The sequence below is a fragment of the Rhinolophus ferrumequinum genome, chromosome 6 (genome assembly GCF_004115265.2).
Source record: "Rhinolophus ferrumequinum isolate MPI-CBG mRhiFer1 chromosome 6, mRhiFer1_v1.p, whole genome shotgun sequence".
Classification (NCBI taxonomy): Eukaryota; Metazoa; Chordata; class Mammalia; order Chiroptera; family Rhinolophidae; genus Rhinolophus; species Rhinolophus ferrumequinum.
Genome location: NC_046289.1, coordinates 45241293 through 45302705, shown reverse-complemented (window position 1 = coordinate 45302705; position 61413 = coordinate 45241293). Strand labels below are relative to the sequence as shown.

Here is a 61413-nt window from a genome sequence, read left to right as displayed (position 1 = left end):
TGGCCAAAGCCTCGGTGGACAGTAGTACCTGCACCACCTCCACCCAACAACAAACTTTTAATTTGAATTTAGTGTAAACACAACTTTCAGACATCATTAAAGAAAAATCCACCAATAATTCCATATCCTACCATAACTTCTTTGTTTTGTAGACATATTTTATATATGTAGCAGGAGCAACATTTTCAAGCCATAAACATATGTATACATACATTTAATTTCTTTAGTTTTTCTATCATTCAACTCACCTGTGTTTATTTGACCCATTTCACTTCATAGTAAAAAGTGTAATCTTGATTAATTCCAGGCAAACGCAGTCATTCAATTCAGGATACTGGTGGAGGCGATGATGGCCAGTGCCTGGTCTATACCAGGATCTGCTAAGATGTCCTTTATCCCAGCTGTACTGGTTAGAATAGAGTCCTCCCAAAATGAGTGTCCACCCAGAACCTCTAATGAGAATTTGTGTGGAAATAAAGTCTTTGCAGATATAATTAGTTAAGATGAGATCCTATTAGAGTGCATCCCAAATCCAATGACTGGTGTCCTTTTAAGAAGGCCATGTGAAGACATAGGCACACAGACACACTCACAGAGAAGGCCATGTGACAATAGAGACAGAGATTGGAGTGATGTTGGTACAAGTCAAAAGACACCAAGGATTGCCAGCAACCACCAGATCTAGGAAGAGGCAAGGAAGGATTCTTCCTTAGAGTCTTTAGATCATAACCCTACCAACACTTTGATTTGGGACTTCTAGCCTCCAGAACTGTGAGAGAATAAATGTCTATTGTTTTAAGTACCACCTGGTTTGTGGTACTTGGTTATAGCAGCCCTAGAAAAAGAATATGCCAGCTAATCCTCAGGTGTGACCTTTCTCCCCAAGATGTACCTAATTAAATATGTTATCCATCAGTCTCCAGTTGTCAGTCTACACTCTGTTCCTCTTTGCCCCAACTGCTAGCCCTTCTCAGATGCTCTCCTGAACCTACACTCACACCCAGGAAGTCTCAGGCTCTCGCTTGCCAGCCTCAACTTCCATCTCCACTCACTGCTGTTACACTAAGACACTGCTTCTCTAGGGCCTTACACTAATGCCTGGGCATGAACATGGGTCTTTTCTTTTCCTAGCGCCCCAAACTGTCATGGGGGTGGGGGATCTACTATGCCCCTCAGCTTTGGGGAAGCCCTTAAGGGAAGGTGAGGGCAAGACTCGGGCTCCTTTTCATGCTCCCTTTTGACTTTCTCCTCCCTCCCCTACTTGGATAATTATTTAGTTTGCATATTATTCAAATATTTCCTGCCTTGCATGTGCAGCTGGGCTTAAAAGAGGAATGTGATGTCTCTGTTTGCTGGTCGCACCATTACAACTCCCAGAAAGCAATGGTTGTCTCATGCTAGCTCCCTAAATTGGGAAGGATCAAGGGTTATAAAGGAGGAAAACAAAAACACAAGTTACTTCCCATTATCTTACCACTATAAAAGTTGTAATCAGAATTTTTGTATTTTTTTATCATAAACATTTTTAATATTGCTAGTTTCTAATTCACCATGTTGCACAACTGTATAGTTTCTCCATTGAGTAGTTATACTACAATTCATTTGGTCATTCTCCTTGTGTAATTTCCAATGTCTCATCATGTAACACCACAAATATCTTCATATGTATATCTTCCTTCCTTGAAATTATTTTAGAATAAAATCCCAAATGGGAAATTAATAGGCCAATCAGCATACACATCTCTGTTTTCCTTGCTATGTATTGCAAAATTGCTTTCCAAAATGATTCCACGAATTCATCTTGTCCTTAGCTAAATTCAGCATAAGTGTGCCAATTTCACTAACTTTTTTTAGCACTGGGCATTAGCATGAATAAATATATTTTAAGCATCTACTTTCTGAAATACATTGTGTTGTTAGATGCTACAGGAGGCAGTTTGTGTTCTAGGGAGATCTATAATCTAGCTGAGAAAACATCATAAGCATACATCTAACACTCTAAAGTTGACTACAAGATATGGTGGGCTAGTTTGTTTTTCCACTTCCCCAATTTTTTCCCTTTTTGGGGGCATAGTCCAAATCAAGCTGAAATAATAAAAAAGGGCCTTTTCCCCTGATTTTTTTTTCATATTTAAGTTTTTGAGTAGGTAATACTATCAAATGACTCAAACATTTTAAAGTATAAAAGTGTATGTAGAAAAATGTTCACCCATCCTGGTTCTCCAGTCACCCAGTTTGCTTCTCCACAAGACACTGGTGTTATTGGTTTCTGGCACGTATACTTTCCAGTAATATTTTATGATATATAAACATATATACATACAGAGAGATATATTATTATTCCTCCCACTATGCCAGCATACTTACAAGTGTCTGTACCTGGCAACTACGTGGGCAGCCCAGAGAGCCAGGAATTACCAGGTAGGTCAAACTGAATGGGGTGAAAGGCCACCCTCCATCCCCAAGGAAGTTTGAGCCTGAAGGGAGGACATCTGCACATGCTTCTGAACTGTAGCCTGACGGGTTGTGGATGACTGACTACAATGCCCACCCCACTGGCGTCGTTAGGGGGTGACAGGGCCCTGACGTGGAGCACACAATTCTGTAGTCGATGCTCAGGCTGAGCCAGTCAGTCTCCCTTTGTGCTGTCTAAATAGCGAAACCTGATTTTGGTTAAGGGTATCTGGCTGCGTGATCCTGGGTGAGGTCAAAAAGAGCCAAATTATCTAGCTCATTTTCTAAAACTTTTCGCGGGAATAGAAGATTCTGTAAAAAGGTGAGCACAAAGAGGTGTATGATCACTTGCCAAAGACAGGGAAGCAACCCGAAGCACCGAGCATGTGCTTCCTTCATAGCAAGTGCACAGCAAATGCTTCTGGTGGGCGAGAAGGGAGAGATGGCCCTGGGACCCAGGGGCTGGGAAGGCAGCATTTAGGAGGGAGGACACAAAGACAGAGTTTAATTTACATTTATATTTGTCTAGTATTGTCATAAAATGCTCATCCTACTTACTTCAGCTAGGCAGTTCCTCTGGGCTCTGCTTTTTTTTTTTTTTAATCTCTTCTGCCACCTTTTAGTTTTATAGTTTACCTGGATACTACTCTTTCCGATCTCCATTTCAATTTTTTCCTGACTGGATTTCCCCTGGAGAGAGGTGTCCACAATAGTTGGGCTCTTCGCAGGAAAGTTTAGAAGTAGCGGTAAAAACATTGGAGGGGATTGAAACTAGCTCTCTCGTTTGATAGACATGGAAACTCAGGCCCAGATAAGTTATTCAGTAGGTTAATGGTAGTTGAACCATGCTGGATAGGCTCCCTTCCACTGGAACTTTCTTACAGAGCGTCTGAGGCAAAATATTAAGATTCAATCTCCTTGCTTATTAATAGCTTTCACCTTGGATAGAGGTCAGTTGCTAAGCCTCAGGTTCAATATGCTGGATTAAAATTATTTTATTTTTTATAACATACCCGCCAGAATGGGTAAAATTAAAAAGAATGAAAATGCCAAGGCTATAGAGCAAACAGAAATTTCAAACGTTGCTTCTGAGCGTGTAAAGTGATCAAAAACACTTTGTAAAACTGCTTAGAAATATCTACTAAATTTCAACATACACCTACCCTATGACATAGCAAATCTGCTCCTAGATATTTACCCAAGAGAATTAAGCACATATATCCATCAAAAAACAGGTACATAAATGTTCACTGCAGCTTTATGTATAATCGCTAAAAACTGGCAACAATGCAAATGTCCATCATCAGGAGAATGGATAAATAATTTGTGGTATATTCATACAATGAAATACTACACCGCAAAAACAAAACCCAAAAAATAATGAACTACTGACTCACACAGAAACATAGGTAAATCTCAAATACATTATGTTGAATGAAAGAAACCAGACACAAAAGTGTACGTACTGTAGATTTCATTCATATGAAATTCAAAGACAAAAACTACTCTACGGTGATAGGAGTCAGGATAGTAATTATTCAAGGGAAGCATGGGAGGCAAAGGTATACTGACATGAGAGAACCTCTGGGAAGCTGGAAATGTTCCAGATCTTGATCTGGGTGGTAATTCATTACACAGGTAAACGTATATAAAAATTCAGCTTCAGCTGAACATTTAAAGTCTGCCCATTTCCTATGTGTAAATTATGCTTCAATTTGTAAAAAGTACCCTATATTTCACCTGTAATGTTGTAAAGGCAATGGAATAAAAATACTTTTATCATTTCAAAAAATATTAATATTTTATTTTTAAAATTTAAGGTTACCAAGGTTATAGTTTTCGTTATTTCATGCCTGGCAGATGGTGTCACCACCAACTGGTATCCCTACTACCAATTCCTCCTCACTGATAGGTCATCCCGCAGAGCACATATTTGATGGGCTAATTTCCAGTTTAACAAACTTCCTTGGCTCCCATGTGTCTGTGGGACACAGTACAAACACTTCACTGAAGCAAACAAAGACTTTCCTAATCTACTCCCTATTTGCCTTTCTAGATTCAGGGCAACCTGTCTCCTACCAGCCCTTAACCCCCTGCAGGCAGAACCTTCCACATTTCTTCACCTTTGGACTCCTGCCCTGTGCTTCCACTGCCCTCCCTCGGCTGTTTCCTCTATCAAATTCCTCCTCACATTTCACTGTCCAGCTCTCAAGGATTTGCTCTCAAATGTCCACCCATGGTTCCTACAACCCTCAGTTCGTACCTTCCTGCCTCTTTGTGAACTCAGCACATTCCCCATATTAAAACCCTCTGTACTTTATACGACCCATTCCCTGAGCTAAATGTTTCCTGAGAGCTGGCATCTATTCTCTTTCATCTCTGTATCCCTGTGCTCAGCACTTTGGGAAATAAATGAGTGCTAACAGAACTGAAGTATAAGTTCCATTTTTGTCCCAGACTTCTGGATTTCATAGTAATGTTGCTTTCTCACCATGGCAGACTGGGGGATGAAAGTGGATACAGATGGGATAGTTTAAATTAGACACAAATTAGAGTTTTCTCTAGTTTGGGTTTCCTATTTTAAGAGAGACAAGTCTATTGCTCTATCCACTAGGATAGCCACCGATATGTGGATATTTAAGTTAATTAGAAGTATATAAAATTAAAAATTCAGTTTCTCAGTCTCACTAGCCACATTTCAAGTAGTCAAAAGCTTCCTGGCTACCGTATTGGATAGCTCAGAATGGAACTATTTTCATCATTGCATAAAGTTCTATGGGACAGCACTGTAAATCTCCGGCCTTGACACTTAACTCTGACCTCTGAAAACACTGTTCCACACTCTTCCCGCACTGCTTTCCTCATAACCATCATCAGCCTTATTGTGTCTGTAATTACTTGCGTCTTTGAATAGACTGAGGGTTCCAGGTCGTCAGAGACTGTCTTACTGCTGTGGCACCAGTGTTTAGTTTTGACGCCCAGGCACATACGTAGTAGGCGCTTAGTAAATGTTGAATTAGTGAGTGATAGAATGGGAGGGACTTTCCACATACAATAGTCCCAAGCCCTTTCCCCACGCTGATTAGTTCCTTATTCAGCGTTTCTTATTTTTAAGCTTATTTGTAAACATCGCCCTAAAGAAAAAGAAGCGCGGGGCACCTGCTGATCGACTCCGGAGGCTGCGGCATCCAGTCCTGGCGTCACTCGCTGTCGGACCCGCCCCTTCCCGCCCTCTCCCGACTCACGCTAAATCTTGGAGCCCGCGCCACCACCCCCGCTGGTCACTGCGCAAGCGCGGCCCGCGAGCGTGGGGCCTCTGGAGGCTGCGGGCTGGTGGCACGCCGGAGCGCGGGGGCTTGCGGCCTGCGTTGGGCGGGCTCCAGCCGCGCACCACCTGAGGTAGCGAGGCGCCGTGAGCTGAGTCTCCCTTCGCCCTGGGCAGTGTGGCCATGGAAAATCAGGTGCTGACGCCGCACGTCTATTGGGCTCAGCGACACCGAGAGCTGTATCTGCGCGTGGAGCTGAGTGATGTGCAGGTAAAGGCCGGGTCCGGGCGGCGGGACACGCGCAGGGCCGCGGCTCCTGGCACCCACCCAAACCCTCTACCCCTTTGTCCGGGTGCGCACTGGAGAGCCTGCAGTGCGCCAACAGGGTGGGGACTGGCCCTTGTCGAGGAACACCCGCGGACACCCGGCCCGGGGCACGACCCCCTGAGGGCTGCAAGCCCTTTCGGGTGCTGCGTGAGTCTCGCGCGGGCCTCGGAGGCTGCCTCGGGCCTCCTCTTTGTTCGCAGGCTGCGGCCTGATGGTTTCCCGAGCCCGGCCCTGGGGGCCTGGCGGTCAGGGTTCAGGTTTGCTGCGGCCCTCGGACGCGTGGGATGAGCTCGTTGGATGAAGGAGGCAGTGTGACAGTGGCTTGCTGGGCTGTGGCTGGACGTCTAGCGCCGGCCTGAGGTCCAGCCAGTCCCTGCGGACCTTCATGACACCCGCGTAGGCCTCGGGGGCCACACCCACCTCCCAGCGGGTCAGGGATGGAAACCTTTCTTGTTAATTTCAATTTGAAAGTCCAGGAGCCCCCGCAGAAGTGAGTTTTACCTTTACCCCATGTTCTAAAGGCTGTGAGCTCAGGTTTGCTGAGTTGCTTAGAGAATTTAAAAATTATCTTAAGTTATATTGAGAATTTATGTTTGTCTCATTGACGCACACGCTGAAGCCTCCTAAATAGTGGAGATCTCAGGACTTGAGTTTCTGTCCAAACCATCCAGAATTCCAGTGTTTGAGGAACTGGAGTTTCAATTTGGAATATTCTTTCTACAGCCATCCTTACTACCCACTCTCCTTGACGTCTATCCTATTTTGTAACCTTCACCCCACTTAACTCTGAGTTTGTTTGGATCCATCAGCCCATCTGGCATATTGTCTTGCAAAGTGTAGGTGCTTTTTGAGTGTGGACTTGAATGTGTTGAATTTAGTCGTTACTTCTGGAATATAAACCTGTTTTTCTGTTGAAAGATAAAAGACAATACTGGCCAAAATGCCTTTAAATAGCCTATGACATTGCACAGTATGTCATTTAATGTGTTAAACCAGGCTGAATTACACTTTTGCCTCAGAGGATGAATAAATGTTCTGTGTTGTCTCTCCTCTGTTCCAGGGTGTTTTAATAAAAAAGGAAGAAAACAGTTTTTGTAGGTGGGGATCAAAGTCTCCATCTAGAGAGCGTTTTTCCAGAAATCCATAAGGAAAATACAGAATATGTGTTACGACAGCCTCTAAGTATTTTGTTAAGCATTATGTAGATCAATTAAATAAAGTCAGTCCTTGCCCTGTCTAGATATCTGTCATGTAATAAGGACGTAATATTTTGGGATAATTTTGAAGCTGCAAACAGAAAAAGTGTTTTTAGAGGGAATGAGGGGTGGTGGTGGAAAGAAGTGCAAATTAGACAAATGAAGGAATGTACCATACTTACATTTTTCCTAAAAGGTCTAAATCTTTTAGTTAAGAAACACGAAAATATGTTAATTATATTTGGCATATTTAAAAATATGAAGGTGTATATGTTTGAAATATAGTTAAAATAAAGAGATGTAAAAGTGGAGGAAAAAAGGGGATTTTCTTTTGGAGAGAGAAATCTCCAAAAGATTTTTTAACTTTCTGGGAAAAAATAAATTTTTTTCTCCAGTTGAGTTTTTGGTTTTTCTCGGATATCCTATGTGTAATTCTGAGGCATCTCTTTCAGCTACCATTCGTTTAAAAGTTACATGTTAATACCATTCATAAAAGAATTCCTCTGCCACATGTGAGATACTGCAAACTTACAAAGATGAGTCAGATTCAGCTTTCTATGGGCGTACTATCTAGAAGAAAGCATATTATCATATGCAAACAAAAAGTTTTGTGCATGAGTAGGTTTATTGGTAAATTGGAGTTGAATATTGAACCAGTTCCCTGGTGTTAAAGGAATTTGCTACTTCTGTTTAGTTAGAGATGACTTTCAGAACTAAGTTTAAGATACAGTATTCTTGACAAACTGAGAAAGGTCTGAGAGAACTTTCCAGAAAGAGAAAGGCAGAGACTTTGAGATTATCTGTCTAACTTGTACTGTGTCAATGTTCTGTAGCCCAAGACTGCCGGGAACATCTGGTTAAACAAGGTTGGTTTATTGCTCTTTTCAGCAGGGGAGAGCATACCCCTTCGGGAACCATGAGGTGTCTTAAGACGGTGTTAGAAAGAACTGATTAAAGGATTTGGACTTTGATGATTTGGTCATTGAAGGATGGTCTAAGGAAGCAGGGATTCACTTTAGATGCTGTGATAAAATGGGGGTAATTCTATGGTTGGGCATCTGAATAGATCTTTTCTACAGGGAAGGGATAATAGCCCAAGAATAAAACTCTTTGTGCTTGGTAGGGAAGTAGCTGTCACTTATTTTGGCCAAGAGAGAAGCTATCTGGTATCTTGTGGGTGGCGTAGTGGCCATGTTTTTGTTTATGCTTACACAAAATTATGAAATGGCCTTGGTCTCATTCTGTCAAGGTTTCAGAATAACCTTGTCTGCAGTTGATATCCTGAAATTGTTGACGTCCATTAGGAGAAGCGCATCCCGGCTGTATTGCCAAGCCAGCTTCTGAATGTTAGGGCTGCATTTTTCCTTATATTGCTCAATTGCTTTATGCAGGGCCTGTGAAACCAGTGATTCTGGCTCCGGATGAAGCAATTCATTTACATGTTCAGTGAAAACCCTTTGTGGAGTACCTACTCTTGTCTTATTAGGCTAGACACAGTACTGGGTTGTTGGACAGCTCGCTCTCGCCGCCTGCTCTCTCTAACTTGTCCCGCAGCTTACGTGTGAGTGAGTTTAGGTGTTGATTTCCAGTTTGGGGAAGCTCTGCTTCCCTCCCTTCCTGAGACACAGAACCTTCGGGTTTTCACATCTCTATTCTGTTTTTGGAGCTGCAGGGCTAGTGGCTGATGAGAAACCACTGTGAGGAGGAATGGTGCACAGTAGACTTCAGCAGCAGCACTGTCTGTGTTTGAGGTGAGCAGTAACACAGGCGAGCTGGAGTCCAGGGGGGCTGGGGCAGAGTTACTTTCAGAATAGAGTTTATTCTCAAGATAAGCATAATGCACATATTTGTGCCAACAACCAGAGTCATTAAAGCATTTGCTCATTTATCAAGGCTTTTGTTTGTTTGTTTTAGTTGTGTGTGGACAAAGAGCATAGGTCAGTTTGGGAGCTGTTTGAAAAATAGTGTTCTTGTCCTTACCCAATAGAAAGTCTGGTGGAAAGAGTGGTAACTGAAGATAAGAGATTGGGTCCTTCCTCTTCTACTATCTGGTGGCCACGGATAATTCACTTACCTTTTATGAGCCTATGAATCCTCATTCAAATAAATGTGAATAATCACACCTAATTCACAGGATTGTTTTGAGGTTTGAATTGGATAATGGATTTGAAAGGGCTTTGTGAATTCTAGTGAGCAATTCAAGTATAGGGGACTATTATTGTGACATTAAACCTGAGATGAGAAAAACACAAAGAGCAATAGGGCAGTCTATTAGCAGACTTATCCATGTATGAAATTTATTGTACAACAGTGGTGGCTTTACAAATTAATAGGGGAAAGGATGAACCATTCAGGAAAGTGTATTGAGGCAATTGGTAATTCAAATGGCAAAAAGATAAAATAAGATCTTGCCTATGTTGTACACAGTTCCAGGTGGGTTAATGACCTAAATGCATAAAGCAAAACTACTGAAAGAAAATATAGGAGACTATCTTTATTGTCGGGGAACAGAGAAGAATGTGTTAAGACACACAGATCATTAGCCGTAAAGAAAAAGATTTGACAAATTTAAGACAAGCTTGAAGTGGATATTGTGGCACATATCGCTGACAAATGACTAGCATCTTGAATATGTAAAACACTTAACTACAGATCAATTAAAAAAAGACATATTACCCAATAGAGAAAAGGGTAGACAATATAAGCAATTAGTAAAAGGAGACAAGAATGGCCAATAAACCTGAAAAGATGCTTGAGCTCACTTATAACGAGGGACATGTAAATGAAAATGATAAGATACTATTTCTCACATTAGATCGTGATAAATGAAATGTCTGACATGACCTATTGTTGGCAAGGCTGTTCAGTGATAGGGCATTTTTATACAGTTGAGCTAAGTGAAATTTAAAGGATAAAATGAGTTATGAAGAGAGCTGGGGAAGAACATTCCAGCTAGTGCACAAACTCAAGGGCAGGCAAGGGCATGGGGTGGGGGTTTCAGGAACAAAAAGTTTGTTTGGAGTATAGCAAATAAGGAATAAGTTAGAAAGAGATGAGGTTGGTATTCTTTGAGATTGGTTATGTTCAGTAGGAGAACAAAATGACCTTGCTCTGAGCTTTAGACGAGCTCGTGATAATTTTGATTTTGAGATCTAGATGTGAATATCAGATCAGTTTCAGATGTTAGGGGCTGCCTATTTTCTTTCTCAAAACAGGTTTTTAAAAAAATCATAAATCTGTCTCACTCTTCTGTACGCATAAATATGAAAATATAAGCAAAATAAATTGGTGAAGGTATTCCTAAGCTATCTTCATATTTCAGAATCCACTCTTCCGAATTAATTTTCCTGTTCTGAGATGCCACTGTCCGTTTCTCCACATAGTGTCTGTCATCCTCTGTGCCATTAAGACTACTAGTAAGGTAGCGTTTCTGAAAGAGTGCTCTGCTATTATCTTGGCATTTATTTTTTCAAGCCATCAGTACCTATGTAAGTTTCGATGCTGGCACTTTCTTGATCTTACCAGAAGATGTCAGCAAAATGTTTCCAGGCAAGCACTAGGACGCAAATGGCCTGTAAGTGGTTTTGTTGACTAAAATAGTGAATTGCAGTTTTCTAGTCATGCCATCTGGAATAACATCCAAGCTTGCACATGCTCAGGCAAGTGACTACCATGTCTTGGTTGCCGCTTTGCTAAAACAATTGTAAGGTGCTGCGATCAATTGTAATAGATACCCTGATTTTCTAGGCTTGAGTTGGATGGGGGTTAAGAGTGTGGAGCCTGAGGTTACATATTTCGTTTTCATCGAGCCGCCCTTAATCCTCAGCCCTTCCCTCTTCCTATTGGAGTTAATTTATTCTTCGTGTTGCAATACAGGCCTTACCTTTGGTGACGCTTTCACCAAACATTCTATTCCCGTTTTGCTCGCTCTCTTAATGCCTATAACATACTGCTCTTTCCTACTCTCTTGGTCCTGAGCATATGTTATTTGATACGAGTTGATGACTTTTCACAGGAAACGACTCATCTCTTCTACTAGAGTCTCTGCCTCCACAGCTCAGGGACTGAGTCTTAGAGATGTGTGTCTTCCCCTGGAACACCTCCCATAGCACCTTGTACCATTTGCTGTTGTCAGAATGAACTAGCCCGGTATGATTGTTCTACGCAGTTAGAGCATGTTAGGTCCTTCTTGCAGGAGCCTGCAATCTCAGATGGTACCGACAGAGAAACCCTACACAGATGTGAATAAATGACTTAAATACAGTCTCTGGAGGAGGCACACAGGAGGAGGTTGAGTCCCCAAGGGGGAAGGATGGAGGGAGGTAAGCCCTTGGTTTTAATTCCATTTTTCTCCTTATTAAAACGCGCTTCTTGCATCCTTGGTCTCTTTTCACAGAATCCTGCCATCAGCATCACTGAAAATGTGCTTCATTTCAAAGGTCAGTATCTGGGCAAGTGCTCCCAGCTCTCTGCACAGTCTAAGAGGTGTAGTGGTGGTTTCTTCGTATTTTTATCTATTTGTTTTATTCACTTTCTATTTATGCTCACCTGTCTGATACTTTTGGGGTAAACTAGATTATTTTGAAATACATGATTAGAAAAGTCAAAGAATTTGTTTAAAATCCTGCTTTCCTCTTAGAGAGACAGCAAAAAAGAATCCTGGGCTAGAAATAAGATCTGTTTAGTTCTAATTCTGCTGCTACCTCGAACAACTTACTGACTTCTCTGGACCTATAAAATGAGGGTATTAGATTATAAGGTGTGTTTCTCAAGTTTGAGGACCCACAGACACGTGAGAATGTGTTCTTAGCATCCTCCAGGGCTGTAGACCCAGATTGTGGAACATGTTAAGAGTTAAATATGGTCCCTTTACGTGATATTTGGCTTCATTGCAGCTGTGAACACAGGCAAATACAGCCACTGAACTTGTGTGGTCGTACTCGCTTGTAAGGTAGCCATCTGGATGCTTTTTTTTTTTTTTTTTAAAGATTTTAATGAAACCAAAAAATAGAAATTTTCTTAATGAGACTTTGTGGCTCCCTGATATTACATTTACAGACCAGTTTAAGAAACACTTATTCCAGATGATACCTAAAGCTTTTCCAGCTCTGGCAGTCTTTGATTCTGTGAATCTGCCTCCATGTCCTTTCTCTTTAGTTCATCAGCAGATTTTGCTGCCGTGCCTGAGAGGGTAGGTCTGGATTTATTGTCACCCAGTGGGGTGTGATTCTCCCTACTCTCCTTCTTAGTTCCTTGGAATGTCATTGGGAAGTGACTAGCATTATGGGACATTGAAGAGTATCTGTTTTACATGAGATTCCATCTACCTTAATGTACTTGCATGAAAGCACAGCCTGGCTTTTGTATCTACTTTTCAAGATGAGAGCAGTGGTGGCAGCAGCACAGATTTTTTTGGGAGTTATACATTTGAAAGGAAGTTAAAGTGGTAAAAGCATATCTTGCCACTTAGAGCTTATAGACTGTCCTGTCTTAAGGAATTTATGGTCTTAGAGAACAATAGCCACTTGTAGCAAGTATTAGGCAAGTGATGCTGCATGTGGCCAGATGAGGAAAGAGAATCCTAGGAGGGAACCACATGATAGACAAGTCAGAGAGTTAGAGGGGAAGGGCTGTCCCTCAGTCACCGGCACCTAGGCTCGGTGCCTGCTTGATTTGGGGACAGGAGCCGTGTCAAGGCACAGGGATGGCATAATGGTCAACCCAGGGACTTTCCTCCCAGCGCCATTTGTCCTCTCTTAGAAATGAGCTGAGAAAGATGTTTTTCTCTTTTTTATTCCATTTAGGATGTGCTAAAGGAGAAGTCAGTTCCGTTTTCTATCCCTGGTTGGGTGTTAGATTCAGAGCTTTTCTTGAGACAATTCAGCATTTCCGTGTATCCTGCAGCTTTCCTTAGCCTGATTTTTCTCTGCACTGGATTCAGTGCCAAACTAAATGTGAAAGTTAAATTTATATTTATGTGATACCTTTCTTTGGCTTTGCTTTCTGTATTCTTTTTCTTACCTGTTTGTACTGGGCATTGTCAGGGCCACACTGGACGATTAAGTAAATACTCTGGAATTGATCATCAGAAGGACATATGGAGAGAAACTTTGGTCCAGGATTTGGCTTATCTAGCTGTGGAATAACTCTTCTCACCATTCCCCACTCATTTTGGCAGGGCCCATTAATATGTGTATACTTCTGAAAGCACTGTTCTAAGGTTTTGGATGGCCTTGCTCTGCTCAAGTTCACAGTAACCCACATTTCTTTTTTTTATAGCTCAGGGACATGGTGCCAAAGGAGACAATGTCTATGAATTTCACCTGGAGTTCTTAGACCTGGTGAAGCCAGAGGTATGTTTTTTCCTTTCTTACTTCTCTTTCCATTTTAGGAAATATAAACTAGTAGTTTAGTGAAGTGGGGAGCAAGGGTTGGAAAGAAGATAAAAACCAAAGGAGAATATAGTTCTTTGATTGAACAGGTTATAGCTGCAGAGAAACGGGAAAGTTGGAGAACCTGAGGTGAATCTGGACTCTGCCGTTTTTTAGTGGCATGAACAAGTCTGTTTACTTCTTTGAGTTCCAGTCTCCTCATGTGTTACATGAAGGATTGGATAAGTGATCTCTGGGGTCTTTTCCAGCTCTGCTCCTCTGTTTTTTAGTGATGACAGAGGAGTGTGGTACCCACAGAGCAGAGTTACATAGGGTAGGTGAAGCCCATGCCAGGCTGTTACTTTAATGTAACTTTGCCAGAGAGGCAGCAGAAATCAGAAAAGGCTGAGGCAGCTGATATTGAAGAAAGAATGCTAGATGTGTAATTGAAGTCTTCCTTCTCACAGAGCTGGAGGAAACTTCTCTAATAGGAAGGGAGAGAATCCAACAGATGGTGTATTTCAGTTTCTGGAATTACAGTCTTATCTCTGGGGCCTTGAGCATATTGATTTCTCTCTGCAGGAGGTTTCAGTTGTTTTGGTTGTTTCAGTAGTCAGCAGTGGTTTAAGGGATGAAGAACCTGTCACAGGTATTGCTTTGACAGCAAAGGGAGAGGCCTGTAGAAGAATAAAGAACTGGAACAGCCTCTAAGAATTTGAGTTTCTTTGGGAAGGCTTCCTAGGCTGACCCTTGTGAAAAAGTTCTATCTGATTCAGTACAGTTCTGGCCATGGTTAGATGTTTCTAAAACACGGGCTCGCTATGCCAGGGACCAGTGACCATGTGAATTCAGTCGTCTTCACGGGAGGGAATGTGGGAGGTGAGGATGCACTTGAGAGAGCGATTGGATTGCAGGCCTTGCATGCGGTCGATCTGCGGGAGGTTCGTCCTGCTTCACCTCGGATAACCAGGACCTCGCTGCCTTTCTCGGCCCGATTTCCTCCTGTCATTCACTGGGGAATCAGAGAAAGACAGTGCTGTTCTTACCAGTTCTTCCCTCTGTCAGCTCTTGGTCTAGATGTTCTCTTTGCACCAAGACTTGCAGGGACAGAGAAGGAAGGGGGATAAGCCTATGTGCAACTTCTCTATAGACTCCCACTGGCGTGGGGCCGTGTTAGGGGGACGAGTGGGGGATGGGAAGGAGAGGGCATCTTAGCATTCTCATTTTCTCCCTTAGCCGGCTTACAAACTGACCCAGAGGCAGGTAAACATTACGGTGCAGAAGAAGGTGAGTCAATGGTGGGAGAGACTCACCAAGCAGGAGAAGCGCCCACTGTTTTTGGCCCCTGACTTTGATCGATGGCTGGATGAGTCTGATGCGGAAATGGAGCTCAGAGCCAAGGTCAGTAAGAACCGTAGAATCTAGACCAAAATCATGAGGACCCCAAGTTATTTGGGCCACCTCAGATACCTGTCAGGCTCTAGTAGAGTAAGGACAAAGTTACAAATTCAGTTAAAGACCTGGACACATGGTTTTATACAAGTATTGGTCAGCTATTTCGTAGACTATTCCTCATGGGGATTTGTTCCATGTTTTTCTCACAATTAGACTAGGGTGAATGGTTTGGGGGGAGGTAGACCACAGAGGTTTCATTCTAATCATGTCATATCGTGGGTATATACTATCAACGTGACTTATTCCTGTCGAAATTGATCTTGATCACGTGGCTGAAGTAATGTTTGTCAGGTTTCTTCACTGAAATGTTGCTCCCCCCTTTCCTTACTCTTTGAAAGGAAGTCACTATACGTAGCCCACGCTTAAGGAGTGGGGAGTTATGCTTCCCATCCTTAGGGTGGAATATCTCCGTACTTTATTTGGAATTATTCTGCATGGGAGATATTTCTGTTCTCTCCCATTTATTTATTCAGTCATTTATATCAGTACAGACTCATGAATATTTATTTTATACTTTGTGTTATCATTGTTTATTTTGTTGCTCAAATTGTTTTAGCTTTGGCGATTGGACCTCTTTCAGTTGGCTCTTGTGTCCCTTTGATGAAGCTCAAAGCTCCATCATTGTGGGGCTTTTTTTTTTCAGCACTTCCTTAATTTCTGATACTATAAGCTGCTCCAGGCTTACTTGTGTGTTCCCTGCTCCAGCCTTAGAGTTCTTCAAGGAGCTCTGTTCTTTTTATTGGAGAATGGTGGGGGGATCCGAGATCTGGGCTTAGGTATGCTCATGGTTACTGGGGTATCATCGCTTCTAGGCCCACTCAGCTGACAGAACAAGGAACTATACGTGTGCATACTAGCCTATGCATACACAAATATCTAAATATTTCTATATGTAACCATCTATGTAGTAACCTAATATGAGTTCATATTGATGCTGGAGATACCATTTTAGCTTCTGGAGAAATTATACTAAAAATCTGGAAGTTGTAAAGAATAAAATAGAGTCTATTTTCTGCCTTACACATCTGTTTTGTTTCTGTGACCACGACAAATCTAGATGTCTTACCAGCTCTAAGACTACCCACTTTGTAGTTTGGAAGCCAGCTGACTGGCTTACTTCTGCGAGACGAGCATTGGATGGGCATTCTGTGCTGCCAGTGCTAGTCAGTCGGGAGGAGCCAGGCGTTTAGGCACCATGACAGCTTCCCGAGTGAAGCATAGACACAGTTGGAGGGGGTGGTTTTGAGGGAGTTATACCACTTACCCAGCATGTGGCCTTGTGCAAGCATCTGCGAATTCCACCTAACTTGTGTTCTTGGAAAACTTGTGTCCAAATTCTAGGAAGAAGAACGCCTCAATAAACTCAGACTTGAAAGCCAAGGCTCCCCTGAAAGTAAGTTGCCCCTGCTGCTGTGGTAGTGACCAGTTAACTTGTGAGAGACATGGGGTATGGATGGGTGTGACATGGCAGGAGAGCGACGGTTGTGTAGCTGACTTGAGAAATCCTTAATGTCCAATGTATAAGTGGTGCACGCCCACGTCGGAAGTCTTAATGTTTCCCTTCTGTTTGGAGCCTAACCTCATCCGAGTACAACAGGCTGGCAGAGCAGAATGGAAGAACCTTAATCTCCTGGGCTGGCCTAACGTTAGGTGGCAGCAAGGCCAGCGTGGACATATGGAAATACCATGTAGGTCCAAGGCTACACTCCTTCCAGGCTGGTGTTTTTTTGCAGACTGAGATCTGAAGGGCTATGCCACAAATAAGTGTGGTTGTCAACTTTAAAAAAATCCATTTCTGTTTCTGTGTAACCCTTATAGGCAAGAAGCTCTGTAAGTATATTATCTTATGGGTGACAGATTAAATTCGGCAGCGAGTAAATCCTTGCTGCATGGAGAGCATTGTACTAGGCCCTTGAGGTGTGGAGCTGATGAATTCATCATAGCGCCTGTGCTCTAAGAGCTTGCATTCTAGAGGGAGGACCATGAAAGTCTATATAAAACTAATGCTGGAAACCAGAATAAAATAAGGGATCCTCATTTGTTCATACTTTTTCACGTTTTAGGGGTGCTTACTTGGCATGCCATAAGCGAGAAAGGGGAAAGTTTTAGCCTAGTGGTTTTCAAACTGTCCCATGCTACCAGGGATTCCTCGAGATGCTTTGGACGGATAGGCCGAGCAAGCAGGTCCACTTCAATCAGAGCAGCTCTGCTTTTGTTTTATATATTGGGGTTGTGAATACAGTTTGTCTTGAAAAGGAGGTTTCATTGCTCTTCAAAAATGATTTGAGTAACTACTAATTTAAAGAAGTGTTCCTTTAGAAAAGCAAAGGAGAGGAGACAATTAGTGGAGGTAAATAATAATAACACAAAAAGGCTACTTGGATATTTAAAGTAATTCTTTGGTGTTTTTGGGGGATAAACTTCAAAAATATGTAAAAATTCTTACATATAGATTTTTAGGATGATAGATAAAGCTTTGTTTTATCTAAATTCATAAAATTTCCTGACGAAAGAATTTCTTTATGATGGAGAAATGTAATAATTTTTTGTAGTTGAAGAAAAATTTTAATTAAATATGCTAAGTCGGACTATTTTGGCCCCTTAGAATAAGGTTGCTTTTGCTTAATCACATTACCATGTTTAGTGTGATTATCTGAGCATCAACCAAGTGTGTATGTGGAATATCTGTAGCTTAGAAATAAATTTGCAGCAGCAGAATCTGACCTCCCTAGCTCTTGAGAGTTACCCTCTCCCCTACTCCTTTGACTCAACCATGACTGTCTAAGCTCCTCACTCCCTCCTTAACTCGGTAATTGGCTTGTCTTTACAAACCTTAGGCAGCAGACACAATTAATGTTTTTTTATTCTCCTGCCTCTGTTACTGTTTCTGTCTCTTGGAGCTCGTTTGAGCGACATGACCTTAAAAAAATCCCAGAAAGGAAGAAACTGTAGATTACGTTAAGATGATGAGCAGAAGCTGAGTTTAGCTTCCCCCCACTTGAATGCCTCCTAAGATCTATTTTCTTCTTGCATTTGTTATGTCTATATACTTACCCTTCAAGGCTGTGAGGGGAAAGACTGCTGAAAACATACCTTAGAGCACAGTGTTTCTCATAATTGCCTTATGTGTTTCTCTGCCAGACGAGGAGCCCAGGCTGTTGCAGACGTGGGCCAGGTGTTTGTGTGGGAGCTTAGGGCATCCAAATAGGAAAGAGGGAGGAGTCATGCAAGTATGCCCCCTACAGCCCTCTCCTGCTGTGATCACTGCTTGTAACAGTTGACTACCTTGCTTTGCTTTTCAGCTCTTATAAGCTTGAAGAAAGGATATCTGTTCATGTATAATCTTGTACAGTTCTTGGGATTCTCCTGGATGTTTGTCAACATGACTGTGCGGTTCTTTATCTTGGGAAAAGGCGAGTACCAAATGTCAACACGAGTTTTCTGTTTTCAGTAGATTGGCCTATTGCTCAGCAAATGTAACACTCTCTGCCTTGGTGTTAATAATAACCCCCCATATTTGTGTAGCACTTTATGCCTTTCATTGTTCTTTCACATATGTATTTCCCATGACCTGTGAAACAGGAGGGCTGCATATTCTGTCTACTTAACCAGGTGAGGAAACAGGCTTAGAGACAGCCAGAGAAATGGTCCATGTCCACACAGCTAGCCAGGGGCAGCATCTTGGGCCAGCATCCCTTTCTCTAGTCACTACATGATAGTTAATTTATAACCAGAGAAATTGATATGATACTTCCAGTGCCAAAGTTATGCAAGTCCAAAAGGGATCTCATCATTTTAGAGCTTAAATAGATTCTCAAATGGACTATTCTAAAACTGAATGAAAGGACTATCATAAAGATTTTAGTTCTTGATAAATTAATTTGTCTGTTTGACAGAATTCTAGCCAAAATAAATGACGATGGAAAATTTTTGAGAAAGTATTCTGAAATTTTATTGTGAACAATAAAGAGGTAATAAAATTTGGGGGAAGAAAGGTAATGGAAGAGGACTTTCTCTACCTGACATGAAAGAATCATAATTAAAACAGTATAGCCTTTGTATAAGAATAATCAATGGAGCAGACTAGGTGGTCTAGGAATTGCTCTTACTTTATATATATGTGTATATTTTATATATACACACACACATATATATATGAATTATATGTATATACTAAAAAGAATTATGAATCAACAGAAAGGGAAATAGCCAATGCTTTTTTTTCCTAATGTATCTTTTTTTCAAGTCACTTTTTATTTTATTATTTTTTTCTTTAATTTTTTTTGTTTTTGGGGAACAGTGTGTTTCTCCAGGACCATCAGCTCTAAGTCATTGTCCTTCAGTCTAGTTGTGGAGGGCGCAGCTCAGCTCCAAGTCCAGTCACCGTTTTCAGTCTTTAGTTGCAGGGGGCACAGCCCACCATCCCATGCGGGAATTGAACCAGCTTGTTCAGAGCTCGCGCTTTAACCAACTGAGCCATACGGCCACCCCCAATACTTTTTTATTGGATGGGAAATCTAATAATGTTTCCAAGGAAAATTGGTTAGGTTTGGGTACACAAGGGAGCAAGTAATCCATTTGACTCTTCTCCTCATACTGTATAAAAAAATAAATTCCCCCAAAGGATTTAAGAATTATATATCAAAAAGTTAAATCATAATAGAAGATACAAGTAAATGTTTATAAAAGTCTCCTGTGGAAGGTTAGGACTTTCTAAGCTGAAAAGTGTTGAAAGACATGATGAAGGAAAAGGTCAATATATTTGACTACATAAAATATCTAAATTCCTATATGTATATAAAAACACCTCAGTCAAGATAGCATTAAAGATTAAAAGTATATTGAAGTTAGCGTGGGAATGGAGGTTTGGTAGAAAATTGCAACAAATTCCAGCAAGGGTTGATTTCTTTACATATAAAGAACTTGTAAAAATTGATTTAAAAATATGAAAACTCCACTCAATAAACAAATGTACAGGAAGTTCATAAGATGAAATAAAACTAATTTAATATGCAGAAAAATGTTTAATTCGGTAATGATGAAGGAAATAAAGTAAGACATTTTTTATTTATCAATTTTGCAGCGTTAGAAAAGATACCTAAGTCAAGAGGACATATGCTAAAATAGACACACCAATGGCTATTAGGAGGGTACATAATTACAACAACTCTTGGAATATCATTTAGCAAAGTGAATCAAGAACCTTAGCTATTTATATCCTTGAACCTGGTAATTTCACTTCTGGAACAAAGAATTGAAACTACAAGTAAAGCTTTTTTAAAAAGATAAACATTATGGTATTATTTATATTAGCAACAAATTAGAAGCTACCTAAATGTAGAGATTCGTTTAGGATATTCCCTCAGTGGAATGTTGTGAAACAAATACAAAGTATTTAAAGCGTTTATAATAACAAGGAGAAATATTGATGATAGGCCTAAGAAGTAACATAAATTTGTTCTTCCAATTTGATCACATTGATATAAAAAGGGGGAAAAAAAACTGAACCAATATATGCAAAAAGATGAGTAGGAAATGCACCATTTTCAGATGGTTTGAATGTGGATAATTAAAAATTTTTTTATTTATGAAGAAAAATACAAGTATAATGGAAAATACAAACAATTTAAAAAGAAAAAAAGAAAATCCTGTAGACTGTTTTACTCTTTATTCTTAAATTTTCTGATCTGAGGTTTATAGAAGGTGAATTACGGTCAGGTCTAGAATCATTTGAAAGAAGTGCACATTGTTTTTCCAGCTTTAACACCTTGGAATTCTGCAAATCACAGTTTAACTTAGTTGGATTGATTCTGAGTGTTGCTGTGCAAACCTGCTGGCTGTTAGGTGATTCAGTCCAATAGCCGCTAAAGTATCTGGGTCATGTGTTTAAAGTAAGCTGGCTGGATTTGTAATTTCTATTTTGGCTCTGAGCCCCTTCCTTACCACCTAGTGGAATGGAGCTGCTGGTTTATTTAATTCTTCCTTTATCAGACTTCAGAGATGTAATAAGGACTTGGAGTCTGGCAACCAGGGTCATAGTTTGCCCTTTGCAATTTTCTCTTTTTGAATAAAGGATGTTGGTGAGTGGCAAATCCCACACATGTACTTGTTTTTTCATGTAAACATGTATTTGCTAAACTTCATATGCTAAGGAAACAGCAAACTCTTGGGCTTATATAGAAACTCTTGTTTTAAGCTTGTCTAGGTATTTATTAAGTAATACTTTATTAAATAAAATTTCATTTTTTTTCTAATTATAAAAATGTGTTAATTACAGAAAAATCAGAAAATAAAAACTTATAACGAAAAACTCTACCGTAATCCCAATTATGAGAGCAACAGATTTTTGGCACCTTGGTGTGTGTCTTTTCAAAACCACGTAACTTCCTTAGGAACAATTCCTGAAGTGGAATTGTGAGATTAAAGAACAGATCGTTTTTAAGGATTTTGGTGCATACTGCCAATAAAGTATACTACTTTATACTACCGTTAGTTTAAATCCATAGTCCATTAACATGAGTGCTTTTTCCTACTTTCAAAAAAATTTTTTTTCAAATCCTAAACCTAAATGTGCTTATTTATGAAAGTTTGGAAGATGGGGGAAACTGGTGGATATGTGGGGGGAAGGAAGCAGAGGTGAATAAGCTGTTGTCCATCACTATTAATATTTCCATACATTTCCTTTTAGTCTTTTTTCTCTCCTGCAGTTAAAAATTATGCTGTGCATACAATTTTGCATCTTGTTTTAAAAACAATATTATAAGCATTTTAATGTTACTAATTTTATAACTATCATTTTAGAAGTCAGATTTCTATTCCTGAATTGAAACAAGGATGAACTTCCCATAAAATGAGAAGCAAAGCCAACAAAATATAATTTTTGTCTACCATATACTAAATCTTAAGTCACAACTTTTATTTCGAAGTATGAGACGTCCTCATTTTTCAAAGATAGTTTGCCCAGGAAAATGCCACTTAAAGTGAATTCCCTTAAAAAGGATACCAGAATTTCATTGTAAATGGTGACACAAAGATTTGATTGGTATTTTGTCTTGAAAAGGGACATTTAAAATTAGGAAAATTTTTATCTTATATGTAGCAAAATTTAAATTGTGGTTTTGCATTAATTCTTCAGAGAAAAGAATTAGTCAAATTTTGAACATCCTTTAATTCATACTTGAGTTTGTAGCAGGATTGTAAAATGGATCATTTCTGCAAAAACACTTTGCAAGGGCCTCTTTTATTCATCTGATATTTAAACCATATTCTTTGGAGGCTCCTACGGTGTCATCTTTGTTGGTAATTGTCCTAACTCTGCCAGATCCTTGGAGACACTACTTATATTAATAGAGAGCTTGAGAATCTAAACTTTCTGCAGTGTGTGGGACAAACAGTTGTCCTGGCCAAAATGTCATTGATGCCCTGGTTGAGAAACACTGCAAAGAGGAATGTAGGAATTCAGGAGAAAAGCGAGGATCAGTATGAAAAGTAAAGGATTTTATATTATGGACCATTCAGAATTGATACCACATTTGCTGGCCTCATATAAGCAGTATGTTATTTAAAATTAATATATAATATCCATGAAGTAGCTATAATTTACTCAAACTTCCCACACTCTTAGACATTTAGATAGTTTCTGCTTTAATGAACTTAGAGTAAATATTTCAGAGAGCAACCTTATTTCTGAAACTTTTTCATTTTAGATTTTTTTTTAGTTAGGATAGATTCTCAGAATAAGAATAATTAGGATTAAATATATAAACACAATTAAGGTTTTTGCAAATTTATTCAATACTTCTGCACCTGTGCATTTATGATTGTACAGTTTTTGAGATTTTAAAAGGCTAGCTTGCATTCAATACATGTGATACAGTTTTAGCTTTTAATTAAATGAAACAATGGACTGAAAACAATTATCACTGTGCCTGATACATAGAGTTTTCAGCATGTAATAACTGAATGAAGTCTAGGTATGTTTTTTTTTTTTCCTTGCCTTTTAAAATGAGAAGGGCATACAGGGTTGTTGTGTTAACTTTCTGGTAACCAGTAGAGTTGACTATTTGTGACCTCACAGGCCTGTTCCCCTCCATCATAGTTGGTTAGTAAACTTGAATCTGACTGGATGTTTATTAGACCTTTCTTAAAATTCCTTTCATGTAAGGAGTTATCTAATTGGCAAAATAATTCTGTTGGAATTTGCCCATTGATTTACCCTCAATGTATATTTGTCCCGTAGAGTCCTTCTACGACACATTCCACACCATGGCTGACATGATGTATTTCTGCCAGATGCTGTCAGTTGTGGAAACTATCAATGCAGCAATTGGAGTCACTAAGTCACCAGTGATGCCTTCTCTTATCCAGGTATTGAACAGTTGAGCTCAAGGGTGGGGAGTGAAAGATTTCAGTGTTATTACTAGGTATGACACAATTTGCTGAGAAGTCTTACTTAGTAAACATACCTATTTGCACAGGAATAGCATTGTTTTATCTGAACAAGGACGAAAATTTTAAGCCTCAGGAACATTTTTCAAAGTAGACTTTTGCTGTCTGGTGTATTTTGTTACATCTTGATGAAATCACAAAGTTATAAAAAGAGCTGTAAAACTGGGGAAACTTGATTCTCAGGCAGGAGCAGAAAATCCTATTCTTAATCTTCTTAGAGATGTGCTTGCTTTCCTCCCACCTTGGGTCGATGAAGGCAGTGTAACACCTAGGAACTCTTTACTTTGGACTTGCTTCCATATCTGAAGGTGGCTCTTCTAACTAGTGTGGGGATTCCCCCCCTTCAACCAATACATCTATGTTGTTTCCTAATATTTGGAAGATTGTTATCAAAGCTTTTCATCCTCCTCTGTTTTCTATCTATGTGATTACATACCAGTAAATACCTCCCACCCAGACTCGGGGAACCCAGGTGATTGTTGCTTAGTCTCTTCTGGAGTACTGTTTTTATAGTTTTACCTTTTTGTGTTATACCAGCTCTGGCATTCTAATCTATCAGTTGTGTGATAAAGGGTGTTAATATAATAGACTTGTTATTTCTAGGTTTTCTGTCCTTGTAAAAAGACTTGTTTAGTTTAAAAAATAAGAGGGGAATAGTGACTGAGTGACCTACTAATATGGAATAATACTTTTTGTGTATCAAAAACTGGTACTAATAAACATTAGGGTAGCATTTCTAGGGCAAGATGGAAGGGGCAGGTGTAGTCTCATACATTGCACAGCTCCAGGGAGTGCCATTCACGTAGAATGCAGTGTGAGCGACGCCTCTGGGAGCTGGGCAATGCCACGTGCATCAACGTGGATGAATCTTGGGCACATAACAGAGTAAGAAGCAAGTCACGGAATAATACATATAGTATGATTTCAGAATGTTTGAAAACAGGCAAAGTGAAACCATATACTGCTTAGGAATACATATATAAGCACTAAACCTATAAAGAAAAGCGAAGGAACGGTTAACACAAGATAGCAGTTACCTACAAGGGGGAGGGGTGCCACACCGGTGATGTTCTATTAACTTGGGTTATGCAGACACAAATGTTCAATTTGGCAATGGGTATCCTTTAAACTGTATTTGAATGGGTGTATTTTAAAAAATTATACCATTTATGATATATTTACACACTTACACACACACACACACACATGGGCACGTAACTTGTTCCAAAACTGGAGCAGAGGATTAAGCCAGTTGGGTTCAGTCTTTTTCTATTCACCTTGAATTTAGTGGGGTTAGGTTTCAGATAACACATTAAATGTGTTTTTCTTTAAAATATATTTTAAAACTTTTTCTCTCTCTTTTGAATCCTTTTAATAGCTTCTTGGAAGAAATTTCATTTTGTTTATCATCTTTGGCACCATGGAAGAAATGCAAAACAAAGCTGTGGTTTTCTTTGTGTTTTACACCTGGAGCACAATTGAAATTTTCAGGTGTGTAGAAATGCCAGGATGGTGTTTGAGTGTTTCCCTGGATTCTCTCTCTTCTTGAGGGACTCGCTGTATTATCCAGAGTCTCGTTTGATTTGGGATTAAGGTTCCGTCTGTGGAGAGTTCTAGCTGCATTTTTGTGCTGTACACAAAGGTGAGGCAGTGTTTTCTTAAAGCAATCATCGGATCATAATACCATCCTGGGCACTGGGGAGCACAGGGAGAGATCTAGAGAAATGAAAGGTCCATCTTACTCTTCAGGATCTTGCTGTTTGTTGGAAAAAGATTAATTCACACAGAAAAAATCATGAAAGGGCTGACGAACCAATGGGATTGAAGGAGCAATCCAGGTTGGATGGAACTAGTGAAGACCAGCCTTCTAGACAGAATGGTAGAAATGAATCTTTTACTACAAGATTATGGATGTTTGAATCGACCTCTTATTTGATTCTTCCATTCTCAGCTATCAATAAATATCTTTTAAAAAAATCATCCAATTAAAGTAGATGTATTCTTCTCTACCAGACTATACATAGTCCATATTTCTTCCCTTTTCAGTCAAGTGGAGTGAGGATTTTACAAATTGACTCCACAGCTCTAGGTTTGGTGGTATTTTGGCAAAGTTAACAGTTGAGAGGGAGAAGAGGCAGTAACAGCCCTAGCTCGTGTCTTGACTGTGGTCTGTATCCCATGGCACCAGTATATCCTCTAATGTACTTATACAAAGGTGAAAGAGATTTATAGATACTAACTCTTACTGTGCAGGAAGAAACAAATTTCTTTTTCAATGGTGTCGCTTTAAATACAGTATGTTGGACTCTAGATTGCAGGTCTTTTGTGTACTTAATTTTGATAGGACTCATTTATCCAGAGATAAAGTGTCAAAGTGCCTGTCATCCCTGTCTACTTGGAACATTGATCAGAACTAGGAATAAAGCCAAAAAGCTTCTGAGCATCCATTCCACATGCTGAACTGTTCCAAAGAGGGTTCCTTCGAGACCTCAACTTAGTCTGTCTTTAAAGAGTTCACATCTTTGAAGATTGGGGAAGGAGCATGATGGGAGCTTGTAAGTAGATAGCCCAGGATTATAATTCTGTTCTGAAGAAGCCACGTGGGGCTAATTGTGAAGTGATTCTTTTTGAACGATGCGTTAGGGTTGCATTCAGAACCTGAAGGGGCTTTTAACATCCGAATTCCTTATTTTCAACAGGTACCCCTTCTACATGCTTTACTGCCTGGACATGGACTGGAAGGTGCTCACATGGCTTCGTTACACTGTGTGGATTCCTCTGTATCCTCTGGGATGTTTGGCAGAAGGTACTTTCAGGAACTCTAGGTTTTATAGGTTAGTTCCAGGGGATAGCTAAGCTAATAGGCCAGATCGTTCTTCCTCCGTCTGCTAGCCTGAATCTATATGTGAGTGTTGGACTTCGCAAGATTTTCTTTCTAGTGGCTTCCATTATAGTCCTGGTATACAGACTCTTCCAGGGAAGTAGCTCCTTTTGTTAAGGTTTGGAAGCTGGATGGTCATGTATCACATGCTTCCTATTTATATGGTAATTTTAATTTTCCAAAGCAGATTGATAACTTCATTTTATTTTGACAAATACCTAGTGAGTGAGTCAGGTAGGGGTATTTTGCTCCACTTATAGAGTAGGAAACTGAAGCTCAATGCTATCAAGTAAGTGACTGTTCCTCATTCATCTTTCTGTTGTCAGCTTGGAGGCTCATCTTTTAGGAAAACTAGGTGTAAAATAGAAGAGCCTTGAGCTATCTGTACAAAGGGAGGAGGGAGCATTTTCAACAAACCCAGAACTGAACCTTTGAGGGGTTAGAAGACTATCGCTAGATATGACGGTATTTCATTTGCTTCTAACGAATTGTTTTTGCTTTTAGCTGTCTCAGTGATCCAATCCATTCCAGTATTCAATGAAACGGGAAGATTCAGTTTCACGTTGCCATATCCAGTGAAAATCAAAGTTCGATTTTCCTTTTTTCTTCAGATTTATCTTATATTATTATTTTTAGGTAAGTGTTGGCTTTGTAATAGACTTTTTCCTGTCCTTTCTTTAGAGGGTAGAGTTAAATGATTCAAAGTTTTAAAAAATCTTTAGGATTCTTATTTCCAAAAGAGTAGTATAGAGAAAGATTACTTTGCAAAACAGACCCACTAGGAGAATGTACTATGTATGGAAATATTTCTTCCCAAATCCCCAGTGGTTGAGTTATCTTCTTGAAGTGCTCTTGGTTATTGGGAACTTACCATAAGATATTTCATGTTTAAAACAATGTGAGAAGCTCTTTTAAAATAGAGTAAGAAGCTCATTTTACTTTTACTCATTTCAGAAGCACATTCTTTATCCAGTTTACAGAGGTGGTAATACAACTCACAGCGAGGAAGGCAGAAGGCAATAATGGCCTCTGAACAGCCAAGAGATGGCATAAAGCCTTCGCCTAACAATAGGAAAGCCACCCCCCAACCCCCACTCCTCATGTAAAACCTGCTTGCTTATTTATTAATTTACTTTTATATAAAATCATAAGTTCTTGCCTTGATTCATAAAAACTAAAAGAAGGGAAAAAAGAAGTAAACCTAAATTATGAGAGATTTACAAGCCTTCATAACTATAAGGACTGTTTAGGTAAAGTTCTAACACATTTTAATATAATTTGTATATTTATCCCTTCTTTAGTTCACAACAGTCTTTTTGAGATGGTCATAAATAAGTATGGCTGTCTGGTCTCCTAGCAACAGAGGATGTGACAGCAGATAGTATATTAGTTATCTATTGCTGTGTAACAAATTACCCCCAAATTTAGCATCTTAAGATAACAACCATTTATTATCTCACATGGTTTATTATCTCACATGGTCAGGAATATGGGAAAAATGATGCTATGTCACTTCTGAGATTAGGTTATAAAAGGCAGTGTGGATGTGATAGAGGTGGCCCTTGGTCAGGGTCCCTCATGAGATTTCAGTCGTCAGTTCAGATGGGGTGACAGTTTCTGCAGACTTGTCTGGGGCTGGAGGATCTGCTCCAGGCTCACTGTTGTAGTGGGAACACGAGGCGTCAGTTTCTCGCCACAGTACTTCTCCAGAGGGCTGCTCGTGACATGGCTTCTCCCAGAGCTGGTGATCTGAGAGAGCCAGAAGCCACACTGCCTTTAAAAATTTTGTGTATTATTTTAATTGTAACATATTTGACATATAACATATGAATTTAAGATGTACATGTTGATTTGATATACCTATATATATAATATACCTATATTATAATTTGATTGCCATTGTAGCAATAACTAGCACCTCTCTATCAAGTTCACACAGCCTTTTATAACCTGATCACAGAAGTGACATTTCAGCACTTTTCCCACATTCTGTCGGTTCCACAGACCAACCTAGTACAATGTGGGAGGGGACTACACAAGGTATGAAGTACCAGGATGTAGGTAGGGATCATTGGGGACCATCTTGGACCATCTTACTGTCTGGGGAGGAATACCACAGAAAGTAAATCAAGAAGCCACAAAGCCCAGTGGTCTTGGTCTTTTGCTAATACTGGGGGAGAAGAGACCTACACCTCAGTTACCAGCACACAGCTGAAGCACAGTTAATTAATGTACGTTAGGGGTATAGGTCATTTGCCTAAGATTAAATTTTACTCCATTTCTATTTCAGAAAGGGTATATAATCCATTTCAGAAAGATTTTTAACAAAAATGTTAAAATGTTTGGCTGTTGAAAGGAGTATGCTTCAATTTAGAAAATGTACTCATTAAAAGAGCTCTTTACATTTTTTACTGGGTAAATCTAGTATTACTGTAACTAGGCTCCATGAGGTGAGCATACTGAAAGTGTTAAAGAAAAAGAGGAATAAGTATTGCAAAGACCCTTAAAATATTTTACTAAAAAAGTTAGAAGGGTATATAGTATTTTAACGTGCACTGACCCTAGCGGTTTTTCTTTGTGTTTATGTTGTTGCACACTCTAATTTACAAGGTTTTATACTCATGTTTAGTTTGCCTGCAATGAATATGTAGTTGTTCTTATTCTTCAGAATGAAATAAATCCTAAATTTGTATAATTTAGAAGCAGTATAATCAGTTACATTTGTATATAAGTCCAAGTGCTTTTCTAAATATACATTCTCTTATAACAAGTCTGGTAAGTAAGTGTTTTTAACTGTTATACAGTGAGGAAACTGAGATGAGGCTAAGCCACAGAACTAATGAGTGGACAGAATTGAAATATGTTTTTCCTGACTCTGAAATCCTGTTTTCTAATTCACTAGTTTGTGCTTCCTAGAAAAACGTTATGCCTTTTAAACTGTTGTTTAATATGTTATTGCATAGCTTTCAATTAAAAAATTGGGTTGTTTCTATACTTCAGATTTGTGTATTTTATGTTAATTTTACCTTAAAGAAAAAAAATACTGAACTATAACTAAGGATTAGGGGTGAAGTGTACTGGTGTAGCTTACATTGAAAATCATCAAAAATGAGGTGGAAATGGGTATGTAGTAAAGTAAATAAAATAATGTTTAAACCTAGGTGGTGTTCATTGTAAAATGATTTAATCATTTTTGGATGTTTGAAATTTTTCATAATAAAATATGGCAGAAAATTAAATAATGAACCCACTGGGAACAAATTGAGTTGTTTCTAGTGCATGTTAATAATTTGTTAGTAACTTGTTAATGAGTTGTACATCCTGCAATAAGCATAGTGCTGTGGCATATGAAAAATGGACAGCTAGAGACTGTCCCTGCCCCAAGAGCTTCTGGTTATACACAAAGACAAAGATTCTCATTTCTAATTGGCCTCTTTTCTTTTTCAGGGTTATACATAAATTTCCGTCACCTTTATAAGCAGCGCAGGCGGCGCTATGGACAAAAAAAGAAAAAGATCAACTGAAAAGGGAGATTTAGATGACTTCTTGCCAGTTTAGCCTAATCTATAATTCTTACAGTTTTATCTTCTTGTAACTGATGTAAAAGTTTTTTTTAAAGTTAAATGATTAAATTCTCAGTGAGGCTGTCTTCTCTTTTCCTCACTAACATCCCTGAATTTATCATCTTAGTGTAGTACTTGCATGACATAGATTTCTGATACCTGATGACAGGTTTGTTCTTTTGTATTCTGTTTGTGACAGCAGACTCAGCGCCTCCCCCACCAACTCCGTGTCCAGTCAGTCTATTTCATACAGGCCAGAGAGATTTCTTCAGTGCCCTGACCCTGCCACATACTGGTCATTCTTACAGAGATTTGTTCTTTTCTATTGTGAAAAGAAGCAAGATGACGTTGCTCTATTATAGGAAGCTGTGAAAGTGACTCAGGCAGGACCTAATACATTCTGTACCTAAGGGGTTACTTGTTAAGTGGGGTAGTATTGAGTTTTCTGAAAATCAAGTTTCAACTTAGTAATGGATAAAACATCTGAGTCTAAGTGGGACTGGAGAATACATATTACCTCTGAATCTTTTGGCCTCTAACAGTATCTGTTACTACGTGCTTACCTGTGTGGGCACAGAATGATTTAGAAACCAGTCAGAATCTTGGAACGTCAAGATCACTAACTTCATTCCTAGCAAAAACAGAACTATTTTCAACTCTAAAGAAAGATGAAACATTAGTTAGACTATGAAGCTATGAGAGTTCCAAACCCAAATGGCTACAGGGGTCAGAAGGGTCCAATTAGCCATAAGACAGCTGGCGATGCAACCTGTAGCTAACTGGAAACACACCTACAACACTGTCTTAGGCTGTGCACAAACAAAAGCTCAGTCTTCCTTCCCTTTCACTGTCTGAATCCACTTACTTGTGTACCTGTCAGAGTAAGTGGTGGGATTGTCTGTTTTTGAATAGACCTCGAAAGTACCTGCTTTTATTTTACCTGTCTGCAGTAGGACAGTGAACAGAGAACTTTGGCTAGAGAACCACCAGCCGGTCCTGAAACAGATTCCTGGCAGGAAACCCATCAACAGAGGAACTGAAAAAAAATCTAGTAGACTTTATGAAGTTTGGCCATTGTCAAAAACATGTTTCCTTTACTACATTCCAAGTAAACCAAGTAAAATGTATTAGAAGTAATGCTTGTGTAAAAGATTTTAAGGCACAATAGCGCTTTCTGTTCTGCCATTCCCATTGTTCCTGGAGAAAAGGGGATTAAATAAGTTACGTTGTTTCTCTGAGCTGAAGATGGAAACTTGGTTTGACTTGAAAACATCTGATTAGGATAGGCTGGCTGATTTTTTACAAGTTCATTGCACTGAAGGATATTTTGCATGTCTGTAACTTCTGTCAACACTTGTTTGTATTAACTTCTGGTGTTCTTTCAACCGACTTTCTGTGTGTAATTGGGCAGATCAGCTTTGCAGTAGATTATGCTGCATCTGTGGCAGGATCTTGTGTTCTTATAAGCCCTTTTGTTGCTGTCTGAGAAAGCAAAAGGTTGTGTATTTCTATTAAACATTTGCAGTCAAAATCCTAGTAACTGGTGTTTAAAGTCATTTACTCTGTTTGCACATTGTTAGTGATAAAGTCCTTTGTTCAGACAAAACATTATATAGCAGTTCAGCATGTTAAAGCAAACATGGCTGCTCAGGTTGGAGCCTGGGGGAGTAATACCTTATCTGGGCCACAGAGCAGTCTGAAAAGCATTGATGATGTAAATAAAACCTAGGCTAGTTATAGGACTTGCCCAAGGTCATGAAGTTAGCTGGTGAATTGGAATCATAGCTGACTGCGGTGACCTGTCAGAGTCTACCTGGATGGAACCTGGCTTATCTAATGAGGCCTAACCAGGGTCAGAAACAAGGATCCAAGGAACCCTCATGATTTATGAATCTGTACCACGTAGGAAGCTGAAATTATCTCCAGAAGATAGGACAGACCAAAAGGCAAAGACCCATTCGTTTTCCAGTGAAACCATTTTATAGAAAATCAAATATTTTCATTAAAAAAAAAAAACCTTGAAGAAACAGGAATAATTTTATACATTTGTGGTTGCTGTTTAAAAGATACACCAAAGCACCTAAGAAACAAGTTATGCCCAAGTTCTAAGAAAAGTTCCAACACTTAGTGGTGTAAGGCTTGTACTTAAGTCTCAGACAGTCTGGGTTGTTCATTCCAAGAACAGAAGCTTGAAACTGTCCTTAGGATTGAGAGAGAAGATGCCTTTTGGGAAGCAGAGGACCCTTGCTTAGGTTTCCTGAGGAAGGGGGAGAGCTCTGTGCTCATCAGTCCTTCAAGCTTCTCAGGAGATGTACCCATCATGGGAGCAACAGGTGTCTGCGCTGAAAGTCAAAGCCCAAGTAGCCAAGGATCCATCAGTACCCTTCTCAGCCTGTAGAGAGTCATTCAGACCAGCAAGTGGTGCTTCTGAGGCTGCCTCAGGGAGGTCTTCAGGGGGGTATTGCAGAGGTGGACAGACTGGAAAAGTTTTTACCTTAAATCATTCTCACTTGAAAAAAGAAGGTAGGCTCCCAAAGTCAGCTTCACATTCTTTCAGTGCTGCTCCCCGAGAAGTCTGTCTGGAGAGGTGTAATGTTGTGGTCGTAGCCGGCGTACTCAGAGCTGCCGGTACTGGCCAGCTTGAGCTGCTGGGCAGCGTGGGTCAGCTGGAATGCAGCGTCAGGGTGGGCTGTGTCGGGCAGCAATGTGCACTCCCTTTCCAGCATGTCAGCCACTCCTTTGAGCAGGTCCAGGAAACCAAAGGCCAGGGCAGCCTTGCGTAAACGGTTCAACTCCTGCAACATAAAAAAAAACACACCAACGTGGCTGAAATGCATTTTCCTCATCACATACTTTCTAAGTGCTCAGCTAAGAAGAAGTTCTTCACCCATGAACTTAAGTGAAGATTTTTATAGGAGAAGAAGTGCTGTGCAGAGATGCCGACTGTGATGACATGACTAGGAAGCGGCTCCCCCCCCGCCAGGCGATCAGAGATCTGGGGAAGGGAGGCAGCTGACAGGTCACCATCAGCACTTACGCCAAACATCATTTACTCCCAACTACGAGGGTTCCCTTTCCTCGCTCACTCAGGTCTGGCTAAGGCCCCAAACCCCACAGGGCTCTTAAGCCTCTAGTGCATCTCTGGCTGGGTTTCAGGCTGAATGGCAATGAACGTGTCTGGAGGGGGCTCTGGAGAGGTCAGAAGTCTGGCCTAAAAGATTGCCACAGAAAGGTGGCGTAATGGATGCAAGCAGAGAAACAGGAAGTGCCCATCAGCCACTTAGCAGTGTGACTTGGGCAAGTGGGGTAGCCGCTCTCAGTCTCAATGGCCTTATTTACAAAATGACAAGGATCACCACTTGCCCATTGCAGGGGTGGTGCAATCGCCTGGTAAAGGCCCTTCTCAGCTCTGATGTGGAGGATTATATAAAACCAGAAAAGAGAAGTGGGCTTTCTGACCAACTCTCCACTATCATCTGTTAACAAGTGCAAAGTTCAGAAGAAGGCCCAAGTACAAGTGTGCCACCTTGAATAGACAGCTGGCGATTGTGTGCGGAGAGCTCTGCAGGGACAGGGACACAGCCAAGCAGTGGTCAGCAGGGGCCTGTGTGAATTACGGGCTTCAGGGAGCGGGGCATGGCGGGCAGAGCAGCTCTCTGCTTGAACTCTGACTAAGGTGGCTCTTGCTTGATTTCATCAGCTCACTACGTAATTAGGTTTGAAGACGATACTGCCTTAAAGGTAATGAGGTAACATCCAGACAAAGGAGCATGTACGTTCTCTGGAAGAAACGCTGGCCTGGGGCTGGGTGTGTACCCTATGTTAAGATGAGCAAACTAGGGCACAACTGACAACATGGCATACTTAATTTAATTTGCCACTTAATTTAATTTCAGCCAAACACCAGGACCAGAGAAAACAACTGAGCTTAAATGCCCCACACTCCACTCTACCTCTTGTAACTTAATTCCCTCCATTAATGGTTCTGGATTAGTTAGGTATGATTGCGAGGGCCATCCTTTCGCGATTCATAAACGTGCAATTTTAGAAGTCATTCCTGGAAGCAGTTTCTCTGGTACAGTAAGAATATTCTGGCCAAGCACCATCCCAGGAGTCACAATGGTTGCCTGGGGTTAGTCTGGATACCCATACGGGAGTGGTGAGGAGGATTCAGGTCCTTTCAGCTCCTTCCCTCAGCCACTCACAGCAGCACCAATACCGAGAAGCTCTTCTGCCTAGAACCAGGCCATTGGAATACTTCCAATTCTTGGATTTTAGGGCAGCAACAGACCTATCATTTCTACTGACTACCAATGAAAAAACTGAGGCACAAGGCATACATTTCTAATCCCTGTCCATGTTCACTCTGGTACCGGACACAATTGTGAACCACTTATTTCTGGCACCCATCCCTGGGCCTACCTTCTTCCACTGTAATTCTGACAGTCTCACCTTATAGAATGTCTGTGTTTTTTCAGGTAGTTTCCTTGCATTTCTTAAAATCTTCTGTACATCTGTCTATCAAGGGTAAAAAGAATTCAATATTAAGAATTCTGTGGTAAAGGCAAAGAACACCAAAGGATGACTTGCAATGTTTAAAGAAATGAAAACGAGACCAGAGTGTCAAGATAAGGATCCCTTCTGAGTTCATGGCACTGTTCTGTTCAACGTCTGTATAAAGGACCTCCCTCCTTCAAAATGCTCCATGATAATAAATCCTTTAGTGACAGATATGAACTTGTCTCACACACACACACCCAGTAACCTCATACATACATATTTAGCCAGCTGCTTTTTGACAAGGGTGCCAAGACCATTCAATAGGAGTAAGAATTGTCTTTTCAATAAATGGTGCTAGGACAACTGGATAGCCACATGCGAAAGAATGAAGTTGGACCCTTACTTCACACCACATACAAAAAATTAACTCAAAATGAATCTAAATGTAAGAGCTAAAACTATAAAACTCTTAAAAAAAAATGTAGGGGGTCAATCTTCACGACCTTGGATTTGGCTATGATTTCTTAGTTACAACAACAGCAGCACAGAACAAAAAAAGAAAAAAATTAATTTGATAAATGTTCACAACAGCATTATTCGGAATAGCCAAAAGGTAGAAACAATTCAAATGTTCATCAACTGAATGAATGGATAAACAAAATGTAGCATATTTATATAGTGGAATATTACTCAGCCATCAAAAGGAATGAGGTACTGATACACGCTACAACATGAATGAATGATGAAAATATTATGCTTAGTGGAAGGAAGCCAAACATAGGTGATCTTACATGATACCATTTATATGAACTATCCAGAATAGGTAAATACATGGAGAAAGAGAGCAGATTAGTGGTTGCCAAGTGCTGGGGGAAGACGGGACTATAGTGACTCGCTTAATGGGTACAGGGTTTCCTCTGGGGTGACAAAATGTTTTGGAACTAGATAGTAGTGATGGTTATATAACATTGTGATTGTTCTAAATGTCACTGAATTGTATACTTTAAAATGGTTGAAATGGTAAATTCTATGATATGTGTATTTCACTACAATAAAAAAAATACCCAGACCAAAATAAAATTTAAAAAATAATTGTAGAAAAATTCAGCTATCCTTCTGATAGGGAAGTACTGGGGTTAGGGATGGCAGGAAAGAGGGAGAACCTGATTTTCCAATGAAGAGAAGATACCCCTGCCCCCTAGCCATGGCAGGATGTGTCCGGTCTCAGTGAAAGGGGGCTAGAAGAGACTATGCCATCAACAGAAGCTACTTCTGTAGTCGGGTGGCCTGACTGCCTCTTCTCATCTGGCTTGGGCTGGACTCGTTGGAGGCACAAAGGAAAACAAACAAATGAAACTCAAATGAGAAAAAAGTGATTTTCAAAAATAGGTATAAATGACTTTATGTCAATGGAAGGAGAAATGGCACCGAGTACCTTGCCTGAAAGGAACATATCTTGATAATAGTATACTCTTAGCTTCCCATGAAAGTGTTTTGAGGAATTACAGTGGAATCGCTATGGTTTGGGTTCTATTGTGGGGATGGAAGAAATAACCACATGAAGATCTTTACATCTTTCTCATAATCGTTAAAGATAACACCCCGTATGTTATCTAATGCCTCAGCATGTCAAAAATTTTACATTTAAATTCAATGCCAGGAAAATAAGTGTCTCTAGAAGAACTGACATGCTTCCTTTTATCAGATATACAATACTATCTAACATAAAAACCCTACATATTTCTTTTGTGACCTTGGTAGCAGGAAGCTCAGAGCCAAATTGCTCAAATACAATTGTCATTTTGCTTTCGGTTCCTGGCACAATTGTCTCTCCTCTTCCTCTAGGTTTTGTATTGCTCTAAATTTTGTAAAAAGGATTTTGCTATACTTGTATACGTGTTTTACCATAGGCTACCTCAAATCCTTTCTGGAAATAATGACAAACATTAGAAGTAAATGAATTACTAAGTATCAAAGGAAAGGAAAATCAAATCACATGTCTGCCTGCCTCCCTCGTTTGCCCAGTGGAAAGCAACAGGAATGGTAATGTTACCTGCAGGCCACTGGGTTTGATCCAGACAGTCACATTCTGGGCATAACTGCGTTTGTTTTTGGGCTGCAGGGGGAATGGGCTCTTGTTGTCATCCTCACCGTAAGGGTTTTCTTTAGCATCTTAAAAGAAAAAGACATTCTTGAAATGACAGCTGGCAAAACATAATCAATTACATTTCCAATTAAGCTAGAAGCTCTTTGAATCATTCAATCTTTTATATCCTGTTACTTCCCTAATTAAGAAAATCCATTAGCTTCAGCCAGGTTAGGGAACTTGCTCTCAGTAGAAATCAACCAAGGCTCATGTAAGTAAAAAACAGCTTAATGTTTTTAAAGAAAGACGTTTCACTTATAAAATTAAAGTCAGAGAGGATAAAGCTGATACATACAACAAACACTAAGGTACTATTTAAAAATATATGTAAACATACATACTGCAATTCTATATTGTCTAGCCCAGCACTCTCCAACACAACTTCCTGCTATGACAGAATGGTAGGCCCTCACCCACGTGGCCAATGAACACTTGGCATGTGACCAGTGTGACTGAGGAACTGCAGTTTCATTATTTTAATTAAATTTAAATGGCCTCATGTGGCTAGTGGCTTCTGGTTTAGACAGCGTGCATTCAGGCATTGAGAAAATTAAAAAGGAAAACTATATATAGCCAAATTAAGGAAAAGGGCAAGGGAAGAAATAGTTTTTGATGAAACATACCCAACCGTATCATGGCTTATTAGTTTATTGTGTTCAAAGTATTAAAGCCATGTTGGTTTTATAGCCACATGGGACAAACAAGGGTTCTTATTTTTCTACTGGCTTCCTGAGCCAATGAAACTTTGCCACAAACTTACAAAGTGTACTTACATCTATTGGCTTATTTTATCCTTATTACCACCTTCTGGGGTAGACACAGCAGAAATCATTTTCCCAAGTTAGAAAGCTTATGTCCCAAATATTCATGTTGAAAACTGGAATTAGCCCAGTTTCTAACTGAACCAGGAGTTTTCTAACCCTGAGTTGGTAATTAATTTAAATGCCTTATACTGGCCCCACACCACTCCCCCACTCCCGACCTCTCCAAAAAGTACCGACCCAGCTCTCCAGACATTTCCATGAACACTTATCTCTATATAAACCTTTTCAGTCAGACCAAAATCCCAACAGTCCTTTCCCATGCAACATGCTAATTTCTAACTTCCCTGCCACTATTTCTGCTATTTCTTCTGCCTGGAATGCTCTCCTTTCCTCATTCATTTATTCCCTCACTCACTTATTCATTCATTATCTATAGTAAGACCCCATTATGTAGCAGGCACTGTGCTAGAAGTGTGGCTAGAGAAGATATTTTTCTGGCCTCAAGAAACTTATCAAGAATGTTTATTCAATCCAAACTATGCGCCAAACACTTCACATGTATAACGTTTCTCCTTACAGCAACCCAGGGGGTAGATATTATTAGTCCCAGGAAACTGAGGCTCAGAGAGGTTGGACCTTCCCAGGTTTTACTCGGCTGGGTCTAATTCCAAGGTCAGCACTTTTTCAACCATTCAACACTGCTGTTCTTCACCTATCCAAATTGACTTACATTCCAGGTCCAGATACTATCCTACCTTCTCCATGAAGTCTGTCCCAACTTTTTCTGGCAGGCAGTGATTTCTCTTGACGCTTCTATCCTATAGCACTCAGTATCAGCACCAAACATCTCAACATCTAACAATAGTCTATCTTGTACTGTCTCTAATTGTTTGGAACCTGTAAGTGGAAACTGGCTTAGCAGACAAGAAATACTGCATTTATGAAAAAATAACAGAAGACTCTTAGAAATAAGAAATATGATAGCAGGAAAAAAAAATAGTTGCAAGATAAAGTTGAACATGCCGCACAGAAGGTAGAACAAAAAGAAAAAAAAATGGAAAAATGGGTAAGATAAGAAAATCACACGCACATACAAACCATAAACGTATGTTCTAGAAAGGGAGAACAGAGAACAGAGAGAGAGGAAAATCAAAGACATAATTCATGTTCCTAGGATTGAAGAATATGAACTGCCAGATGGAAGGGCCCACTGAGGGCCCGGCACAACGAATGACGAGGTACATCATCCTGAAAATCCAGAACACCAGGGACACGAAGAAGAGCTGCAAGGAGAGCACAGAGGAAATACAGATCGGGGTCAAAGCCCAGGCAGTCAGCATGGCACTAGACTCTCAACAGCAACACAGGAAGCCAGAAGAGACAACACAGCAATGTTTCAAAACTCTAAGGGAAGATGATTTCCATCCTAGAACTCAACACACAACCAAACTGGCAAACGAATGTCAGGGATGAAATACAGACATTTCCAAATATGCAAGATTTCAAACATTTAATTCCCATATTCCCTTTTCTCAGGAGGATTCATGAAATAGGAGACCCACAGGAGAGATGTGAAGGGAAGACTCAGGATGACAGCTATGCAATAGGCTGAGAGAACAATCAGTCCATTTATGAAACAAGAGGAAGGGAGACGACTAAGAAATATAAAAAGGAAAAGGACAAAAATACCTGAACAGTGTATTGCACGTAGGCAGGAATTAGTGATAGATACACAAAAAAGGGCAAAAAAAAAAAAAAAAAAAAAGGAAAGAAAGTAGAGGAAGGCCATGAGCAAGCTGGAGTGGGGGCTACACTCATGTGCGGCCGGCTCCCCACAGCCTGGCTGCCCAGCTCTTTTCTGGCACCTCTGCGGAACTCAGGGTCTTTCCAATAGAGCCTTCCTTTTAACTGAAGTCGGTCAGACTACATTTATCTTATTAGAAAAAAGAAAAAAAAATCTAAGAAAGTAACAACTGGAGTAGAGGACAAAGAGCTGCAAGACAAAGAAATGTAACTTGGTATATACATCATGGCTTAGTCATAAATAACATTTATATCATCTAACAAGGACAGAATACTGATTTAATCAAAAGAACACTGGAAGGATAGAGGAAGGGGAAAATGTGCTTCTTGGGTGGATGGGTGGGGATGGTGGTGGTAAGAGAGCTAAGTGGTCATCTTTAAAAAGTAAAAAAATAACATTTAAAAATGAAAAAAAAAGGCAAGAAATAGTTACATACTTATATTATTTAGAAATGTAAATACCAAAAGAAACACAAGTTGAAAGTACTGTATTTTGCCGTGTATAATGTGCACCTACATTTTTGGTCCAAATTTTCAGGGAAAAAAAATCTTTCATTTTAATTTTTTAATTCAAATTTTCATTTGTTTATTACATTTAGGTACTTGTTTTTTTGTATTATAAAGGAATTTTAGCATTTATTTTTTAACATATTATGGTACAAGAAATTTTATGTACTGGTAACACATTTATGATATTTACGCATAATAGAAGGCCAAGAACTCTTCGTTGTTGCAAGTTCAACAAAACTGATTATCGTATTCCAGGGTATTATTTTCTATACGGATGTCGTTATTGATTTCTAGAGCTACACTTTTAAATCATAAGCATAAATAAAAGGATTAAAAACATTTATATAGATGTGGAATTAGTACTACCCATGTATAATGCACATCCTTATTTTTCCCTCACAAATTTGGGCAAAAAAGTTCACATTGTATATGGCAAAATACAGTAAATATCTCTAAGAACAGAATTAGGAGTAGAAGGGGTAGGTATAAATAACAGTACTATTTTGCATGCTTTGATTAAAAAACTAAATAAAAACAGCAGGATCTACCATTATTATGTGCCTACTCTATCAGGCACTTTATACACATTCCCTCAATAAATGCTATCGACAACCCTCTAACGTAGGTTTTATGACCAATTATTACTTTGTACCATAATGGCAATCCCAACCTCAAAGAACTGTTGTGAGAATTAAATGAAATGATACATTTCATTTTGTCTAACACAGTGCCCGGAACAAAGTTAAATTCAATAAAATGTTAGCTGTCATTACCCTCACTGAAAAGAACAGACCCAGAGGGAAAAAAGAATATAAAATAGGGCAGAGTAAATAGCAGTTCAATTTGAGTGAAGAATACGTATAATAAGCTAAGCATTGCTAGGTTGGAAGCCAGGCAGAAAGGAGTTTGAATGCTACCATCTCAGGTGATAGACAGGCATCTCTGGTGAAAACCATCACAGTATCTAGGTCAGGGGTGGGCAAACTTTTTCTGTAGAGGGCCAGACAGTAACTATGTTAGGCTTTGTGGGTGACATGGTCTCTGTTTCAACTACTCAACTCTGCCATTGAAGCAGGAGTGGAAAAGGAATGAGCGTGCCTGTGTAATAAAACTTTACCTACAAAACAGGCAGTAGGCTAGTTTGGCCTGCAGGCCGTAGTTAGCTAACCACTGATCTAAGTAAAAGGTAAACACAGCCAAAACTAGGTGAGAGCAGCGAGAAAAGGCAGAATGAATGTAGAAATGCTAGAGAGAGACTACATGAAACAGGTGAGGAACCTCTCCATACTAACGAATGAACACACATACACACACACACACACACCCTCCCTCCCTATACTGTGTTCTCCTCCAATTTCTGCCCTATTTCTCTCCTCTTGGTGACCAAACTTGTCACCTTTCATTTTAATTCATGCCTCAACTTGTCTCCTGGCTAACCATCTAGTAAAGCTACTCTTACAAAGCCACCAAATAGCTAACTGTCAAGATCAAATGACTCGTGATTCAGTGTCCTCTTCTTTCCTCTTTCTAGTTCCTTTCTAGTTCTTCCTAAAACTCTAATCATTTAAAATGCTCACTCTACAGTCTCTTTCAAATTGAGTTCTCAAGGCGCTAATCCTCCTGGGATGTAGAGCTATTCCCATTGAACCATTAGCTTCTGGAGGCTGCACCATGGTTGCATTGCTTCAGAACCAGTTTCTGTATTGTTTAGTTTTAGAGGCCCCACTCCAGAAGTGCAGGACTTGGGCTTCAATTTCTCATAGGAGATTTGAACAGTTCTTTACATCTGGAAAAGCAGGTAGAAACAAAGGGTAGGTAGACTTTTTCTGCTTCCTTTCACTGAGGGGCAGGTCTTCTACATTCCCAGCTTTGCTCTAGATGTCAGTTCTTCGTCTTGTTTGGAACTGAAGTCAAGTCTCCTGCCCATGTGTGAGCTTCGACACACTAATGCCTGGATCCTTGCTCAAGAGTTGGCAAACTATGACCTGTCGCCTATTTCTGAGTTAGGAGTAGTTTTTATACTTTTAAATGACTGGGGGGAAAAATATCAAAAGAATGTCTCATAACATGTGGAAATGATATAAAATTCAAATTTTGGTGCCCATAAATAAATTACTTTGAAATACAGTCACTCCCGTTCATTTATGTATTTTGTTACAAAGGCAGACTTTAGTAGTTACGACAGAGACTGTATGGTCTGCAAGGTCTTAAAATATTTACTGTCTGGCCCTTTATTGAAAAAGTTTGCTGACCCTTGGCCTAGCTTCTAGGGCATGTATTCAGGTAAAATCTTCTCTGGCCTCAATGGCAAAAGACATCCTCAGACCTGAGCTGGCATGCGTGCACGTGTGTGCATCCGCGCACATGTATGCATGCACGTGTGTGCATGTGTGCACGTGTGTGTATCTTGCACATGTATGTGTGCACGTGTGTGCAAGACACTGGAGGCCATGTCACTGTACTTCCTTCTTCAGTCTCTTGTCTTGGCTTCTACAACATCACTTTCTACTACTTTCCCCGTTCATCTGCCTACTCCTTCTCATGTTCCTTTACTAGCACCCTTTCTATTGCCCCCAGTAGTTGGCCCTTTCTGGGGGTCTGGTCCTTGGCTTTCTTTTTGCCTTAATCTATACTCTTTCCTGGGACAAGGGCTTCTTAAAATGTGGTATGGATCGCCTCGATTGTAATCACATGGGCAGTATTAAAACCGCGCAGTCCTGGCCTGAATCCAGACCTACTGCATCAGCGTCTCTGTAGGTGGGGCCCAGGAAACAGAATTTTTACAGAAGTTTTCCTGGTTTATTTTTGTACACAAAAAAATCAAATGTGAGAACCATTGCCCTAAATAATCTCTTTCTCACCATTGTAACTATCAGTGATATGCCTGTAACTAAAAATTGTATTTCTAACTCTGCCCTCTCTCCCGAACTCGACTCTTCCAGGATTTGTCTCTAGGCATCTCCACCTAAATCTCACAGGCTAAACGCACCAAGCATAAAGGCGCTTTTCCCAAATCCATCCTTTCTCCTCTGTTCTGTTTCAACTAATAGTACCACCCGTCGCTCTGCAGCCCAGGTCAGAAACCTAGGATCATTCTCAACTCTTTCCTTTATTCTCCTGCATAAACACTGTTGATTCTACCCCCTTCATATCTCTTGCATGGATCCCATCCTGTGCTGGTTCTCACCTTCCAATCTCCAGGACTATCAGCTGACTTCTAACTGCAGCCATGTCCTTACCTTTTCATATCCACACACCACAATTATCTAAATGCAAACTTAGTATCTCTGACTTGGATTCTGGCCATACTGCACAACTCCAGGGGGCACCAATACCTAGAATACAAAGTCTCCTCACTGCTGTCGCCACTGTTCTCATCATAGCTAGAAGGATCTGATCACATACTCCCCTTCAGTGGCAGAATAAAGCCTCAGTTCTTTGCATTTCAAATGAGACCTGCATGCTCTAGCCACTGCCCACCTGTAACCTACTATCTGCCTCCACCCCCATCATCACATTTTGTGCTCCAGCGCTCCTTTCTTTTCTATAGGTGTTTTCCTTAATCCAGGGTGCCCTTCTTCCGTCACTGGTTCCACAAATCCCCACCCTCCCACCCCCTCCAACTCAGCTAGGGTATGTCTTCTCTGTGAAGATTTTCCTGAGTCCTTTAGGCAGAGGAGATCATCCCCTCCTGCAGGCCAACTCTGATCTTGTGTCAGTCTGTGTTTATTATTCCACTTTCCACTAGACTTTGAGCAACTCCTGCTCTTTTATCCTTTAGACCTGGCATAAAATAGGTGGCTTGGTAGATGTTACTGAAATTGAAACAGGTCCAGATGAATCAAGGATGACTCTACAGTTGAAGACTGAGTACCTGAAATATAAGGCCTCCATCAGAAGGAGCAGGAAAATCAGAAAAAGGAACAGTTTAAGAGGGAAGGCGTGTGAGACAGTGGTTCCTATAACAAACATACTGAGCTTGGGGCTGGCAGAGGTCCAACTGGAAAGTGGAAAAACAATAGGCAAATTGCAGGGAGAGATCAAGCAGGGCTAGAGTTATAGATCTGGGGGAGTCTGAAGCTATAATGGCTGATGAAGTAACCAGGAAAGAGTAGTAACCCGAGAGAAGAAGGCCAAGAACAACATCTTGGAATCATGAGGCAAGAAGAAGAAAAGATAACAAGAAAAAGAAAAGTTGCAAAAAAGAAAGATAAGTACCAGGAGAACGCAACGTTCCGAAAGCCAAGGGAAAACTGTTTTCAAGAAGTAAGGGGATTCAATTACCTAGGAATGACTGGGAGTTACGTGGTTACCTGGGTTGAAAATCATACTAAGGAAAATTGACATTAAGGAAAAAAACGTTTATGGAGAGTAGCTTTTCACTCTAAGCGGTTGGAGCATTTATATGTACTTAACTTAAATGTTGGTTCTTCCTGAGCTATAAAGTTAAAGTTCACACATCAAACTTTCTTGGGGTTCTCCATGTACGTATCCAGCATCAGAGACCACAGCACACCCATAAGGGAGATCACGCAGCTCTTTGACTGCACAGTCAGCCATTCAGAACAGCAGAGAGAAAACAAAGTCAAGATAAATAAAATCTGATCTGGGTTATACCTGAAATGGGACCCAACTGTGCCATTTTCCCTAGCCATGGGAGAGGTTCTGGGCCAGGCTCAAAGAGAGACATCATGAGGTTTGATTTCTTCTTGCTGTCAGCTTGGGAGTAGAGCATTCCATGCCATTCAGGACTAGATAGAGAGAAGATGGAAAATCAAAAGAACATCGAGCTTGGGACTGGCAAGTTAAGTAAGTCTAACCTGTGATTTTCTCTTGAGTGACATGGGTCAGCTTTGAAATCAGGTGCATTAATTTTACTAAAGCCAAATCTTAAACCTGAAAATGCACACTGCTGCCCCCTAATTGTACCATTCCTCTGGGACAATGTATTTGTATTCACTTATGTGGATATGGAAATAAAAACCAGTCTTGAAAGAGAAGAAACATCACAAGGGCAGCAAGTAGCTGCAGGAGTGGGGTGGTGAGCAATAAGAGCACCAACACAGAGGAGCCCTGAGCCCTTGGAAAAAAGAGCACAAAGCCATCAGCCAGCTCTGCTCCCACTTCTCAAAGGGTTCCGGGTGATTCTCATATTCAGAGCCTGTACAAGTAGCTTGGGTACCAAGAAATACAACAAACTAACACCTAACAAGAACTGCAGTTTTCTTTTGGGACCATCTAATTTTAACTCAAGCAGAAATGGAGCCATGCTTTCTGAGTACTCCTAACCTCTTGGTCTTCGTCTACATTAGTCAGCCCCAGGTGCTGACCAAAAGATGATCATTCACCTCTTCTTTCCTAACAATAGGTGTTACAGAAAGAAGCAGGTAAGTTTTACAACTTTTGAGACTGCCGTGAATGTGGAAGCTAGAAGGGCTTTCCTCATCGGGAAGGAATATAACAGAGTGGTTACTTACAAGCATGGGCTCTGGAGTCAGAAGGCAAGGGTAAGAAACCTGGCTCTTTCATTTACTAGCTATGTGACCTTGAGCAAGTTGCTTGACCTCTCTTAGCCTCAATTTCCTCATCTATAGAATGGTTATAATACTGATACCTTCTATATAGTGTTATTTTGAGGGATTAAATGGGTGAATATATGTTAAGTGCCTAGAGAAGCACACAGTAAAATGTTCAATGAATGACATCAGCATCTTTTTTCATTTAGTCGTATCTCCTCATTTTATAGCTTATGAATACTGCATAAGATCCTATAGCAAGTTGGTAGCATTGTTATAATTGAACCCAGGTTTCCTAGATAGAGTAGGAAAAAGGAAAATTAAAAAAGGATATAATATAAAAGCAATGTAATTAAGAAACTCATTATGTACTTATTCTAGGGGATCATTTAATGAGCAGTTTAGAAGGTGATGGTAGGTGGGAAGAGTGTAGCAGGGAGAGGAAAAAGGTGACAAGGGCCTTTCTATTTCTTTCAGAAAAGTCTGGGAAATACTTCACTTTGTACATTGATTCTACCTTTCACTCAACCAAAAAAGGGAAACAAAGTTACTCACCCTAATTGAACTATAGCCACCATTCCTTCCACTTTTAGGCTGCCATGGAGCAGGACACAAAAGTTGGGTATTTTGCCTGCAATCTGATTGGCTGAATTTTCATCTTCATTATCATCAGTTATGCCAGTACCTACTTCATCACCTTCTGTGAAAAGAAAACAGGTTAGACTGAGATTAGCTACAAAAATCCCAAACCCCGATTATATTCTTGGCTGTTTCTAGCCTTGGAAGGAAAGTATACGGAGTTAAAAAAAAATATATAACGAGTAAGAAAAACTCATATTCTGGTTTTCCTATATCCACATAAAAATCAGCTTTTACGTGTTATATAAATTCAATATATATGAAACATCCAGAAGAACCAAATCTATAAAGACAGAAAAGACATTAGTGGTTACGTGGGGCTGAGGGAGACTAGAGGGATGGAACTGCTGGCTAAAGGGTTTCTTTATAGGGTGGTGAAAATTCTAAAATTCTGATTCTAAAATTGACGTGGTGATGGTTGCACAACTCTGTAAGTATACTAAAAACTACTGAATTGTATACTTTAAAAGGGTGAAGTGCATGGTATGTGAATTATATTTCAGTGAAGTTGCTACCCACAAAAAATCAGCCTTTCACAGTTTCTACTAGGACACTCAGCTAGGTGCTCTCTGCGGGTTTCAAACACCATCTAATCAGAACCACAGATTCAGAGATGTCAGAGTAGTCTCCACTGACAGCCTTTAGGCAGCACATGGATGGGGGCCCCCAAAGGTGAACAGTAATTACTCCACAAGCATCTTGACTCTCCAACTCCAGGTTCTCTCATACACCCTGCTGACAGATGAAACTTCCTACAATTAACTTCCTTCTGGAACTATCTGTGTCTCAATCTCATTCAAAGATTTTCTAATTCAATAGGAAGAATTTGCTCAGTTTAGCTTGACATTCAACAGCCCTTACAACATGGCCCCATTCTGCCTTCCCATACTTTTCTTTCCACTGTTTCCCTACACACTCTTCATTTTGCCCACTTTCTTTCTTGGCAATTTATGTGGGCATGCAGAATTGTTCCCCCTCCCCCCAGGACCCTAGAAATAAAGAAAAGCTGATTGTTATCAATATTAGTATCAAGAACAATACAGTAAATTACAAACATAATGGTCACAATAAGCCATCTGTGGGAACATAGCAAGATTCTGTCTGTGAATATGTGATGGAGGGTTATGGAATACCTAACTCTCCAACTGAGACAACTGGCATAAACGGAATGTGATCAAAACTCAGTGAGTAGAAATCTGATTGTCTATACACACTTCTTGGAGAAAGCTGGTGAATATAAAGTAGAGGGTCAGCCTCGAACAGAAAAAAGAGAAGTTTAAAGTGCTGGAGATTAACATTCTTCAGAGAGATGCTGAGTTTTGGGGACATGACTTTACATTTCCTGGAAGGCTTTATTCTGCAGTAATGAGCCTCACAAGGGGCTGGATTCAATAGTATTTACTGAGTATCTACTATGTGCTCGGCACTGGCAGGAAACAGATGTAGTTTCTCCCCTTATGAAGCTGTATTTGACTCGAGATTTATCAGGCAACCCTCTGAAAACGATTTTGGCTTCCTCAGCGTGCTCGTAAAGGCAGAGCCCTGGATGAGGGACTAAGCATTCTCATCTGTAAAGAGGACTTCTACTGTAAATTAACAAAGCAACACACAATAAATATGTGTCAATATGCTTTCCATAGTGTCATGTAGCAGAATTAGTTGTTTCCATTTTTAAAAAATCCAATCCAATCCAGTAACTGTTCCTTTTTCCCAAATTTTGCAAAATGGGCTACCCTACTATCTAACGTTTAAGAATAACTTCCGATGATAAGATGCTTCATATATATCACTGGAATAGGAAGAGAACTCACCTTTGTTAAGTGCTATAGGTAGGACCAAATGTCTGGACAGAACTGGGGGACTTGAAATATCAGCTATATCAATAAATCCCACTATTTCCAAATCTGAAAAGAAGTAATCAACATAGAACTAGTTAGTGCTATAGGAAAGTACGTTATTTTCTATGTATTAGATTTCACAAACACAACGTTTAATGTAAGTAGGGAATTCAAATATGATGACTAGGAAGGTTATTAGAAGTTTCTCTGGATAACTCTAGTAAATTTGCTTTTAAGTAGCTCAAAAAATAAGGATAACTGTCCTTTATTTAATGAATTTAAAGTTACATAACAAATTAGCTAAACTTTATTTTTATGAGGCTAGGTCCCCAGCTAAGGCAAAAAAAGCTTAAAGGTCAAATCCTTCTGTAGAATCAGAGATGTTCAAGCCACCAGGGGGCATCACAGCCAAACACTTCCACAAAAACTCCCAGCAGCCATCCTTGCAGGGTAAAGCATTAGAAACATTTCCCTGAGAAAACCACATTCTCGGCAAAACCAAGGTAGCAGTCTAAATACAACAAAGAGTAAAAAATAAAAGTTGTGAAAAAATAAAGTAAGTAAAAAATAAAAGTCAAGACCCAAGGAATACATTCTCTGCAAAACCAAGTTGGCCCTCTAAATATGACAATGAGTAAAAAATGTAAAAAATAAAATAAGTAAAAAAATAAAACTTGTAACCCAAAGTACCTTCTTAAATTATTTTTTCTGATTATATAGGTAGAATAAAAACTTGGAAAACACTATAAATTGTAAAGAAAAATAAAGTCACTCATTCACCATCAAAGGAAACCTCTATTAATATTTTATTGAACTACTTTTCAGTCTTTCTTCTAGGCATATTCTCAACACAATTTCTTTTTTTTAACAGTAATTTTTTTTTTTTTTTTAAAGGAGGGCGCAGCACACAGTGGCCCATGTGGGGATCGAACCAGCAACCTTGGTGTTATTAGCACCACACTCTAACCAACTGAGCTAACTGGTCATCCCCCTCAACACGATTTTTAAAACATCAGGCTCACGGTAAGTACACTGTACTTCTAATACATCAGGAAATCTGCTTCTCTGAAGGTTTGCCATCATTACCTTCTTTAGCTGAGTAACAAATGAATCAGCGTAAGCAGATACATATATTTTTTTTACTGGAACTCTTCACGAATTTGCGTGTCATCCTTGCGCAGGGGCCATGTTAATCTTCTCTGTATTGTTCCAATTTTAGTATGTGCTGCCGAAGCGAGCATGCAGTTATATATTTTTCATTTGAGCAGAAAGAGGCCTACATCTAAAAGTGGTTTAAATATAAGCTATAAAAAAGATCTTGGACTAAAAGTTTATATGGGAAAGAAAAGTTATTCAAAGTTACTCAAAAAAAAAAAAAAGGATGGGAGGGAAGTGGAATCTAATTAGTTTGAAGTTAATACAACATTTGACACAGCTTAATACACTGCTGTATAGTCACAATGAGAGAGATGGATGCCCTACTTTCAGATAGCCAGGAGCTAAAAGCACAAAAAATAAAAAGCCTGTATACAGCCCTTCACTCTAAAACTCCTCAAAATCTATACACTCAAGAATGAAATGAACATTTACTATGCACTTTATTTGAATCATTTGTTGGCTGGACAACTGCCTACTCCACATCTACTAGGCATCCGACGTGATGCGAGGCACTGAGGCTGCAATGGTGACGGAAACAGTGATGGTTTCACGTGTATCCGCAACTCAAGGAGTCCACCCTCCACCAGGAGCAACTCTCCTCTCACTACTGCTTGTTACTTTTGAGTCTTCACTTTGCCGATCTCAGCTCAGCACAGCGTTGGCAACGTGAACAAGGTAAAGGCAGTGGCATGTCGCTTTTAGTCATAACACAAGCAAGCAGCAGGGTTAGAGAGGGACATTATATCAGAGCTAAGACATTAGAGACCATCATTCACCTAGAGAGTCCACTCACGTAGCCAATAAGAACCAGAGTGGGTGGTCTGTCCAGAGTCACACAGCCAAGTCTACAAACTAGCCCTTCATATTTGACCTCAATTATGATGCTAATTAAGCTTAGTACCTATTAAGAATTACCTCAAGGGTTTCAATGCTAGTGAATCTGGCCATGATTTCCAACTCTAGTAATTGGTGATTAGAATTATCTAGGATTGGAGATTAACTCATGGTCTCATCATCACCACCAAAGATCACTACTCTGCCACCTTTAGGCAGTGAGTGCATCCTCCCATCCGAAGTATGTAACTGATGACAACAGCACCCGAGTATCAGAATTTACATTTCTGTTCAACCCTTCTGGATGGAAAAAAGTAAAAGCCACAAGTTAAAAAGTCACGATACCAGAACTAAGAAGGAACTTGACAAAAAAGTTACCTGTGTTAATGACCTTGGGGATCGGATCGATCTCCTCATCTACCACAAAAGGCTCTGGCCTGGGGAAGACTTGCACGTCTGCCGTCAGGTGGCCGCACTTGAGAACAGCATGGAAAGGCGTATATGCCAGATCAATCAGCTTTCTAGAACATGATGGTTAATTGTTAGATGAAGTATATTATGATACATACCATTTTTTTCAAGATGCTAAGTTTGTTTTCCCTTTGAGTTGACTCCAAAATGATTTGACCATATGTAAAACAGAACAAAATCAGACATTTTTGGTGAGGCAATTTCAATTCTGAAAAGCCCCAAAGCAAGTTAATCTTTGAAACTGCTGAGTCATTATAAGGAAGTCAGTATCTACAGGCATTATAGATTTAGTCATACTTAATTTAAAAGGGAACGAACTTTTAAAAATCACTACTATCAAGCATTTTACTGAAAAATGTGCAACTTGGGGAAAATGAAATGACACAATTAGAAATAGTAAAATAGGCAATTATTGCTGGATATCAAATTATAATGGATTGTAAGAAGGCAAAAAAGCTTTTAGTATATACTCACCCAAACATAGACTGTACATTTTTCAAGCACAGGGGGCCATCAATAGTAAAAATCTGCCCTTCACCATTGTTTAAATCTATGAGACGTTCAAGGCAATCCAAGGAATCAGTGCTCTGAAGCTGCAAAGCAAAACAGATGATCCCTTTAAAATGGCACAAAATGCCAGATTACAGTCGTACCTCGGTTTTTGAATGTCTCAGTTGATGAACATTTCAGTTTACGAACGTCGTAAATTTTATGGATCTATGGTATCATTAGATAGTAAAATTCATGCTAAATTGCTGTTTAAGGGGTTGATTTTAAAGGTCTGGAACAGATTAATCCATTTTGCGTTATTTTCTATGGGGAAACTGTGCCTTGGTTTTCGAATGTTTCAGAACTCAAACGGTCTTCCGAAACGGATTACGTTCGAAAACTGAGGTACCACTGTATTATCAGCATACCAAGGTCACACCCATCACAACACAGGCAATAAATATAAACGGAGATGACTTTTTAACAATGTGAGAAGGAAAACAGCTATAACAGTTTTGACTCAAGGTTACAAAGAACGATGTCATATAAAATGATACCAGTGGAGCTATTTCATTCAGAAGCAGTTTTGCAAAGATTCTCTTCTGCAAAGAGGTGACCACAGTTGGTATTTATACAGTATGTTCCCTCCAAATTGTTTCTAACATCTTTTGGTAAGTACCATTATTATCTATATTTTAGATAGAAAAGAACTGAGGTGAAGAAAGGTTAAATAACTTTTCTGAGTAAATGGGAAAACCAGGAAATAGAGTTTAATAAAACATGCATTGGAGTAACGTTACTTTACGAAAAAAATCAAAGCACACTTCTGTCAACATTTCTGGTGGAAAGGACGTAAAAATTCCAAAATGAGGGAAATATCTAACACCAAAAACAACATTTTAACTCTTTAGCATGTGAAGGGTGTGGGAAGTAACTATGTTTCCCAAGATGGGGCAACACTCTGAACTTTCAAAGAGCATCTGAGATCTAGAGTCTTTTCAAATATAATCAGTGACCAGCCTTGGCTAAAAACCAATGGAGTTCAATGTTACAGTATATGCAATATAATACTAATGGAACACTTGCACTAAACAATGAACTGAGTCCTAAAATGTGTCTAATCAAACTAAGAACAACTTAGTAAAAAGCATTACCTCCTCCAAATTTGCCATGCACATGATGTATAACTTAGATGGGAAAGGAAAAGGTAGTGGAAACCTGTTGCTCTCGCTTCGCTGACTGTGCGTAGCTAGGGAATGACGCAGTGACCCTCTACCAATGCCAAGGCAGCCATCCGTCACCAGAACAACCTGTTTTCAGAAAGTGAGAGAAGGTTTGTATATGAAGCAACATATTCATTCAAAGCAGTCTCACTTAGCAATGTTTTCATTTCACTCTAATTGTATTAACACTGAAAACCCTACTTTTGCAGGGATACAAACAACAACGTGAATAAATGTCAAAAACTTTTTGTCAAGTGAAAGACGACAGACACATTGTATGATTCTATCTATATGAAGTTTGAGAATGGTAAAACAAAGCTAAGATAAATCAAACAGGGGTTCTGGGGCATGAGGGGATGCTGACTAAAAAGGGGCAGCAGGAAACTTTGTGGGGTAATGGAAATGCCCCATGTCTTAACTGGAGCAGGTGTATGCATTCATCAACACTCAGTGAACTGTATACTTAAGATCTGTGCATTTTATTTTATTTTATCTAATTAAACCTTTCTTAAAAAGCACATACCTATGAACACTTAAAAAAAGGACAAAAACATTCATAACTAATTCTGAGTTAATTGTATTAAAACTAGATCTATCTCTTAGATAAGGAGGTGGCACCTAGGCACTGATGTCAAAAATAGCATGAGGACCTATTTTACACGTCTCCCTAAGAAGTACCGGCACAGAAGTCGGAACCTTGATACTATTTTCAAAGATGACAGACTCTACCCCTGCTCAGTAAGAATGACAACTGCTTTAAAAATGTATTTATAAAAGCCTTTTAAAATGCATTCTTAATCAATCTGTAGTGTGAAAAAGTCTTCAAAATATACCAACAATAGACAGTAGTTCAGTCACAGTCCTTTTCCTCACTGCTTCAAAGCAACCTGTGCGGGGCGGACTTTCCCAGCATTCCAGGGGAGGAGTATTTTCACTCTTTTCCTATCACCTGGAGCGATGTCATCTTTTGGGAAGATAGTCAATTGACTACAAGGTAATTCCCTCTTCTAAATACCAATAATCGCTATGCAATGATTTACTTCTGCCACTAGCTTCTTCAGATACTGTGTGATAATGAAATAGTTCACGTAATGTCAAAATGAGACAGATTTTACATATCAAATGAAGATACAGTCCAGCTGTCTAAAAGGTTGGTTAAAAAAATTTCACATTAATACAAATCTGTTTGATGTAACTGATTATAAAAACAATCACTAATAACTCCCACCTCTAGTCCAGTGTTTTGACCTGTTCACCCCAAAACTCATTTACTAAGTCTAAGTGGATTCAGGCCCAGCCCCTTGCCCTCAGGGTACAATATATCTTAAATTCAGATTCTTCCTTTTTGTAAAGGAAGAAAAATATTAAAAGGTAGAAATCTTCCTGGTGCACATATTTTCTGAGTTTCTTCTCTAAAACTACTGAAGTAGTAAATGAAACTGTGCTACCTGCTAGCTTCCAGTTCGTAGATATTGACGATAAAACTTCATTTATTTAGTATATTATTAGAAAATTAGATATTCTATATGCATGGATTTACTAAACAATGTTTATGAAGTATGGTGCCAAACATTTTTATTTCTGAAAAGAAATTGATCAAAACGGATTTACTGGCTTTTTTTTTAGCAAATATCCACTAGTGATTTGATTTAACCTTTTAATAGTAGCTCAGGGTTATCATTAACCCACAGTTTCATACCCTAAAAAAACAGAGTCATTTTATAGTAAGAAAAAACAACTTAAACAAAAATAGTTGGGTTGAGATATAATTTACATGCAATAAAATTCACCCTTTTTAGTATACAGTTCTATGAGTTCCGACAACTGCTTTCAGTGATGCAACCACTTCTACAATCAAGATAATGAACTCCATCACTTTCCATATTCCCTCGTACTTCACTTGAGTCAACCCCTACTCTTTCCTCACTCCCAGGCAACCACAATTTTATTTTTAATTAAAAAATAAATCCCAGTGATGCCACTGACACTACTGAGGAATTCTGTTTGACCCTAAAAATCATACACTATGGCCACTACCTGTTTTTGTAAACAAAGTTTTAATGAGACACATCCATGCCCATTTATTTACTTATTATCTATGGCTGCTTTCATGTTATGATACCGAAGTTGAAGAGTTGCCACAGACACCTGAAAGGCCTAAAACACAGAAAAAGTTTGCTCACTCCTGTGGTTGACTACAATGTTATGATTTTCCTTTTAGCAACTTTTCTTCTTTAAAACATGCTACCACTTCTCAAAGTACCTGTGTATAGCAAACTTCCAATTCTTTTTCTGCTACTACTCTGCTCTGATTTGATGCTAAGTGGATGGACATACTATGGATCTAAATAAAGGACAACTGATTTTATGACATCCATACTGCTCACTTTGTAGTTGTGGTGGTTAAAAGTTTGCTGAATAAGGGCCGGTCCGGTGGCTCAGGCGGTTAGAGCTCCACGCTCCTAACTCCGAAGGCTGCTGGTTCCATTCCCACATGGGCCAGTGGGCTCTCAACCACAAGGTTGCCAGTTCAATTCCTCAAGTCCCGCAAGGGATGGTGGGCAGCGCCCCCTGCAACTAACAGGCAACTGGACCTGGAGCTGAGCTGCGCCCTCCACAACTAAGACTGAAAGGACAACAACTTGAAGCTGAACGGCACCCTCCACAACTAAGATTGAAAGAACAACAACTTGACTTGGAAAAAGTCCTGGAAGTACACACTGTTCCCCAATAAAGTCCTGTTCCCCTTCCCCAATAAAATCTTAAAAAAAAAAAAAGTTTGCTGAATAAAATGCTACATCAAGATAATGAAGGTCAGAACTACATTGTACTGATGTTTATAGTTCTGTCACTCAAAAAACTATAATCAGCCCTTCCAGGAAGTGTTCTAAAATTCCACTGTGAGCCCTCTGTGTTTTATACAAACTACTATTTTGCAAGAAGTCAATTTACTAGGAGGATGCCTTCCTTAAGGCATAATTGTGCTGCTTTCTGAGAATATTAGTGTTGATTTACTGCCTTCTTTTAAAAAGATACCAGGAGTGTAGAATATAGTTCATAGACATTACAATGCACGTTGTGTCAGAGCTTGAAGAAAATCGAAGCGCCTCAGTGGTTAACATTTTTAATTTAGGGCAATGAAAAAGAATTGATCACTACCTGGCAAGGGATTGCACCACCCCATTCTTGCTGAACAATGTTGCAAACACCAACCAATGCAGACTCCAAGCAGGTTTTATCATAATCATCCATATTACTTAGTGCTTCCTGATTGAATAAAAGATAAAATTGCTCATTATTCTTTACAGTTTTAATTTGTTATCAGAAAACAACATAAACTGTTCAAAGCATGAATGTTACACAGGAGACATTGTTTCTGAGAGCCCCAAATCATAGGTTCTTAAAGAAAAACAGTAAAATAAACTTCCTCAACTATGAAAGATAATTAAAAGAGCTTCCCTTTATTCTGTCCTTTTATGAGACTGAACAGCCCACCAAGTTTGTATCTTTATAAGCGGACTTTGAAGGAAATAATGAAGAATTTTTAAATATATAACACAAATGACAAAATTGAGTTCTAACTATATCCTAAACACCATTCTATATACTTTACATGCATTTAATCATCACAATACCCTATGGATTATTAACCTATTTTTAAAATGAGGAAAGGAAGGTACAGAATGATTAGGTAACTTTCCCAGGTCTCATGCTTAGAGGTGGCAGAATCTAGATTTCAAACCAGTCAGTCTGACTCCAGGACTCCTGTCTTAACAATTACTCTGACTACTTATACAGCAATTCTCTAAACTTCGCAACTGCTGAACATCCCAAATCCTTAGCTTATTCACCTATAAGAAATCCAGTACAAAAAAAAACAACCTTTTGAGTCACTTAAAAAATGTGAGATAATAAAAGGAATGATTTCACAAAATTTTATTACTTATATTTAAAAAATCAAACTACATTGATCCTGGATTTGTCAACTGCCTAGCAATTATTAAGCTATTCAGTTTAATTCTACAAACACTTATTGACTGTTCACTATGGGTAAGGCACTGTTGGAAATATTAATGATTTAGAGATGTCAAAAAGTAAATTCTCAGGCATATCACAGACAACACCTTTGGAAGCTAATACTTATCAACTGAGGTTTAAAAATTATAATTTCTTGGCATCTCTAAACCAAAGGCTATTTTTGTTAGAGAGGCAATTGAATTTTGAATTACTCTAGAATGAGCTTTTATAAGGAAGAGCTACTTTTCATCTCCTTGAGTTTTATAAGAAAAGACGTGTCGAACCCCAAGATCCTGAGCGTTAGGGAATGGGGCACTACATCCTGAGAGTTCCAGAAAACCAAGAAAAGAAAAGGCAACAACTTACAGTTGTAACTCGTAGCTCTAACAAAGGCATAAAAAGTACTGGATGTGAATCCTTGTTTTATAGGTATACTCAGATACTACACCTATAGACTTATCACTCAATAATTCCAAGTTCTGAACATTAAGTGAAATATAGCACTTTTTCCTCTCTGTAAATTTGGGCCCTACACATCCAAAAACTCAATCATTTTGTACCTGTAAGGTGTTGTAATCTCTTGTGAAGGGCACCATCAGCTCCCAGAGTGACGAAAAAACCACCAGAGCTGTAAACTCTAGCTTGTAGTTTGTGGCCATGTGCTCAAACAGCATTGTCAGACCATGGGCTGCAAGGTGCTTACGCTGATATTCCTCAGACCCCTCGATGGACACAGGTCGGGTCATGGAAAGGGATACGTCCATTACCACCACTGTTGGCATGATGGAAGTGATCCCAGTGTTCCCAATCAGAAGGCAAACAAACAGCTATAGACAGAGAAGTGCTGCAGAAAATAAATATGGTTACCCTTACATGTCATGGAGAGTAAGAACTATTTTTTTTTTTTACCACAAGTTTTTTAACCAAATTCTTCAAAAATGAGTGAAGGCAAACCCCATTTAAGTTGAGGGGAGGGTAAATCTACAGGGAATTCAGTGGGAGGGAAACAAGCAGTTTAGTTCACTGTAAAAACTACTCCTAGCATCACCCATTCAATGGCCATAAATCAAGGACCACCTTAAATATTTCTATTTAAAAAAACCCCCAACAATATTAAATTCAGGTAGTCCTTGACTTTCATAGTTCTAAATTTTATACAACTTAATATAAAAAAAACTTCTACATCACCTCTCCAACACTTAATTTACTAAAGAATATTTCTAGTTGTCATATAGTAGTGCTTTTTGACATTCAACCAGTCTTTTTGGGTACCATCATCCTCTTAATTAATACAACAGTATTTGTGCAAGTGTTTATTTAATTGTCTTGTTGTTTGGTTCCTCCCCCCTTTTAAATTAAAATGAATGCAAATATAAAAATGGAAGGGCTAGTAAAATCATAATCCAAATTAGACAAAGCCAGAAATCATTAAGCATGACAAAAACAATAGACTGCTAACGTCAGTAGTACTCACTGAATGTAAACCAGGCAATAGGGCTTTAACAGTGAAAGAACAAAATTAAAGACTATGTATGACAATTGACATTATCTCATGAAATTGTGTATAAAAGTAAAAAAAGTAGAATGGAGATAACAAAGAGTTCTTAAAATTATGGATTGAGAATTAGCACAAAGAAAATACTTCAGTGCTCAAAAATAAAGAAAAAAGTTCAGATATACAAACCTGCTCATGGGGACACAGCTTGCTGCTACTCTATTATTAAGCAAGCTATGTATAGTCTATTGACACAATGAAATATATCTATAAATGACACATGTAGGTATCAAAAATATTGATATAAAGTATTAGTAACTAAGAAAAGTAAGTCACAGGATTGTATATATACACTTATTACAACTTCATAAAAATCACTGTATATTCAGAGTGTGTGTGTGTATATGTATATTATATATATACATATATTATATATATATAATTATATACATATATATATATAAATAAAATTAGGGAAGACTCTGAATGAATATAAACAGGTTAGAAACTTGATGTTCACTAATTTCTTTTTTGGAACTATCATGCAGGATCTCTGGTCCCGTTCCTGCTCTTGGCAGGTGGACACAGAACACAGTGAGGCCAAAAAGGAACACCCACGGAGCCATAGATAGGGGAGCCATACCACTATATTCTCGCTGGCGGCTGGGTTGGAGACACAGGAAGCAGGAGCCACACGATCCGCAATCTGTGGTCTGCTTTTCTGCCACCCAACCCACCAACTAGCCGTGGCAGTTATATCAGTGGCTAACGGCTAACCGGTAACAGCTGATGGTCACCCAGCCACAGCTGATGGCCATCTCATAACCGAACCAGCACCTTTCCACGTGAGGCCGAGAGTCTGGAAACTGCTCTCTGGGACTCTGTCCCCACAGAACTTACTTCAAAACACTTAGCAGTGATCAGACTGCTTGTTATAGTAGTTTCCAACTGCAAATGTGTGATATTCTAAAATTCCATTTGTAAATAGGCTGTTGGGAACTCAGGACATATTGGCTCACGGAACAAGTTACCAATAGGGCCAGGGACTCAAATCAGGGAGGAAAAGCCTTTTCACCACATAATGGCCTGAGATACATTTCAAATACAGTCATGCCTTGTGCATCCAACATCAGTCAAGATTAAACAGGAAATATAAGCTACTCTCCCCGACTCCTTAGAATTCCACAATGTTTAACCATTTTGATAGAAAAAAATTAAAATGTGTATCCCTCCTCCCGCCTCGTTAAACATCGTGTGCTAAACATAATTCATTCTCTTATGATGACTTGGCATCACTCCTCTAAACACCAATAGTGCCCAGCACACTGCTTCCCTGAAGTTTTGCTTCATGCCAGCCTTCTCCCACGTGTGTGCTGTAAACAGTTCTGGAGGGATCATCCAAGAAAAAGGAGTTCAGGCCTCACTGAAGACACTAGAAGTTCTACGGCGAAAAATCCCGTTTCATTTGCTACCCCTGTGTTTCCCACCTAACGCTTCTCTACATGACGATTGTTAAGGTCCCATAGAACAAGAATGTTATAGAACATACACAAAAACAACGCCTTGTATTCAAAGGACCCAGGCTGTTGTGCTCCGTTTTGATGCCTCCTCTTTATAATTCTTTTTCAGGTCATCAGCTTGCATTCCGCTGTAATCCTATGTAATCACCCTCCCTCGTTCTAATTTGCTGCTTCTTGGCTACGATGAGCTGGAAAGCCAGGTAATCAAGCTCATTCAACTAGGTCCAAAGTCAAAGTTAACAGGCTCTGAGAGCCCGTGGGGTTCTTCCAATGTCAAATGCATGAGCTTGGGTTTATCAGCTTGGTACTATTTTATCTACTCAGTCTTTTTTTATTTCCTTTCTAGGTCTCAGCTGTGCTGTTCAAGTGAGGTCCTGTACAATACTGATGCGACTACATTAGATCATTGGCATGCAGGGTGGCCTGCGGGGTCTCTGGTCCCGCTCCCCACATAAGAACGCAGGATATGGTGAGGCCAAAAAGGAACACCCAGGGAGCCATAGATGGGGGAGTCATACCACTATATTCTCGCTGGCGGCATCCACCTCTCTGCAATCTGCTCTTGCTAGCTTAGCCTCCGTCTTCTTGCTAGCCCCATTTTCTGCTAGCGTAGCCACAGCAGTTATATTAGTGGCCAATGGCTCACTGGTTACAGCTGACGGCCAACTAGCCACAGCTGATGGCCATCCAATCACAGTTGATGGCCATTTACTACCTGAGCCAGCACCTTTTAGTGTGAGGCCGAGAGCCTGGAAACTGCTTTCTGGGGCTGTCCCCACAACCATACATCGCTAACGGCAGGGACCATGTCAGATGTTGAGCACCAATGTCTCCTCAGAGCCTATCCCAGTAACTGGCACATTGTAAGTGCCTGACAAATGTCTGATAATGACTAATGAACTACCCCTAAACACCAGATATGACATTAATTCTTTGGCAAAATACATGATGAATTTTAACTCTGGATACCAGAAACACATTTCCTCCTCTCATTCAAGCAGAGATACCAGGGACTCCATGCTTCTGCCCACGTATAGAGTTTATTCAGCTCTCCAGGCAGTCCCACTCCTGCATAGGGGCCTTTATGTTATTCAAAATTGGGGATCATAAGGAGTACTACCCTTACCTGGAAACAGGATAGATTTAGACCAGGTTTAAGAAAGCACTTCCGGCCCATGAAATTTGCGGTTAACACTAGAATGGGTGACCACAGCTGGCTGTCTTGCTTCCTCTGCAGACACCTCTACAGCTGGCTCTTTCTCCTCACTGATGCATTTGTGTCCATCGGCAAACACAGCTCTTTAAACAATGGCAAAGTTACGGGAAACCAATTTAGTATTCAGGTTGTAAGCATAAAAGGAAAAGAGGGAACTCAATGTTCTTGAAGGATGGTTCACTCAAGCAGTCTAGGCCCGATAAAAGAAAATCCCTGTCCCCCCAGTCCAACAATTCTATGAGAGCATCATGTATTTCTCACTTGGGTTGATTCTCACGTTCAAGTCGCCCACCCCATCCCCTCATGTTCTCCATAAGTACTGCTTACATACGATGCTTAAAACAACTAGGGGTCTTCTTTCCCAAGAACTGTCTATTCCTGAGAATAGACCCTAGCCACCTGATTTGGCCTTAATGCCAAGTTTCCATCAGTACACATTTATAATTCTTCCCTGAAGGTGACAATTAGCTCATTCATAAAGAATTGACTCTCAGCAGTTTCGCTCTCAAAGCAGGATTCCCTCGAATTTTTAAGGCCCGCCTGTTCATGTTAGGGTCTGCATCTACCCTTAGGTTTCCCTGTCAGCCTGACTTCCCTTGCCCTGATGAGTCAGTCCCTCCAGAGCTCTCAGATACAACTTCATCTCTAAACCGCCCGCCTGGCAATACAGAATTCCTCCATTTGGATCGCAACTGGGGGTGTAGTTTTACCTTAAAATCAATGAGAGAGGAGAGACAGAGAGAGGGAGATTTGGAAGTCCCTCATGGGAGGAGGGAGCGCTGAGGGCCTAAGCAGAGGACGAAATCGTGGAGTTAACGCGGAGCGGGCGACCCCCGGGAAGGGTGAGGCCGGAACCAGGGCCCGGGACCTGCTGCCGCAGAGACGGCGCGGGACGGCCGCTGGGACGACGGAAAGGCCGGGCGTGGGCCCCCCGTGGTTCCCCACCCCTGACCCCAACTCCTGCACGTCCAACAAGCAACGAGCGGCAGCCTGGGACCCCCGACTCCCGCACTCACCCCGAGCCCATCGCCGGCACAGTCCGTCCCCATAAACTTTCCGCCCGCGCGCCACGGCCGGAACTATAGGTCCGCGCGACAAAGGAAACCCGGCGCCGGGACCGCACGCGGAGCTGGGGCGGGGCTTTAAGGACTTCGTGGAGCTGAGTTCTGGCTCCGCGGGGACCCAGTGGATGCGGCCTTTCTCAGCGCCTCTCTCCACAGTAGTTTATCTGCGACGACCCCTCTCCCCACAAATCTCACATTTCGCCGAGCCGAGGCTGTGTCCTTCCTTTCCCTTCCTCCTCCTCCTCCAGT

General features: G+C 40.0%; 2 protein-coding genes and 1 non-coding gene across 6 annotated transcripts; 1 reads left to right on the top strand and 2 right to left on the bottom strand.

Annotated features, from left to right (window-relative positions):
* Positions 1–5709: 5709 nt before the first annotated feature.
* Positions 5710–31502, top strand: HACD3 (3-hydroxyacyl-CoA dehydratase 3). The gene is made up of 11 exons (XM_033108362.1): positions 5710–5990; positions 11640–11682; positions 13523–13596; positions 14851–15015; positions 16411–16462; positions 18372–18482; positions 23309–23436; positions 24896–25008; positions 26217–26323; positions 26903–27034; positions 29846–31502. The coding sequence occupies exons 1-11, from the start codon at positions 5904–5906 to the stop codon at positions 29920–29922; spliced, it is 1089 nt and encodes a 362-aa protein (XP_032964253.1). The 5' UTR covers positions 5710–5903; the 3' UTR covers positions 29923–31502.
* Positions 31503–31943: 441 nt separating this feature from the next.
* INTS14 (integrator complex subunit 14) lies at positions 31944–61183 on the bottom strand. 4 transcript variants are annotated; one of them, XM_033109550.1, is made up of 13 exons: positions 61117–61181; positions 60011–60183; positions 56430–56713; positions 55012–55119; positions 51784–51939; positions 50615–50733; positions 50048–50190; positions 47651–47743; positions 45756–45900; positions 44302–44435; positions 36515–36633; positions 34414–34479; positions 31944–32756 (listed from the first exon to the last, which is right to left on the bottom strand). In XM_033109550.1, the coding sequence occupies exons 3-13, from the start codon at positions 56649–56651 to the stop codon at positions 32505–32507; spliced, it is 1557 nt and encodes a 518-aa protein (XP_032965441.1). In that variant the 5' UTR covers positions 56652–56713; positions 60011–60183; positions 61117–61181; the 3' UTR covers positions 31944–32504. The 4 variants fall into 4 exon arrangements, with proteins under 4 accessions (XP_032965441.1, XP_032965444.1, XP_032965442.1 ...); XM_033109553.1 differs by having other exon boundaries at positions 45756–45897; XM_033109551.1 differs by lacking the exon at positions 61117–61181 and adding an exon at positions 60811–61002.
* On the bottom strand, positions 48814–48916 carry LOC117024367 (U6 spliceosomal RNA). The gene has a single exon (XR_004423436.1). It is a non-coding gene; the product is annotated as a U6 spliceosomal RNA (small nuclear RNA).
* Positions 61184–61413: the final 230 nt, after the last annotated feature.

Excerpts from the sequence above, each read along its gene's own strand:
- HACD3 (XM_033108362.1), top strand. The coding sequence starts at position 5,904 with ATGGAAAATCAGGTGCTGACGCCGCACGTCTATTGGGCTCAGCGACAC. Across the intron at positions 25,009-26,216 it reads AGCACAATTGAAATTTTCAG|GTACCCCTTCTACATGCTTT; the intron begins GTGTGTAGAAAT and ends TATTTTCAACAG. Across the intron at positions 26,324-26,902 it reads TCTGGGATGTTTGGCAGAAG|CTGTCTCAGTGATCCAATCC; the intron begins GTACTTTCAGGA and ends TTTTGCTTTTAG.
- INTS14 (XM_033109552.1), bottom strand. The coding sequence starts at position 56,651 with ATGCCAACAGTGGTGGTAATGGACGTATCCCTTTCCATGACCCGACCT. Across the intron at positions 50,734-51,783 it reads GCATGGCAAATTTGGAGGAG|CTTCAGAGCACTGATTCCTT; the intron begins GTAATGCTTTTT and ends TTTGCTTTGCAG. Across the intron at positions 32,757-34,413 it reads AAACACAGACATTCTATAAG|GAGTTGAACCGTTTACGCAA; the intron begins GTGAGACTGTCA and ends TTTATGTTGCAG.